This window comes from Microtus oregoni, unplaced genomic scaffold (genome assembly GCF_018167655.1).
Source record: "Microtus oregoni isolate MIOR12 unplaced genomic scaffold, Mior012 000046F_ref0000063, whole genome shotgun sequence".
Classification (NCBI taxonomy): domain Eukaryota; kingdom Metazoa; phylum Chordata; class Mammalia; order Rodentia; family Cricetidae; genus Microtus; species Microtus oregoni.
The window spans coordinates 12,703,602-12,769,448 of record NW_024543220.1 but is presented as its reverse complement, the minus strand read 5'-3'; the positions used below and the strand labels follow the sequence as shown (position 1 = coordinate 12,769,448).

General features: G+C 47.5%; 2 protein-coding genes across 3 annotated transcripts; both read left to right on the top strand.

Moving 5' to 3' along the window:
- Positions 1–4,165: 4,165 nt before the first annotated feature.
- Positions 4,166–9,198, top strand: Rps10 (ribosomal protein S10). 2 transcript variants are annotated; one of them, XM_041634771.1, is made up of 6 exons: positions 4,166–4,286; positions 5,090–5,239; positions 5,523–5,694; positions 6,982–7,059; positions 8,488–8,543; positions 9,116–9,198. In XM_041634771.1, exons 2-6 carry the CDS (start codon positions 5,090–5,092, stop codon positions 9,155–9,157), a joined length of 498 nt encoding a protein of 165 aa, XP_041490705.1. In that variant the 5' UTR covers positions 4,166–4,286; the 3' UTR covers positions 9,158–9,198. The 2 variants fall into 2 exon arrangements, with proteins under 2 accessions (XP_041490705.1, XP_041490704.1); XM_041634770.1 differs by lacking the exon at positions 4,166–4,286 and adding an exon at positions 4,717–4,858.
- Positions 9,199–15,693: 6,495 nt separating this feature from the next.
- Positions 15,694–63,815, top strand: Nudt3 (nudix hydrolase 3). Its single transcript, XM_041634769.1, has 5 exons — positions 15,694–16,090; positions 41,158–41,268; positions 57,486–57,530; positions 59,282–59,366; positions 62,252–63,815. The coding sequence occupies exons 1-5, from the start codon at positions 15,992–15,994 to the stop codon at positions 62,416–62,418; spliced, it is 507 nt and encodes a 168-aa protein (XP_041490703.1). The 5' UTR covers positions 15,694–15,991; the 3' UTR covers positions 62,419–63,815.
- The last annotated feature ends 2,032 nt before the right edge of the window (positions 63,816–65,847 follow it).

The window sequence follows — 65,847 nt, the reverse complement described above, 5'->3', positions numbered from 1 at the left end:
CCATTCACTCCTCCAAAGTTCTAGTCGTATGCTCTCAATATACAGTATATGTATTGCTTGATGTGGAATTTTTTTGCTATGTTTTGTTTTTTTCAAGATAGGGTTTCTTTGTGTAGCCCTGATCATTCTGTACCAGACTTGCCTCAAACTCAGATCTACCTCCCTCTGCTTCCTGAGTGCTGGAATTAAAGGTGTTCTCTACCATCCCACGTTGGCCTTAAAATAGTTTTTATTTAGTTACTCTTTTTTTGTATATATTTTATTTGTATGTTTATTTAGCTTCCAACCAAACTTTCCCCTCTCCCCCTCCCCTCTCCTCAACTATCCCCCCCATCCACTCCTCCTTCACCTATTCTCTTCAGACGTAGGTGGATCTCTCAGGGTTATCAGCAGGTGTGGCATAGCAGTTGCGGTGAGTCTAGGCTCCTCCTCTTCGATTAAGGCTGGATGAGGTAATCCAGTAGGAGGAATGGGTCCCAGTGCAAGCATCAGAGTCAGAGATGGCCTGTGCTCTCACTGTTTGGAGACGCATATGAAGACTGTTACACAACTGTAACCTATGCAGAGGGCCTAGTTCAGTCCCATGCAGGCTCCCCGGTTGTCGGTTCAATCTCTGTGAGCCCCTCTGAGCCCAGGTTAGTTGGTTCTGTGGTTTTCTTGTGATGTCCTAGAGCTCTCTGACTCCGACAGTCCTTCCTCCCTGCTTCCATAGGATTGTCCAAGCTCTAGTTAATGTTTGGCTGGGGGTCTCTGCATATCTTCCCATCAGTTGCTGGGTGAAGCCTCTCTGATGACAATTGAGCTAGGCACCAATCTATGAGAATAACAGAGTATCATTTCTTTGACCAGCTATTGGCCATGCAGCTTTTTGTTAGACCAATTAGGTGCCTTAGGTAGGCAAGGAGAAACAAATACAGCACATCTTTACATAACTAAACAAACGCAGCACAAACAAATCTTTTCATCTTTACAGCATTAGCCAAGGCCGCAGAAACAAATGTAACACCCTTTACACAGCTAAAGTAATATTCTGCAGCAGAAACAAATGTAACACCCTTTACACAGCTAATGTTCTGCATCTGAAACAAATGTAACACCCTTTACACAGCTAAAGTAATGTTCTGCAGCAGAAACACATCTTTACACAGCTAATGTTCTTTTTTTTTTTTTTTTTTTTTGCTTTTTCCAGACAGGGTTTCTCTGTGGTTTTGGAGCCTGTCTTGTAACTAGCTCTTGTAGACCCGGCTGGCCTCAAACTCAGAGATTCACCTGCCTCTGCCTCCCAAGTGCTGGGATTAAAGGCGTGCACCACCACCACCTGGCACAACTAATGTTCTGCATCTGAAACAAATGTAACACACTTTACACAGCTAAAGTAATATTCTGCAGCAGAAACAAATGTAACACATCTTTGCAAATTAGAATAATATTTTTTAAATATTTATTTATTATGTATACAATATTCTGTCTGCATGTATGCCTGAAAGTCAGAAGAGGGCACCAGACCTCATTACAGATGGTTGTGAGCCACCATGTGGTTGCTGGGAATTGAACTCAGGACCTTTGGAAGAGCAGGCGATGCTCTTAACCTCTGAGCCATCTCTCCAGCCCCCTAGAATAATATTTTTAACACTTTCGTTTGTTTGCCATCTCATGTGCCTCAGGCTTGCCTCAGACGGTTGCTGTAGCTGAGGATGACTTGGCACTTGGGGCTCTTGTCTCCACCTCCCAAATGCAGGGATTACAGGTGTTGGCCACCCGTGCTAGGCTAGGCAGGCTAGTCTTGAGTGCTTGGCTAGAATGCTGCCAACTGAGCCCCAGCCCGTCATTGCAGTTTGCTGAACTCCTGTGAGGCCACGGTCCCTGTGCAGCCTGCCCTAGGCACAGTGTCCTGAAGCTGTAGCTCTAGCTCTCTCCAGCTCTCCCCAGAGTCAGCTTTCTCCTCTCCTCCCGGTTCTGACTGCTCTCTGCAGGTTTGGGCTTCCCTGCTCTGCTATGAGCTACCACCAGGTTCCAGTCATTTTCCTTGTATGTTCTCAATTTATACCAGATATGTATATATGTATTGCCTCATTTGGAGTGCGTGTGCCTCCCATCCATTTTAACCTAAGCTTGATTTAGGTCCAGTGATGGAGCCTGAGTGCCCAGAGCCTGCAACGAAGCCAGTGAACCCCATGCTGGTTATCCTGTGGCAAGAAATTTGGGGGCTCTTGGCACAAAAACAAGGCCCCTGAGATGGAACCAAACACTGGGAAAGCGGGGGTCAGAGAGCACAGGCAGTTTTCCTGGGTCAGATTATGGGTTTCCTGGAATGGGCTCCTAGGAGGGCCGCTGTCACGCTGCCTGATGGACCTGAGATGTTTACAATATACGGTGGGAGCCTGGGCTCGGCTGTGCACATCTTTTAAAACATGGGAGGCAGAAGCCGGGGGTCTTTATGAATTCCAGGCCAGCTTTCTTTATATGGGCAGCTAGACACTGTAAAATAAAGAAGCAAGCAAGCACAGGTTTAGCAGAAGCTACTCCATTTTAAATGTTAAAGTGGCTGCAGCCATGCCTGGCTTCTCAGCACTTGAGGCTGTGCCTTGAAGACCCCAAGACTGAGATTGGCCTGGGCTACAGAGTGAGACCCTGGCCTCTCATCCCAGTCACTCACCAGACATCTGTAGACCTGTGGTGGAGAGAAAGAAGGAACTTAAAGCAACTTGGGGAGGGAGAAGAGGTCCTCCCCTTGGCATCTACTGTGCCTTTCCTGCTGATTGACAGACAAGAAACGTCAACACAATGGAGACAGCCAAAACTGTCTAGAATGAGTATTTCCTTGAACAGCCTTCCCCAGCACAGAGAGCGGCTGTGGGAAAGATGACCCCTGACCCTCTTGTCTCCACTTTCTCTGGTGCTGCCACCATGCCCAGTTTATAAGGTGCTGGGGATCAACCCTAAGGCTTTGTGCAAGCCAGGCAAGCCCTCTGCCAACTAGAGGCGTCTCTTACTGAGGAAGTGGTATTGAGAAGCCAGCTCTTCAGCCAGGCTTGGTGGTGCATGCCAGTAATCCCAGGTAGGTAGAGGTAGAGGCAGGAGGATTTGCTGAGTTCAAGACCGGTATGGGCTACAGAATGAAACTTTGTCTCAAAATAAGTAATGTTTTGGTCAGATTGGTAAAGAACTATAGACTAAAAAGCACAATGTAACATTTCTTTGTGGGGGCATTGGTTTTGTTTTTTAGCCTGATCTCACTGTGCACCTCTAGCAGGCCTGGAACTTGCTATTTACACCAGGCTAGGCTTGAACTCACAGATATCTGCTTGCTTCTGCCTCCGTAGTGCATACCAAGCCCCAGCTTTTCATATTTTTTTAAAAAATTTATTTATTATGTATACAGTGTTCTGTCTGTTTGTATGCTTGCTGGACATGAAGAGGGCACCAGACCTCATTACAGATGGTTGTGAGCCACTATGTGGTTGCTGGGAATTGAACTCAGGACCTCTGGAAGAACAGTCAGTGCTCTTAACCTCTGAGCCATCTCTCCAGCCCCAGCTTTTCGTATTTTTATAATTTTTTGTTTTATAGGGAAAATATTTGGATGCTGCTGTCCTGGACGTTGCCTGATTAACATTTCTTTCTTTCTTTCTTTTTTTTCTTCGAGACAGGGTTTGTAGTTTTGGAGCCTGTCCTGGAACTAGCTCTTGTAGACCAGGCTGGCCTCAAACTCAAAGAGATCCGCCTGCCTCTGCCTCCCGAGCTGATTAACATTTCTTACCCGAGAAACTACGAAGCTTAAATAAAATTTCCTTCAGCATAAGGAGGGCTAATGAGCAGTGAGTGAGCCCTAATTACAGCTGAAAGGTTATGTAGTTTCTCCCTGAGAATAAGTCTGGTATGTGTGAAAAGTAACCTAGCTTAGTTTGCTTTTTTTTTGTCTTTGAGTCTCAGGTAGCTCAGGCTGGCCCAGGACTCGCAAAGTAGCTAAGTCTATCCCTGAACTCACAGCCCTCTGCGTGCATACCACTCAAGCACTGTAAAAACGCACTTGTCTGCACCGATCGCCAGCAGGCGGTTCCGTTCTCGCGAACCCTGACCCTGGTGAGAGGGTGTGGAAGGTGGGGGGCAGTGGAGAGCAATGGGGCCTCGCGCATGCGTTCTCGCGCCGAGCGCAGGCACTGTGGAAGCCACCCAAGACGGCGCGCGGGTCCTGCGGGGAGGCGGGGTCGCGCAGTCCGGAAGAGACGCCGCGCAGGCACGCCCCTTCCTTTCCAGCCTCCGTCCCGGACCCTGCAGCCGTCGCGGTGAGTTCCTCCGAGTTCGTGTTCCATCGGCCTCCATCCGGGCCGTGGCGCTGCCGTGGCGGGCCGGCGTCCTTGCGGGGACACGGACGCCATGGTCGCCCTCCTCACAGCCCGTCTCGCCGTACCCGACGGACTGGGGTCGCAGCTCTGGGACTCCGGGACGCGGGCGAACGCGGAGTGACGTCCGGTGGCGGGGCCGCAGGAGCGGAGCTTCCACGTGTGGCGGGAAGCGCCTGGTTCGGGAACAGCCTCCGCCTGCGCGGGTTTGCCCCGCGCCGGCCCCAGGCTGAGCGGTCCCTTCCGAGAGCGGGAAGCGTTTTGCCCTGCGGCGTCGCAGGAAGCGGGGCCCTCATGCGTGTCTTCCCCACCGATCTCACCCTGAGGTCCCCGGTGCTGTCGCTCCAGCCTCTGTGTCCACCCTCCTCCCTGACACTGCTGCAGGGGTTGTGACAGCCGAGCAGATGTGGGCCGCTACGACCCGTTTGCTTAGCGCCCTGGCAGTTATTAGCTAAACGGTGGAGGCAGAGGAGGGATCTGGTCCCCGGACAGCTTTGCGGTTGTCTTTACACCTTGTGAGTTTAACATGTTGTCGCCTTAGTTCGGACTCTGGTGGTAGTGATGGTGAACTTGGGACTCCTGGTTCTGGTTTTAAGAAACCGAATTTCTCTGCGAGGCCTGGCGGGCTGTCATGGAACTTAGACCAGGATGGCCTTAAACTCTGAGTCCTGCCTGCCTATGCCTCCTGTGTGTTAAGGTTTTCCTGGCCCTGCGATGTTCGTTTGACGATCACTTATTTCCTGCAGATGTTGATGCCCAAGAAGAACCGGATTGCCATCTATGAGCTCCTTTTTAAGGAAGGAGTGATGGTTGCCAAGAAGGATGTCCATATGCCCAAACACCCCGAGCTGGCTGACAAGAATGTGCCCAACCTTCATGTCATGAAGGCCATGCAGGTACGAGGTGGGCTGCAGATGGATGTACTTGCCCCGGTGTTGGGCTGGGCTGCTGACTGCTGTGCTGGGAAGGGAGGGAGATCGACACTGGAATGAGTCTCCTAGGCGGAAGGGCAGAGGCCAGACTGCTTGGTCCTTTTTCTGATCTACTCACCTTAGAAAGGACCCTTTGGGCTTGGAACCGTTGACATCCAGGAATTTCTCAGCCTTGGGTTCCTCTACTGCGTCGCTGCTCTTCTCCGGCCTGTCTGCTAGATCTGTGATAACTGGTTCTGTCCCGCAGTCTCTGAAGTCTCGAGGCTACGTGAAGGAGCAGTTTGCCTGGAGACACTTCTATTGGTACCTTACGAATGAGGGCATCCAGTATCTCCGCGATTATCTCCACCTACCTCCGGAGATCGTGCCTGCCACCCTGCGCCGCAGCCGTCCCGAAACTGGCAGGCCTCGGCCCAAAGGTATGGTGCCTCAGGAAACACTTTGTGGGGGTTGTGGTTGTGTATTAAAGAGTGAGCGGTGTGAGAGTCTCCTGAAGTTCAGAAGGTCCTTAACAACTTTGATCCTCCTGTCTCCACTTCCGGAGTGCTGGGGTTTGCAGTGTGTCCCATCACTCCTGGCTCCGAATGTTCTCGGTACCTTGGTGTCAGTTTTAGAGACACCATTGAGCGCAGGGCCTTGGGCCAAGTCTGGAAATGTCTGAGCGCGTGGAATGGCGTTAAGCTTGAGTAGCTTTTGTGTCTACACCCGTCCCTGCTTCTCTACATGAAGCTGTGGCAGAGCACTGCGTGCGTTGTCCTTAGCCCGAAGCAGAGCTGCTCGCTGTGTGTGAAAGATGGAGTGTTTGTGTATTTCCAGGGCAGGGGAGCAGAGTTGTAAGCAGAAGCCAGCTGTGCGTGAGTGTGCTACGAGAAGACAGATATCTGATCCTGTCTCGTAGTCTCTTTGTAGTAGCCAGAGGCTGAGGTAGGTGATAGGGTGCAGAGATTCTTTTTTCTTTTTTTTTTTGATTTTTCGAGACAGGATTTCTCCGTAGCTTTTGGTTCCTGTCCTGGAACTAGCTCTTGTAGACCAGGCTGGTCTCGAACTCAGAGATCCGCCTGCCTCTGCCTCCCGAGTGCTGGGATTAAAGGCGTGCGCCACCACCGCCCGGCTTTTTTTTCTTTTCTTTTCTTTTTTTTTTTTTTTTGATTGGGTGCAGAGATTCTTAAGCAGGATTGGGTTTGCCTGGAGAGGGACCTGAGCACAGGAACTGTACGGGAGGCCTAGAGGATCCTAGTGCTTAGGTGGGCTGTGTTCTCAGAGCCAAAAACCTTCGGAACCAAAAAGCTATTTTAAGTGAATGTATGCTAAGTGAGCCTGTTGGGGACCCTGCAGGAGGCAGGCGAGGGCTTGCAAATGGGCTGAGCCCCGTGGGACAAATGTGAAAGTTGGGTCTTCATGGAATCCGGGGATCAGTTCAGGTCCCCAGGATTTCATGGCATCTTTTACTGCCTGGTCCTGGTTTCTTGTTTGTGGTGGGAGTCTCTGTAGATCCCGCTGGCCTTGAATTTGCTCTGCCTCCCTTACAGGCGTGGGAGACCACTGCCTGGCCTGTTTGTTTAATCAAGGTGGGAGCCAAATAGTGAGAGTGACAAGTTCCCTAGCGACACCGGCGTTTGGCTGCTGTTCCAGGCCTCACAACTGGGACGTCACTGCTCTCTTTTCATCTGCTGCCTTTTGCTCAAGGTGCAGTTTTGTTTCTGTAGGGCCAGAGGGTGAGCGCCCGGCAAGATTCACAAGAGGGGAGGCGGACAGAGACACCTACAGAAGGAGTGCTGTGCCTCGTGAGTATCTTGTCCAGCCCAGATTTCAGCGACCCTCTGTAGACTGCAGTCCTTGCTTCCAGGGTGGTCAGGAAAGGTCCTCGCTGTGGGAATGGAGGGAAGGCCAGTGTGTTCTGTTGTCCCTGTGTGGCCTAACCTCTCCATAAGAACTGTGGAATTTAGTTTCTGAGTAGAGGAAATGCTTGCCGTGAGCCAGAGGAGCAGGTGCCGTTCACTAATGGGAGTGTGCTGGGTGCATGCTGGGTGCCAGGCACTTTGAGGGGAGCTGAGAGTAGGTCTTGCTCCTGAGCTTTTATTAGTGGGGGGTTTATTAGTTTTCAGGTGTGGATTAAGCAAACACCTGGAAGAGCCAGTTAGGCTCTCAAGGGAAGAACATTACAGGCTTAGACTCTTGAAGGAATACTGGGGAGCCTAGGACTTACGGGTGTGGGCCAGGCTCTCTTTTCCCTTGCCCCCTTTCTGCATTCTGTGTTCTTGGAAGTGAACCCATGGCCTGAACATTTTCCCCTGCCCCTGGTTCAGGAGAAATAATTAGTAGGGGGGGTTCCTCCTTCAGAGGGCCGGCCTGTGAGGATGACACAGGTCAGTGTGAGCATTGATGAGGGAACAGACGTGGTTGAGGGCAGGAGGTAGCCAGCAGAACCTGCTGTGTGAAGGGGACAGAGGAGTCTCATATTGTCACCATGGAGCTGTTGGTTCCTTTGACCCTGGCTCATACCGACCTCTAAACACTGAGGTGATTTACTTTCCCTCCGTCTGAACTGTCTGTGAAATGGTGACTTGTCATGCTTGCACAGTGCAGTTAAATGGGTGCTGCTTTTTGAACCAGTTTCCCATGTACATGTAGTCCAGGCAGTCCTGTTTCAACTTGTGAGTTTGGGGTTCCAGGCATGTGCCCTGCTGCCCTTATGTCTGCCTCTTTCTTTTTTGTTGTTCTGTTTTTTCGTGGGTGGGTAGGGGCGGTTTTTGAGACAGGGTTTCTCTGTAGATTTGGAGCCTGTCCTGGAACTAGCTCTTGTAGACCAGGCTGGCCTCCATCTCAGAGATCCGCCTGTCTCTACCTCCCGAATGCTGGGATTAAAGGTACACCACCACCACCCGGCTGTCTGCTACTTTCTTGTAACGGAAGTTGGATTTTACTTCTATGGCTGCTCACTGCCCTTCCCTTCATGCTTCCCTTGGCTGAGCTTCCTTTACCAACTTGGGTCTTTTGTCCTTTGTGGTCAGGGCACCTTTCCTAGCGGAGGAGGGTGGTGTTAGTGAGTTGGCGTCAGCACATTTAGAGAGTGTGGAAGGATGGCTGACAATCTGAGGAGAAGGGAGCAGAAGCAGACTGCCTGCTTGGTGGGGTGGCCTTTCCTGCCTGTGGGGCCCTGTGGCTTGTTGTCTTACCACCCAGAGACCATATCCTGAATTGTTTTCTTCTAGCTGGTGCTGACAAGAAAGCCGAGGCTGGGGCTGGCTCAGCCACCGAGTTCCAGTTTGTGAGTATCTCTGTTTGCTCCCTGTAATCATGGGGCCTGGGCCGTCCTAGTGGCTTAGTGGGTTCTGGGGTGTGGTGCCTCATCCCTCTCCCCCAGGCAGTGGAACAGTGCAAGCCTTGGTGATGGGCCTTGCTCGTCTCGTGCAGCACCTGTGGCGTGCTGTTATTACTGACAGCTCTGACCCAGGCTGTGTTTATTTTGTGAAGTCTGAGATTGAACTAAACATGAGAGTCTGTGGGTCCCAGAATAGAATTGCTCTGGAATCAGATTACCTTTCTCTGAAATGGAGACAATGCCTGGCATGGGAGTTACAGTCTCCTGGAGTCCTGTGGCAGGGCTTCGCATACAGTTGCTCTCTGATCTCCTGTGTAGACAGGTAGGTAGGGTGTGGGTCTCTGTGCCAGGGGCTTCCATGTCTTTAAACACTTAGTTGCAGTCCCAGTTCTAACAATGTGCGAACACAGGCTCAAGGTCAAAGACCACAGCCAGTAAGGGTCAGCTTTTGTGGCTGTCTCCAGTGAGGTCTGAGACCTATAAATCCCTAACGATCGATTATGTGCTTTGTCTTGCAGAGAGGAGGCTTTGGTCGTGGACGTGGTCAGCCACCACAGTGAGCTTGAAGACTGTTGTTTGGAATAAACTTTAAAGAAAAGTGTCCACTCTGTGGTCAGTGTGTGAATGGATGTGACCTTGACACCTTCCCAACTTGGTTTGGGCTAGAGTGGGAACAGCCTAGCTGTCTTGTTCATTTAAGGTTCTGTCGTAGAGGGTCTGCCTAGAACAAGAGTCCTGTGATTGAAACCCCGACATAACAAAGATCTTGGAATTACTTTTTTTTTTTTTTTTTTTTTTTTGGTTTTTCAAGACAGGGTTTCTCTGGTTTTGGAGCCTGTCCTGGAACTAGCTCTTGTAGACCAGGCTGGTTTCGAACTCACAGAGATCCGCCTGCTTCTGCCTCCCAAGTGCTGGGATTAAAGGCGTGCGCCACCACTGCCCGGCTGGAATTACCTTCTCAGGCTTTTGAAGGCTGGATTGTTATACTTCCAGAATTGGAAAATGGGCTGCTGGAGGTGTTACTCTGGGCATCCTGGGAAGAAAGGGGACCCTGAGTGGTGACAGAAACTGTTGCTTTGGCTTGAGCACCAGCTAAAAGGCACAGCTTGCCACGGGGCTAGAAGAGAGCTTGGGGGTGCTTTAGGATCCCATCCTTGGTCTGCAGGTCAGTTGGGTTGGGGTTGGGGAAGTTGGCAAAGCAGACCCAGTATAGGTTCAGAGCTGCATCCCTAATAAGAGTGTATCTGGGGTTTGGAGCTGTAATTTGTCATGGTTACCACAGAGTCCTCATAGTCCTTGGTGATTTCCACCACTAGGTGGCCTCTAGTGGCTCAGGTGCTTTCTCTTGACCCTAGCAGTGGTGTTTTGAGTTTTTTGCAGTTCACTCTCCTTGGGATTGTTTTGTCTGGAAGCTTCAGGGGGGAGCCAGCACTTCTGGGACTCGTGATTTGAATTAATTGTGGGTTTGTTTGGAGGTCCTGCTCTGATTCGTGCTGGTAGAAGTGTGTAGCATGTCTTGCCTTTTCTTCCCTCCTTCGAAACATGATGGTACACACCTTAATCTCAGCACTGCGGAGGCAGAAGGATGTCTTTGAGTTTCAGTCTATATAGTGTAGCTTTGGAGCCTGTCCTGGAACTAGCTCTTGTAGACCAGGCAGGCCTTGAACTCAGAGATTTGCCTCTGCCTCCTGAGTGCTGGGATTAAAGGTGTGCGTCACCACTGCCCAACTGTTAGTCACTTCTTAGAGGTAAGTGTTGAATAAACAGGCTCAGGATGACACCGTGACACGTGTCCCATAATGCCAATACCAAGTCATGTCCACACTCACAGGAAAACTGGGGGCAGGGCAGACTTGGAGTGGGTTATGTACAGCAGGAGAAAGGTGATTGGTTAACCAGGCCAGATGGCAACTTGAGCCTCAAATCTGCTTGATGAAAGGAGAGATGCTTGTGAAAAGTTGTCCTTTGACCTCTACATGTGCACCATGCATGTTTATCCCACTCCATACATGTAGTGATCAGAAAAATGTAAATGTTCAGGGGCTGGAGAAATGACTAGCTGCAAAGAGCACTGGCTGCTCTTCAGAAGACTCAGGTTCGATTCCCAGCATCTACATGACAGCTCATAACTCAATTACAGGGGAACCGCAACCTTCATTCGGACACATGAAGGCAACACTAAAGTGCCAAAAAGAATAAAATATTCAAAGAGTGAGACCATCATAAATGGTTAGTATTGATAATGGATGTCAGTTGCTTGACCTCATTTAATATGTATTCAGGTATCAAAAAACATTGGTGTACACCTTTTATCCCAGCACTTGGGAGGCAGAGGTCAGATTTCTGCGGATATCTTGCGTCTGAGGACAGCCTGGTCTACAGAACGAGTTCCAGAACAGGCTCCAAAAAGCTAGAGAGAAACCCTGTCTCAAAAAGCCAACAATATGTGGAAATGAGAAAGTCCCCATACTAACAGGCTGACCTTGAACTTCTGTCCTCCATACACCTCAAGGGCTGGGACTACAGGTCTGAGTTACCAGACCAGGAGTGAGGTGGCAACAGAAGCTCACAGGGTCTTCAAATATTGCAGCCCTCCCTCCAGGATCAAGGGAACAAAGCTGGGGGTATAGAGTGCTGCGTGCCCTGAAACTTATCAAGAAAGGAAGGGAAATCCATCATTTTCTCGGGTAGAAAAGGAAGCCAGGACAGAATGAGGTCATTGGTGGGGAGGGAGATGAGAATTGTTTGGAAGCCCAGAGGCCATGGCTGTTGAGAGCTGCTTTATTGGAAGCCTGTGATAAATGCATGGCCCAGGTCCAGAGGAACAGCCACTTGAGAAATAAGCCCTGCCTGCTTGACTGACACATCAAAGAGGCCATTGTGAGGGAAAAGAGGACGAACTAAAATCGAAGGGGACACCAAGGTGAGGAACCAAGGCCTCCTCAAGTGAACAAGTGAAGCAAAGTTTCTGGAAGCTATAAATCAAATAGGACTTCATAATTCCAGAGCCCAGAAGCATCAACACACAGTTAATGTTCTAAAGGTTTTTATTTTCTGGGTATGTGTGTGCCTGTATGTAGCACCATTTGTGCAGTGCCTACAGAATCCAGATGTTAGATCCCCCAGAATTGAGCCACCTGATAGGATAGGGGTGCTGGGGACAAGACCAGATCTGCAAGTGTTCTTAACCATCGAGCCATCTCGCCACTGCCCCTCTCCTACCCAAAGGGAACAGGGTTTCATGTAGTCTAGGCTAGCCTCACACTTGCTGTTTAGCCAAGAATGGCCTTGAGTTCCTGGTCTGGCCTCTATCACCCAAGTGCTTTGGATTACAGAATTGTGCTGTTACCTAGTTTAAGTGTTTAGCATGGAGCCTAGAGCTTCATGCATACTGGGCAAACACTGCCAAACAAGCTTCATTCCCAGCTCTCATTGTAGTTTTAACTTGTATTTTGCTGTTACTGATAATGTCCAGTGGTTTGTATCTACTGGTCACTGTAGAAGGAGCGGCGGGCTTTGTTCCTGCCCAGCTCCTGCATGGCTAGCTTTACACCCGAAATAACAACACACAAACTGTATTCTTTTAAACACTGCTTTGGCCCATTAGCTCTAGCCTCTTACTGGCTAATTCTCACATCTTGATTAACCCATTTCTAATAATCTGTGTGGCTTACCGGGAAGGATCTTAACCTGTGTCCATCTTGGAGAGGAGAGCTATAGCGTCTGTCTCACTGCCTTCTTCCTCCCACAATTCTGTCTTCTCCACCCACCTATGTTCTGACCTATCAGGCCAAGCAGTTTCTTTATTAATTAACCAATGAGAGCAACATATAGAAGACCCCCTACATCGGTCACTTGTATAGTTTCTTGTAAAATATCTACTTTTTATGTGTGTGTGTGAGCACAGCCCTGGCTGTCCTGGAACTTGCTATGTAGACCAGGTTGTCCTAGAACTCACAGAGATTTACCTGACTCTGCTTCCCCAGTGCTAGGATTAATGTAGTGCTGGGGATTGCACTGAGTTCTTTGCACGTGGTGGATAAATCCCCAGTCCTCTTGACCTGTTTGTATTTCCTTTAGATTCATATTATTTTATGGGTGCTTTATCTGCTTGTATGTGCACCACGTATGTGCTTGGTACCTAAATAAATCAGAAGAGAGCATGGGATCCCTTGAAATTGAAATTACAGATGGTTGTAAACCACATGTGGGTCCTGACAATGTAACCTGGTCTTCTCTAAGAGCAAAGAACACCCCTAAACCCAAGCCACCTCTCCAGCCAGACCTTTTTATTTAATGTTATTCTATTGGTAGCAAGCATATATGTATGTCTATGTGGAAGTGTCAGATACCCTGGAACTGGGGCCACAGACAGTTGTGAGCTGCCATGTGGGCTGGGAATTGAACCCAGGTCCTATGGAAGAACAATTGGAGCTCTTAACCACTGAGCCATTTCTCCAGCCCCTTTATTTTTTAATTTTTTTTTAAATATTTATTTATTATGTATACAGTATTCTGCTGACCAGACCTCATTACAGATGGTTGTGAGCCACCATGTGGTTGCTGGGAATTGAACTCAGGATCTTTGGAAGAACAGGCAGTGCTCTTAACCGCTGAGCCATCTCTCCAGCCCTTTATTTTTTAATTTTTTATATTATCTTATTTAATTTTTTTTTTTTTTTTGGTTTTTCGAGACAGGGTTTCTCTGGTTTTTGGAGCCTGTCCTGAAACTAGCTCTTGTAGACCAGGCTGGCCTCGAACTCACAGAGATCCTCCTGCCTCTGCCTCCCAAGTGCGGGATTAAAGGCGTGCACCACCACCACCCGGCTATTATTTTATTTTTGAGATTATAATCATACCATATATATATCATACCATATATCACACACACACACACACACACACACACACACACACACACACACACACAATGTTCTGTCTGCATGTATACCTGCATGCCAGAAGAGGGCACCAGATCTCATTATAAATGTTTGTGAGCCACTATGTGGGTGCTAGGAATTGAACTCAGCACCTCTGGAAGAGCAGCCAGTGCTCTTAACCTCTAAGCCATGACTCCAGGTCCCTTATCTATTTTTTTTTTTTTTTTTTCGAGACAGGGTTTCTCTGTGGCTTTGGAGCCTCTCCTGGAACTAGCTCTGTAGACCAGGCTGGTCTCGAACTCACAGAGATCCGCCTACCTCTGCCTCCCGAGTGCTGGGATTAAAGGCGTGCGCCACCACCGCCCGGCTCCTTATCTATTTTTTAAAATATTTATTTATTATGTATACAATATTCTGTCTGTATGTATGCCTGCAGGCAGAAGAGGGCACCAGACCCCATTACAGATGGTTGTGAGCCAATGCTCTTAACCTCTGAGCCATCTCTCCAGCCCCCCTTATTTATTTATTTTTTTTAAAAAATATTTATTTATTTATTATGTATACAATATTCTGTCTGTATGCCTGAAGGCCAGAAGAGGGCGCCAGACCTCTTTACAGATGGTTGTGAGCCACCATGTGGTTGCTGGGAAATGAACTCAGGACCTTTGGAAGAGCAGGCAATGCTCTTAACCACTGAGCCATCTCTCCAGCCCTTATTTTTTTAAACAGACTACTTTAAAAAAAACATTTAGGTAGAACTCTGTGAGTTCGAGGCCAACCTGGTCTACAGAGCGAGTTCCAGGACAGCCATAGCTAGCTACACAGAGAAACCCTGTCTATAAGGTTACTATGTATGTGGACACATGCCGTAGAGGACACGTGGAGTTGAAGACCAGTGGTTCTCACTGTGGGTCTAGGGATCTAACTCAGGCTTCATGGTGAGCGCCTTTATTGAAGAGATGCGTCTCTTGGGCCACTCCAGCCTATTAGTGAGTACACTAAATACAAGCTGATTCAAGTAGGTAACAAGGGCCAGCCAGGTGCGCAGTAAGGCTATTTGCAGCCAGGCCTGACCACTTGAATTCAGTCTCTAGGTCCTACTTGGGAAAGAATTTACACAAGTTGTCCTCTGACCTTGACTCGAGCATCACGGCACACACACACACACACACACACACACACTACAGATAGTTTGGGATTTACTGATAAATCTTTTTGTTTGTTTTTTTGTTTTTTGAGACGGGGTTTCTCTGCAGCTTTGGAGCCTGTCCTGGAACTAGCTCTGGTCTCGAACTCACAGAGATCCGCCTGCCTCTGCCTCTCGAGTGCTGGGATTAAAGGCGTGCGCCACCACCGCCCGGCCTGATAAATCTTTTTTGTGTGTTTGTTGTTGAGACAGGGCTTCTCTGTCCTGGAGTGCTGGAATTAAAGGATTGTGCCACCACTGTCAGTCTATTATGGTAAATCTTGCTGTATTTTCCAAACGTTTAGTGCACAGTAATGGGGCTGGGTTTGGTGTAGGAAAACTGAACCTCACTTTCAAGTCCTCCAAGAGGGTCATCCCAACATATACTCACTGCCAGATTCATGATTTACGTACGTGTACGTACACACACACACGTTTTCTCTTTTTCCTTCAGCTCTTCCTGTTTACCTTAGGAGGTTGCATTTGCTTTGCGTTTTCAGTGCTGCGGGTCGAACCCAGCCCTCAACCATGCCAGTCAAGTGGTCTGCCCTTAAGCTTCACCCCTGAACGCCTTTTGCCTTTTATTTATTTACTTATTTATTTGTACACATAAACGCCTGCAGGACGCACAGACGTTCTGACGGCCACTGACAGACTGCAAAGAGCAAGCAAAAGCCTCGCCCCACTCCCGATCTCCCTGCAGCCAGGATTGCCGGTCTGTGGCGAGGCAGAGCCACTAGGGTCAGCTGAGCGGCGCGACCTTGGGTCAGGCTGGGCCACTCACCCGCTGACCTTGCGGGGGAGGGGGTGGCTCTGCTTTCTGCCCAGCTACGCCGCGGACCCGAGGTCTCGGGTGGTGCCCAAGCGCCACGACTCGCCAGGCTTCCACAGCCCTACGCCCCCGGAGTACGGGCCTCGCCAGCTCCGGCCGCCTTCGGGGTGGACGCTACTCTGCGCCGGGAGTGAGGGGCGGGCGAGATTCCCGAAAGCCGCCTGAGCTGCGCACGCGCGACGGCGCCCGCGGACCCGCGCGCCCTGACGCAGCCGACGCCGCGCGCCCAAAATGGCGGCGCGGTCGTCGTCGGGGGCGGCGGCGGTAGAGGGGGCGGTGGCGGTGGCGACGGCGGCCGTGAGTGCGGCGCGGGGCCTGGGCCGGGGGCAATGAGGCTGGCCCGCCGCGGAGCCGTGTAGCCGACGCCCAGACCCTCCTCCCCGCCTCCGCCGAGCCGGGGGCGCGCGCGCGTGGCCGTCTGCCGCAGCCTTCCCCCTCCCTCTCTCTCTCTCCCGACTCCGAGGCCCCCGCACGGCTCCCCACCAGGGCCCGGAGGATGATGAAGCTCAAGTCGAACCAGACCCGCACCTACGACGGCGACGGCTACAAAAAGAGGGCCGCGTGCCTGTGCTTCCGCAGCGAGAGCGAGGAGGAGGTGAGGCCGGGGCGGGGGGTCTGGGAGTGCGGGGCGCGGCCCGGAGGGCTCCGGACGCGGGGCTGAGGCAGGGGGATGGTACTCTGTGACGACCGCCGTTCCTCCCCGCCGCCCCGGGCAGCCGCGCTGACCCGGGAAGAGCGGCTCCGCGCTTGGCAGCTCGGCACACGTGCACGAGGCGCAGGCCGGCCTTTGTGGCTGAGCCCAGGGCCGCCGGGGCAGGTTTGGGGCTGGCCGTGGAGCTGCGGCTGCCGGCGGCGGGCGGGAGGGCGAGCCCTGGCGGGGACAGAAGATCCTGGGCGCCGTGCACCAGCCAGAGCCAGCCGTTTGAGGCCAACGTTGAGTTGGGAGGCCGGATGGTGGGGCCCGAAGAGAATGAACACTGGATAAAATTGTTTTTGTGTGCATCGAAAATTTTCAAAGACATTAAATGCTGTATTTATTAAGATCTTTATCCTGACAGTTCGGTTGTGCCCTATAGGATAACCTGTAAGATACGCTCGGAAAATAGAAAATTTTTAGTCTGTTTCTTTTTGCTTAAGGAACTTTAAAAAAAAAATCTCAGCTTCACAAAGCCGTTTCTGTGGTGATGAAGGGAATGCCGAAAAGGCGCATGTTTTGTAAATCCACAAAGAATAGCTGCTTCGGGAATTCGTCGGATGCCTGTGGGAACACATTTCTGTCGTGTGCACGGTGGTCATGGCAGTTAGCTTGGAAACCATGAAGGACAGTGAAACTGAGCGTTTGACCCCGGCCGCCAGCGGTGGGCTGTGGTGGCCGGGCTGCAGTACAGGGCAGCGTGTTGAAATGGGGGAACTCGACCCGTTAGTTTTGAAAAGCCGTGATGAAACAGACGGCTGGAGTGCCAGGAGTCCCTGTCCGGAGATGTTTAGGAGGAGGAGGGAATTTAAATGACTGCTTGAAGAAAAGCAGTGAAAGCGTTCTTTGTACTGTTGAGGGATTGCTGGGGATGGCTTCAGCAGCAGAGTTCGGAAATGTATACTTTGTTACTTTGCGTTTATTACAAAGGTCCTCGAGGGAGGCGTTGTCAGCGGGGTCCTGTCTTAAATGCTGAGCGGGTTTTAGAATCCGTTCTTAAGTAAAGTAAAACCGTCATTCATGAGGAACTTCAAGAGGCTTTGTTCTTTGTGTTATCACATGGGAAGTCAGATGGGATCTGGGAGGGGGGCTGTCTACCGGAGGGACAGCTAATTAGCATAATAGCTTGCCGCACTACAGTGCTGTGGTTAAGCCTGTACCCCAGTTACAGTAGAAGGTTGTGTAATTTAGTCACGTGAGTGCGGCAAGACTTTATGTTTTAAAAAGATTGCCCTAGAGGTTGAAGATGTGAGTATTTTGGATAAATACTGGAAACTTAAGATCCTAAGCAAAGGAACAACCGAGTTTTACTTTTTGGTTGAAAGTTTTATGATGGTCGACAGCAGCTTTGATGTGCATGCGTGTTTGTGTTTTGGCCACCCTTGGTCTTGTATAGGTCAGACCAGGCGTAGGACCTGATTTGTAGGAGCTTAAAGTTTTAAACTGTTAAGAGACGCTTTAAAGCATTTGCTTGATGGTGGAGTTTCCTTTATTGAATTTCTTTTTGTATGTTGGTTGGTTAATGAACAGAACAATCGTGTGAATCTTGAATTATTGATTCCGTGGGTGCCGTAGTCATAGTCTGGTAAGAACAACGTTAATGGGCACAAGCTGGTTAGAGACTTGTTCTGGTCAGTGAAACAGACAGGCTTTCAACGCAGAGCCCACTAAGGGGCAGCCCTCAGCGGTTATCTGTCCCTGCCCAGAGGGTTTCTGATAGTCTCTTAGTTCAGAGAAAGTAATCTCTAGGGTACTGTTTAACTCTCAGATTATATAATTGTGTTGGAAGGGAAGTGATTTGTTAGTTCCAGGGAAGCTTTTATGTTCTCAGTAGATGTGCCAGAGACTGGAAGTGTTAGCTGCCACCATTGTGGGGAAAGTGAAATTCACACTTAAAAGGGCATTCAGCCCAATTTTATTTTTTTAATTGGAACTAATGGCTTTCATCAAGAGAATTGTTAACATTATTTTTGCACAGTGCAACAGTAATGTAAATGTAAACAGGACCTTGAGGATTTTTTTTCCCCTTTTTGTTTTTCGAGACAGAGTTTCTCTGTAGCTTTGTAGCATGTCCTAGAACTTGCTCTGTAGATCAAGCTGGCCTCGAACTCACAGAGATCTGCCTGTCACTGCCTCCCAGAGTGCTGGGATTAATTCACTACCAACTACCCAATGATTTTTATTTATTTATTTTTTTAAACACTGCCTTGATATTTTTTAAAAATTTATTTATTATATATACGGTATTCTGCCTGCATATATCCCTATAAGTCAGAAGAGGGAACCATATCTCATTATAGATGGTTGTGAGCCACCATGTGGTTGTAGGAATCGAACTCAGGACCTCTGGAAGAACAGCCAGTGCTCTTAACCTCTGAGTCATCTCTCCAGCCCCCGGTGATTTTAAATGTAATTAGCCAATGTCAAAAAACATACATACGGTGTGAAGAAAGAGATTATAACATTAAGAAATAATTGACCAAAATCACTCAGCCCTGGGAAGCTGTAGTCACAGGCCCAGCAGTAAGAGCAGCAGAAAGTGATCCAACCGGAGTGTGTGCAGTCATTGAGCACACACTGAAGGTGAGATTGTCTATACAGTAATGGGAGAGATGGGTAGGAGAGAGCTTAGAGCTGGCGGGGGGGGGGGGTGCAGAAGGGATGGAGAATTAGAAAAACCTACCCAGTAGCATTGTGCTGGTGGGTTTTCTTCTAAACTTCTGGCTGTTTTTCTTGTTGATAAATTGAAATTAATAGGAAAAAGTCCCCTGCTTATGAATAACATTTCTGTAAACGGGTATTTAATATAGCTGACATTGTTATTGCAGTGCTGTACCCCGAATGATTACCATACTCATAAGCTGGTTCCCAGCCCTGGGCTCCCTGGAGGTGAATTGTGTGCTTAGTCCGTGTTTGCTTAGGTTTGTCATTCTTTGTCATTCTTGTCTTTGTGGAGGTTTTCAGGGTGAAACACCCATGAAGAAGGATCGCTCTGTGTGTGTGTGTGTGTGTGTGTGTGTGTGTGTGTGAGAGAGAGAGAGAGAGAGAGAGAGAGAGAGAGAGACTTTAGAAAGACCGCAGATGCATTTCATGAAGGAAGTCACTGCTTAGTTAAGTGCACAGGCCCACTGGAAAGGGCTGAACAGCTACTGTAGGATTTTGCGCATAGATACCTTTTATCCCATTTAGGGGCGAAACCTAAGAGTAGGCCATTCATTATGTGGGTGGCATAGGAGACAAAGTCAGCTTTGGCTGGCCTTGAACTCCCAATCTCCCGCCTCCATTTAAGTATTGGGAATACACACCCAGCTGAAATACTAGCTATTTCTTCTTCTGTTTTTTCCCCCTTCAGTGCTGAGGATTGAACTCAGCCCCTTGCAGGCTATGCAAGTGCTCTATCAGTAAGTCACATCCACAACCCACAGTTTTGTTTTTATCTTGAAATCTTGGCTCCACAAAGATTAGCAAATCAATATACTTTTATGTTTTTTTAATTGATTGGGTAATGCAGTTCATCTTTGTATATTTGACTTTGACTCTCTTAGAGCCGTCCCAGAAAGACTGCTCTTCTTCCTCTACTCCTCTTTTCTGGAACCTCCGTGGGGGACGGCTTGTTTGTGCTCTGTACCCTTAGTAGGAGGGCTGAGGAGTGTGGCCCTGGCTTTTCAAACAGTTGAAATCTCTCAGAATGAACAGTGATGGACACTGCTCTGAGAAAGATCAGCCATGCAGAGTGCACACCAGGTAACGTGCCAGTGCCTGAGAGTCAGCTGCCATCACCCGAAGGGCTGCAGTAGCCCAGATTAGTGAGCCTTTTTATTTATTTCTTTTTGGTTTTTAAGACAGGGTTTCCCAATAGCTATAGAACCAGTTCTGCAGCCGGGCAGTGGTGGCGCACGCCTTTAATCCCAGCACTCAGGAAACAGAGGCAGGTGGATCTCTGTGAGTTTGAGGCCAGCCTGGTCTACAAGAGCTGGCCTTGAATTTACAGAGATCTGCCTGCCTCTGTCTCCTGAGTGCTGGGATTAAAGGTGTGTGCCATAACTGCCTGTTTTTTGAGGCAGGCTTTCTCTGCTGCTAAGCAGGCCAGGCTAGCTGGTCTCCACCCCTGTCTGACTATTGGGAGTGCTAGGATTGCAAAAGGGTGCCATTATCTGACTTTTGTGAGTTGAGGGATGACTGGCAGCTCTTCCTAGCCCCGTCTGTTTCCTGAAAGACAGGTTACCACCTAATGGCTTTCTGTGGTGTGGTGTTAGGTTTGCCTGTTGGTGTTTTCTCAGACCCTTGAGCTCCCCAAGGTGATGGGGAGTGGACTGACTCTGGAGATCTCAGTGGATAGAAACTCTGGTGGCCTGAGTGTTTGTCTCTGAAATCCCTCAGAGGGACTGGTAGAGGACGTCACTGCAGACCACACCTACCAGCAAGCTCTAGAGAGGCTGGAAAGCACTGGTGCAGTCCCTGGGCGGTAACCTGACAGAGGCTTCAGCACATCTCAGCATGATGGGGAGTCCTGGCTCTGGGCGTCTTGGCTGTTGTCCAGCAGTACAGTCTTCTAAGGTAGAGTGGGGTATTTCTGCTTTTCATTTCTCTAAAGTAGTTGTGGCAGCTTTTATCTATTTCCCCTCGATCCCAGGGTGTGGGCACCATACAAGAATTTTTATTTATTTTCTCATGTTTCAAATATGTTGTGTAGGGAGGCTTCTAACTCACTGCGTATGCCTGGAAGGTCTTGTGCTCTCATTCCTCCTGCCTTGTTCAGTGTCCCCTCCCCCAAGTACTGGGATTACAGGCACTAACCACCATAAACAGCTGCCCTTTTTTTCTTAATTAATTTATTTATTTTTGGTTTTTCAAGATAGGGTTTCTCTGTGTAGCCCTAGCTGTCCTGGAACTCACTTTGTAGACCAGGCTGGCCTCGAGCTCACAGAGACCCACCTGCCTCTGTCTCCTGAGTGCTGGGATTAAAGGTGTGCACCACCACTTTTAAAACTACTCCTTGCCTTAACCATACTTCCTGCTTTTAAATGATTTTTATTTGTCAATCACAAGTTGCACATCTTCTGTGTGTAGCTGTCTGTTTCTCCATTTCCTGGTGCAGGCGAGAAGGTCTGTCTTTAAGACTCTCCTACTTGTTTTATCACCTTCTTTCTTCAGTGTGTATGTACATGTGTGTAGCTACACTGTGGAGGCCAGAGGTCAGCCTGTCGTTCTCATTTGTTATCCATCTTATATTTTTAAGGCAGGCCTCTTACTAGCCTGGAGCCCACTGATGAAGGTTAAGCTGACCTGCCAGTGGGGCCCAGACCCACCTGAATCTACTTCCTCAGTGCCTGGATTATAAGCATGAACACTACATTCTCTATTAAAGAAAACATGGGCTCTGGGTATTGAACTCAGGTCCTTATGGTGGCCCAGCAAGTGTTTTACCAGTTAAGCTAACTCCCCAGGCGCACGCACACAGGCACTCACATACATACACATCTACACACACCTGCACACACCCGCACAGGTGTGTGTGAGAAAAGACTATTCTGTTAAGAAAAGTAAAGGTGCTGGAGAGATGACTCAACAGTTGAGAGCACTGGCTGCTCCTCTAGACCACCCGGGTTCAATTCTTAGCACCATAGGAGGCAGCTCACAGCCTCCTGTCACTCCAGCTCTGGGATCTGGCTCCATCTTCTGGCTTCTGCGGGTGTACGTCACACACATAAAAATAAAATGAATCTTGCTGGGTGGCGGTTGCTCACACCTTTAGTCCCAGCACTTGAGAGACAGAAGCAGGTGGATTTCTGTGAGTCGAGGCCAGCCTGGCCTACAAAGAGTTCCAGGATATGTTACATAGACAAACCCTGTCTTGTAAAACAAAAAATAAATAAATAAATGAGTAGAATAAAATAAAATGATTCTTAAAAACCAGGGAAAAAAGTAACATATCTCCTGAGATGTCCAGCTCTCCCCTTTGTGGCAAACTCCCTCAGTAATCATGTCCCTTCTTCTCTACCATCCTCTCCTGGACTCTCCAGGCAGGTGATTTTCTCTAAAGTTCATTCTGGCAGAGTCCTAAACGCTTTCAGGGCCAGTGACCAATCTGAAGTCCTCATGTTGCTTGCTCTTTTTTTTTTTTTTTTTTTTTTTTTTGTCCTTTTGGAGACAGGTTTGTTTGTTTAGCTCATGCTGGCCAGGAACTCAATGTTGTAGCTGAACATGATTTTGAATCTACCACACCTAGCTCCCCTCCCTTCTGTATGAATTAACCTTCCTTTCTTTTTTTCTTTCTTTCTTTCTTTTTTTTTTTTTTTGTTTTTTGTTTTTTGATACAAGGTTTTGCTGCAGCTTTAGAACCTGTCCAGGAACTAGTTCTTGTAGAACAGGCTGGCTTGTTTTTGTTTTTGCTTTTTGAGACAGGGTTTCTTGGTGTTAATAGCCCTGACTATTCTGGAAATCATTCTGTAAACCAGGCTGGCTTTGAACTCACATATATATAACACACACACCCATCTCTGCTGGGATTTAAGGCGTGTGCCACCACCGCCCAGCTGCTTTGAATTTTTTCTTTGCCACACTTCTGTGGCATCTCTCTTCCATGGCCCTTCTGGATTCCTTGGGCTTTCTGACTTGGTTGCGGTGTGTGAGGGATAGTTTGGGACCGCCTCTACTAAGTAGTTGGGGCTTCACACTGATTACATTCAGAAGCCTATTTTTAGCTCTGAGCTCTCCTGAAATCAGGACTGATGCCTAGCAATATACTCCATAGTTCCATTTGGGAACCTGATAGACACCTCAAATTTCAGATGCTGGAATGATTCTGCTTTGTTTCTTTATTTCTTTTTGACAGGATTTCAACTGCGTAGACCAGGTTATTTTTGGAACCTGTGATCCTCCTGCTTCAACCTCTCAAGTGTTGGGATTATAGAAATGCCTAAAGAGCCCTGCTTGTGTGTGTGTGTGTGTGTGTGTGTGTGTGTGTGAGAGAGAGAGAGAGAGAGAGAGAGAGAGGAAGTGGGTTTGAGATTGGACTCAGACCTCATGCCTGCTAGCTAAGCATTCACTTTTCCACCTATAATATACCCCCAACCTTCAAATATTTTTATTCCAGTCTCAAAACCTCTAAACAGCCAGCTACAAAAACCTGCCTCTCCTGTAGCAATATCAGACTCCGTACACTGAGGAAAAGAAGTCTCCTCTTTCTGTTGTTAGTCTTCTTCTTGCTGTGTAGCTCAGGTTGGAGACCTCGGGGTTACCCTTGGCTTTTCCTGTTTCTTCCTCTAATCTGGCTGGAATCCCACTGCAGCCATATTTTTCTAGCCTAGTCCTCTCTTGCTTCTCTCCTGGATGGTGCCATGACTTCTTGATTGGTCTCCCTGCTTGTGCCTTTCTCCACCCCAGCTCACTCTTCTAAACCCAGAGTCAGATCATTTCCCTTGCAGAGCAAGTCCCATGGCCCTGCTCTGGAGCTACCATCATCCATCTCTTCCTCCTGCCTCTTTGCCGTTCCTGTTTTCCAGTTATCTGGCCTCAGTGTTCTTTCTCTCCCATGTTGCCTGCCAGGTTTATTCCTCATGCTTAATCCTTTGCTTAGTCATTAGACCATCTTTATGAAGCATATTAAACCAGGCGGTGGTGGCGCATGCCTTTAGTCTCAGCATTTGGGAGGCAGAGAGGTAGATGGATCTCTGTGAGCTCAAGACGAGCCTGGTCTACCGAGTGAGTTCTGGGACAGCCAGGGCTACACAGAGAAACCCTGTCTTGAAAAATGAAAAGAAGAAGCATATTAAAGCATAGTTCTGGCCTGTCGTCATTGCCAGGCTCTGGTGCTGCTTTTGTCTTGTCAGCACACAGCACCATGAAATACAACGAGTATTTGTGATTGCCCACTTACTCTAGAGTGCAAACTGCTCCTTAGGATAGACACATTGTCTTTTTATTTATTTACTTACTTTAACAATTGCTTCTCTATCCTGGGTACTTAGAAAGAGAGATGCTGAGTGCTGTTTGTTAAGTCTGTGACTGGATGGGTGAGCCCTGGGCAGTCAGTCTCTGCATCCACTATTGTGTAATGGAAGAATTAATAACCAACACTCACAAAATACTAGTATTTGTAGGAACTCACTAATGAGTGTGTTCTGAGAAATCTCCTTTCTTCCCATAAATCCAGACTCTTAGTGAAAGGGTGTTTGATAATGTTGAGTGTCAACCCAGTAGAGTTTATGTTTCTTATATTGTAAATTTTGAGGGGGTAGAGAAAAAAATTGCTTTGTTATTTTTAGTTAGACATTTGTCTGCAGGTTTGTGAGTATAGGTGTTCACAGAGGATAGAGGAGGCAGCAGCTCCCTCTGGAGTTTCAGGTCATCGTAAGCTGCCTGACCTGGGTGTTGGGAATCAAACTTGGGTCTTTTAAAAGAGCAGTACATGCCTGAAACTGCTCAGCCATCTCTCTAGTCCCTGGAGGGAGGTTTTGAGACAGTACCTTGCTCTGTAACCTCACCTGTCCTCAAACTCACAGAGCCTAGGCTGACCTTGCACCTGTCAATCCTCTGCCTCAGCCTCCAGGGTGCTGGAATTTCAGGCACGATAATCTTCTGGAAGAACATACAGGATTTCTTTAGACATTGAAGTGTAGCATCAGGAAGGATCTGTGTGGGGATCTGTGTTGCTAGACCCCAAGCCTAGTGGTGTAGTACCCGAGGCCAGAGCATTTTCTTTCTGCTGACATCCTAGAATCTTTTTTTGGTTGTTTTGTTTTGTTTTTGAGACAGGGTTTCTCTGTGTAGCCCTGGCTGTCCTGGAACTTGGTCAGTAGACCAGGTTAGCCTCAAACTCAGAGATCCACCTGCCTCTGCTTAAAGTACTTTAATCCCTTAAAGTACAGGGATTAAAGGTGTGTGCTACTATTGCCTAGTGTATCCAGATTCTTCTTAGTAATATTTTGTTCCAGCTCTGTCCTGGAACCTTTTTTGCCAGTATATAAATAGAGTTACATAAACTGAAATCATGGAGTCAGTAATGTTTAGTTACCTGATAGTGGTTCAGAGCCAACAATGTATGTCAAATTTGTGGGGTTTTTTTTTTGTTTGTTTGTTTTGTTTTGTTTTTTGAGACAGGGTTTCTCTATGTAGTCCTGGCACACTTGCTCTGTAGACTAGACTGACCTCAAACTCACAGAGGTCCTCCTGCCTGCACCATCACTACCCGGGTGTATGTCAAATTTGGAACCTGAAGTTATTCTGAAGTTAATAAGGAAACTAAAGTTGATAAGATATTGTCAGATTTTTTTTTCCTATGGTCATCATTCTCTTCCCTCTCTCTTCCTACCTCCTTATTAGACAGGGTCTGACATGTATGCTGATCTCACATCTGTGAACTCGTCAGCTTCCTGCTGCTCTCCTAAGAGTTGGGATCACAGGTGCTCACTGCCAGGCCTTCTTTCTTCTTTTTGAGGTCAAGGTTGTTGCTCATGTGAGTATGGAGGCTGGAGATTGGTGCTGGGTACCCTCCTCACCTGCTTTTTTATTTAATTGTGTGATTGTTTTGCCTGCATGTCTGTATACACTACAGAATTCTGAGGAGGGTGCCATTCCTTGGAACTGGAACCAGGGATGCTTGTGCATCACCATATGGGAGCTGAGAACTAAACTCAGATCCCCCTCAAATCTCCCCAGCCCCGTTTTATTTTGTTTGCTTAAACATAGTTTTTCTTGGGCTGGAGAGATAGCTTAGTTACTGAGAGCTTTTGCTGTTCTTTTTTTTTTTTTTTTTGTTTTTTCGAGACATGGTTTCTCTGTGTTTTTGGAGCCTGTCCTGGAACTAGCTCTTGTAGACCAGGCTGGTCTCGAACTCACAGAGATCCGCCTGCCTCTGCCTCCCGAGTGCTGGGATTAAAGGCGAGCGCCACCACCGCCCGACAGCTTTTGCTGTCCTTACAGAGATCTCAGGCTTCGTTTCCAGCACCCACACAGGCTCACAACTGCCTTTATGTAACATTCAGTCCCAGGGACTCCGACACCTTTCCCAGCCTTCACGGGCACCTGCCTGTGGTGGTGCACGTGCACACACAGAGAAGATCTTTCTTTCTTCTTTGTTTCTCTGTGTAGACCAGGCTGGCCTGGAGCTCAGAGATCCACCTGCTCCTGCCACGTAAGTGCTGGGATTAAAGGCACACACCACTACCACCTGGCAAAAAAATTTTTAAAATATCTATATTGCCCTTTTTTAAAAAAAGATATATATATATATATATATATATATATATATATATATGTTGTTCTGTCTGCATGTATGATGTATGCTTGCTGGCCAGAATAGGGGCCAGATCTCATTATAGATGATTGTGAGCCAGCATGTGGTTGCTGGGAATTGAACTCAGGACTCTGGAAGAGCAGCCAGTGCTCTTAACTGTTGAGCCATTTCTCCAGCCCCTATATATATTATGTTTGGGGTTTTTGGGTGGGGGCATATGCATGCACGTCAGAACAACTTTTAGGAGTCAGCTCTCTGATGTGGGATTCCCCTCTGTATGCTGTGAGTAGCACTGGTTAATAAAGAAACTGCTTTGGACCTATAGCAGGGCAGAACAGAGGTAGATGGGGAAAACTAAACTGAATGCTGAAAAAAAAAAGGTGGAGTCAGGAGAAGCCATGTAACCACTTGGGACAGATGGCAACCCACCGAAACTTTGCTAGTAGGCCACAACCTCATGGTAATGCATAGATTAATTTAAGATATGAATTAGCCGAAAATACACTTAAGCTAACAATACTTAGGCCAAACAGTATTGCAAGTAATATAGTTTCTGTGTGATTATTTCGGTAGTCTGGGCAGCTGGGAAACGAATAAGCAGCCTCCAACCATGGCTCTCCTTCCATGATGTGGATCCTAGGGCTTGAACTCAGGTTGTCAGCCTTGTTGGTAGCAAATCCCATTATCCACTGAACTATTTTCCAGCCCCAAGAAGCAGTTAGTTTTTATGACATGCTTTTTGTGTGACTTAATATGAACTCTGGCTATGGTGCTCACCCTGTCAAGTGTATGTGGCTATTAAATGCTTTCATTTGCTGCTGCTTTGCCGAGATGACTCAGTTGCTGGATTCATTCAGCCGCCATTAACTTGAGGGGACCAAACCTGGCTCAGGGCTTGTGTATGTGCTACAGTGGTTGGCATTGGTTTCTTTCCCAGAGGTTTTGTAGTATATATAGTTTGCCTTCAATAGCAAGATGAAGTGGGTGAGATGGTGCGTGTATGCAGGCACTTGGGAGGTAGAAGTAGGAGGATCAGGGATTCCGACCTACCCTAGGCTATCCATATTAGACCCTGTCTCAGAAAGCAAAAACCAGACTAAAACATAAGAAGATGAAACATTCAGATTTAATTCAGATAGTAAGTTAAGAAAATAGTTCAGAAAGGTTCTAGGTATAACGACTTTATCTCTCAGCTGGGCATGGTGGTACACGCCTTTAATCCCAGCAGTGGCAGGTGGATCTGAGATGAAGGTCAGCCTGTAGGTCAGAAACCATTCCTAAGATGCTGACTTGAGATTTCTGTCAGGCACTACAAACTTTCTCTCAAAAAGTCATTATTTCTTGTGATGGGAAATTATATAGTGCTATCTAGAAAGACTCTTTAAACCAGGGGTGGTGACGCACACCTTTAATCCCAGTATTTAGGAGGCAGAGGCAGGTAGAGCTCTGTGAGTTTGAGGCTAGCCTGGTCTCCAGAGCTGCAGAGAAACCCTGTCTCGAAAAACTAAACAACAAAACAAGCAAAAAACCCAAAACATTTAAGTAGAAGAGTTTTTGAAGTGTAAACTGTGGACTGTGTTTGTTTGCAAGAACAGGCTAGTGTGAGACAGATTTAATGGGCAGGGGTGTTTATAGGGGTTCGGAAGGATCTGTGAGGATGAGTTGGGGTGCCCAGGGCAACTTTGGGAGTATGAGGTTCCAGGTGTAGACAGCTTGGTTGTATTGGGTTAGCCTCAAGAGGAACATGCTTGGTCTGGTGAGAGGAGACGGCTCGGTGGGTAAAGTCACACTGTCTACTGCTAAGCCTGATGATCTGAGTGGGATCCTAGGACAGCACTAATTCAGTAATTTGTTCTCTGACCTACAAACACAGGCTGTATCTCGTGTGCACACTGTGTGCATGGTTGGGACAGCACAAATGAAATAAATAAAAACATGTTGGGCAGTGGTGGTGCACGCCTTTAATCTCTGCACTTGGGAGGCAGAGGCAGGTGGATCTCTGTGAATTCAAGGCCAGCTTGGTCTACAAGAGGTAGTTCCAGGACAGGCACCAAAGCTGCAGAGAAACCCTGTCTAAGAAAGAAGGGGGGGAGGTGGATAAAGAACTGTAATAAAGTAACATTTCAGGCAAAAAGTCTTCTGCTAGCCAGGCCATAAAAATTCAAAGGTCGGGGCCTGGTTCTTAGAGCCCATTTGTCTCAGAGTTGCTGGTAAAGAAAACTTGTCTCCTGCTTGCCTAGTGGCTCCATGTGTGCTGAGAGTGAGGGAAGGGTGTTCTGAGCAAAGGGTTGGCCAGAGATGCTAGAAGTGATAAACATCCCTGTCCCTGTCCCCACAGCCACACCACCCCCCATCCCCCAGGGGTTTCTCTGTGAAGAGTCCTGGCTGTCCTGAAACTCACTTTGTAGACCAGGCTGATCTGGAACTCAGAGATCTGCCTGCCTCTCCCCTTCCCCCTTCAACCCTCCCACAAGGTCCCCATACTTCCAATTTACTCAGGAGATCTGTCTTTTTCTACTTTCTACTTCGCATGTAGATTAGATCTATGGAAGTCTCTCTTAGTGTCCTCATTGTTGTCTAAGTTCTCTGGGATTGTGGTTTGTAGGCTGGCTTTCTTTGATTTATGTTTAAAAACCACCTATGAGTGAGTACATATGATAATTGTCTTTCTGTGTCTGGGTTACCTCACTCAAAATAATGTTTCCTAGCTTCATCCATTTTCCTGCAAAAATCAAGCTGTCGTTATTTTTTTCTGCTTGTAATATTCCATTGTGTAAATGTACCACATTTTCCTTATCCATTCTTTGGTCGAGGGACATTTAGGTTGTTTCCAGGTTCTGGCTATGACAAACAAAGCTGCTATGAACATAGGTGAGCACACGTCCTTGTGGCACGATTGAGCATCCTTTGGATATATACCCAAAAGTGGTATTACTGGGTCTTGAGGAAGGTTGTTTCCTAATTTTCTGAGAAATTGCCACACTGACATCCAAAGGGGCTGGCTGTATCAACTTGCATTCCCACCAGCAATGCAGAAGTGTTCGAAAGGGAAGATTTATTGGTGCTGTATCATTTACTTTGACAGGGCTTTCTGGAGGAGGGCAGATGGAGCTTAGACAGTCTCAAACTCTGTCAGCCTGGAAGGGGCTTTAGCTATGACTTGTCCATCCACCTCAGCAAAAGACGGGAGCTGAAACCAAGAAGGCAGCTCAGCTCTGTCTGCGGTGCATAAGGCAGGGCATGCATTTCATTTTGGCAAATTCACAAAAGGAACTGAATAAGTAAAATGGAAAGGCTTGAACAAAAGTATATTTCTAAAATGGACTCAGATACACAAACTGGTGGTGTATGCAGGTCTAGCAGCGGCCTCTGCTGCCGTCACCATAGCAGCAGATGATCACGAATCTTGGCACCAGTGCATGTGTGCTGTGGGCAGGAGCTTAGCTTGTCAGAAGCATGGCTATTTTGGGCAAGTCTCAGAACAGAATTGAAGCCTGCTTTACTATTCGTTTTTCCATTATAAAGATGTTTCACAGCTGTTATACAAATTATTTTTATTAACATTTTTTATTTTATGTGTATATCTGTGTACCATGTGTGCACCTGATACCCTTGAGGACCAGAAGAGGGTGCCAGATGCTTTGGAACCATAGTTACAAACGGTTGTGAGCCACAGTGTGAGTGCTGGGAACCAAACCCTGGTCCTTTGTAAGAGCAGCAGTGCTCTTCCCTGCTGAGCTGTGTTCTCTAACCCCTCTTTTTATTTTGAGACAGGGTCTAACAATGCAGCGCTCTGTCCTAGAACTCATTATGTAGACCAGGCAGACCTTGAAGCCTCTGCTCCTGGGTTACGGTCTCAGATTATATCCTCTTAGAGTCCACCAGATTGTGACATACTTGCCTTCTAAAATGTTTCTTGCGTGTGGTTAGCCCTTGGTGGCATTGTGTGGTCCCTCTTCCATCAGGTCCATACCACCATTCAGTCTCCAAGTTAACGTCCTCCATTGTGTACGAAGGACATTCCTTTTCCCAGTCAGTAGATTCGTTTGACTTCGTGAATGATTTATGTGTATGTTTATGATGTCTCAGTACATATAATAAACATTTTTCCAGTCTAAATTCTGTGCATGCTTTTAATGGCTTTGTGCTTGTTACGCAGGTAAATAATCTGATTTACAGGGCTGTAGAAATGGCAAACAGTTAAGAGCACTGGTTGCTCTTTCAGAGGATCTGGGTTTGGTTCCCAGCACCCACATGGAAACTCACAGCTACCTAGAACACCTGTCCTTTTATGGCCTCCAGGGGCATCAGGCACACATATAGTATACAAATATAAATGTAGGCAAAAATACCCATATTCACAAAATAAAATGTTTTTAAAAATCTGATTAACCTGTTCTACTCTAGAGTTGGCTGTGATGACTTAGTTCTGTATCCCCAGAATTCAAGGGCCTGAGTCAGAAGCATTGCTGTGGGTGTAAGGCCACACAGCAAGTTCCAGAGCAGCCTGGACTGCAGAGTGAGACTCTGTCTCAAAAACAAATAATTATAGAAGTAAGGGGATAAATGAAAATCCTAAGTCAGCATTCCTCTCTGTTGGGATAACACTATTACATCAGAAAATGCAGTAGTGTTGCTGATCACAATAGTTACTATTTTCCTATCTCACACATTGCACATTTTTAAAATTTTATGTGATACTTAACAAATTATCTTTGAAATTTGCTGTTGTCTGGGCTGGAAGTGGAGCTCAGTCAGTAAGATGCTTCCTGTCATGCACGGCACCCTGGGCTGGATCTCCATACCATATAAAACCCTGGGTCTGTAGTGAGCAAATCCCATTCTTCATTTCAGAGCCCTGGGCATCCATCTTTCTCTTTGAATTTGACTGCTGGAGATTCCTCTCAAAAGTAGAGTCAGGCAACTTTTCTGTTTTCTCAGCATGTAGTGTAGTACCTTCCAGGCCTATCCATGTTACAGGGTCAGAATTCCACTTTGTTCTCAAGCTCACATCCGGTTCCTTGCTTATCTCTGCCAGGTTAAAAGTCTGGAAGTCACTTGTCAGCGCTGTGCCCTGCCAGCCCACTCCTGATTGATTGACTTGAGTAGTGAGTGTGTTAGATGCATTTTGAGGCCATATAGGGTAGCCAAGGCTCAGGCCGCCCCTGGAAAGAAAGGCTACTGATGTATTGGGAGAGGGGTTGGAGAGATGGCTCAGTGGTTAAGAGCATATGTTGCTCTTGCCGAGGGCCTGGTTTTGATTTCCAGCACCCCATGGTGGTTCATAACCATCCATAACCCTGGTTCCCGGGGTCTGAGCTCCTTCGACCTCCTCAGACCCCAGGCACATACAGTGCTTCTGCACAGATGAAGGCAAAGATGACTAAGCAGTTAAGAGAGTCACAGTTCATTTCCCAGCACCCATGGCGGGGGAAAGGGTATCCTTATCACTACCCTTAACGTAATTTCAGCTTCAGGAGATTTGATGCCATCTTCTGGCCTCTGAGGATGCTTGTAGTCATGTGACAAACCCATACACGTGACAAACTGCATACACACACGTTCATATGCATAATAAAAAATTAAATATATAGCAGAGAAATGACCTGGTGAACTTTAATTGGAAACTTTAGAAGTGATTTAGGAGTTTTTCTAGTGCTAAAAACAAACAAGTGGGGTTGGAGAGATGGTTGAGTGGTTAAGAGCATTATTGCCTGCTCTTCCAAAGGTCCTGAGTTCAATTCCTGGCAACCACATGGTGGCTCACAATCATCTGGAATGAGGTCTGGTGCCCTCTTCTGGCCTGCAGACATACACACAGACAGAATATTGTATACATAATAAATAAATACATCTTAAAAACAAAACAAAACAAGTGTAGTTGCTGGAAGAGGGCAGGATCCTTCCAGTTCACTTACAGCCACAGTAAGCTGACACATGTTCATCATCCAACTGCATTTTTTTATTAGCCAGGTGGTGGCGCAGGCCTTTAATCCCAGCACTCAGGAGGCAGAGGCAGGCAGGAGTCTGAGTTCAAGGACAGGGCAACATAGTGAAACCCTATTTTGACCCCCCCCACACTGTTTTTTTTTTTTAATTTATTGGACCAGGCATGGTGGTGCATACCTTAAATTCCAGCACTTGGGAGGCAGGGGCAGGCAGATCTCTGTGAGTTTGGATCTAGACTGTCTGTATGTCAAATTCCAGGCCAGCCAAAAAACATGTCTCCAAAAAATGTATTATTATTATTATTGTCTGTGCATATGTGTGTATGTATGTGGGTGGGTGTGTGCCATAGTGCGCACTTCTGACTGCTCTGCAGGCTGTGCTGGTGAAGCACTGCTCCAGTCAGTTCCCTCTGCCTGTAGGAGCCGGGATGAAGGAGTGTACAGGGTCCTGTGGGGAGTGGGCTGCGCTCTGGTAGTGATGCGGGAGCATCTGTCATTTCTGCAGGCTGTTGGCTGGGGTAGTTTTCACTGGACATGTACAAGTTGTATGTATGCCATTACTAAAAATACATGCTGCTCAGAGCTCCCCTTAGCTGTACTTAGTGCAGCCTATTTGGGGCCCTTCCCACTGCCAAGACACTCTGACCTCCCAGAGCTGCTGGATATGCTTCTCACCCTGCATGACCAGCAGCTTCCTTCCCTCCATCGTAGCTGGCACATGGGGTAGCTGCATTTTAGTGCTGCAGGCACATGGTCAGTCTGCCCTTTTCCTTCCTCTTGGCTCTTTGACACTTTAGGGGATCTCTTTTGTACAGCTGGGGGAAGTTATTAAAGACCAGTAGATGATGGCAAGTTATTAAGCAGAGGTAACTTGGGAAAGGACCAAGTAGCAGTAGCCCTGGCTGTCTTAGAACTCACAGTAGACCAGACTAGCCTTGAACTCAGAGGCACTCTGCCACATCCTGCCAGCTGTGTCATTTTCTAGTAGTGAGGTGTGGCCCTGGAGGAGTTCAGCTCTCTGTCTTGGAACCCAGTGACCCTTGGTGAGTTCACAGAGCTTCTGGAAGGGAAGGTTTGCTTTGGTTTGTGGTTTCAGAGATGTCAGTGAGTCATAGTAGGAAGGTTTGGGCTGTTTGTGGTAACAGGAATGCTGGGCCTTAGCACCACTATGGCCGAGGAGCAGAGAGTGCAGGAGAGCTTAAAACCCTTTATGACTTACTGCTGAAGACCAGGACCCAGTTGGAACCTAAAGCCCTGCCCCCAGCCTTCAATACAATAGCATGAAGCCGGGGACCAGGTGTCGAAAGCATGAGCTTGTGGAGGACATTTCAGATTCAAACTCTGTTTGCCCATGTCTCCAAATGCTGTCGTAGCCATCTTCTAATGCACAGTGAACTTCTCTCCTCCTGAAGTTTCCAGAGTCTCAACAGTTCCAAACCTTACTTTGAGATCCAGTCTCAGCTGGAAGCTGGGTTCAGTGATAGAGCAGTTGCCTGTTCTGATAAAGGCCTCAGACTTGCTCCCCAAGGGCAGAGAACAAAACAGAGTCCAGGATATCTCCTGAGGCTCCAAACAAGATCAGAAAGAATGTTACAAACTTCTGATATACAAGGACACAGAGTAAACATTTCCATCATTCCCAGGACAGACCAGCAATAGGAGTGGCAAGTTTGCCCAGCAGAGCCAACCAGATCCAGTAGTTCTCTGTCCAGCAACTAGAGCGTGGTGGTGGCAGGCCCACCTCCTTGGCTTTGCCGTTTGCAGCACATGTATCCTGGACCAGCTTCACTCGGTTCCTGCAGCTTCCCTCAGCAGACATCCTGCATCCCTAGCACGTCCTGCTATCTCCATTGTGTGATACTAACCACAGCTTACATGGAATCCCGGAAAGAAAACTAGCCCTGCACTGCATTGTGTGGCCTTATTTGCTTTTCTTTTGAACCATAGTATAAGCCTTCATCACCCCATCACGCAAACCTACATGCTAGCACCATGTGGATAGTGTCATATTCTGTTACTGCATGCTAGCACCATGTGGATTATGTCACCTTCTGTCAGCTGAAGATGTAGTTGGGCCCTTGTGGACTGTGGCTGCAGTGTCCTCTTAGAGCCTGTATGACATTTTTTTAGGCAATCCCTTTCTATCAGTTTACTGGTGTAGGAGTTCCTTCTGTCTTTGTGTTGTTTTTATTGGTTAATAAAGAAACTGCTTTGGGCCTGCTGTTGATAGGACAGAACTTAGGTAGGCGGGGGGGGGGGGGGATTAAATCACATGCTGGGAGGCAGAGTCAGAGAGAGATGCCATGGATCTGACTAAAACAGACACTGAGAATTTTACCCAGTAAGCCATTGCCATGTGGCGATACACAGATTAATAAAAATGGGTTAAATTAAGATTTAAGAATTAACCAATAAAAAGTTAGAGCTAATGGGCCAAGCAGTGATTTAATTAATGCAATTTCTGTGTGCTTATTTCTGGGCTAAGCTAGCCAGGCGGCCGGGATGAACAAGCGGGCTCTCCCCCTTGCAACGTGGGGCTGGCTAAATCCACGTAAAACATATACATACATACATACATACATAGAGTTTAAGGCAACTTTTTGCTGTTTGCTGGTGGCCTGCCGCAGTTCCTTTAGGAGAAATTTTCTTAACTCAGCAGCCACAACAACAAAAAAAGTGGCAGTTTTAAAATGCTGGCTTTCTGGGCCAGGCTGCTGGCACGAGCTCTGACTCTTTCAGACAGTAGGTCTGACTACAGAGCATTTGAGTTGGGTTTGTGAGCAGAGTGCTACAGCTTGCTTAATGGTGACATGGATAGGCTGTGTGCCTGAAAATGGGTCAGTATGCTTGGCGCCCAACTTGGGGCCCCTTTGGCTTTCTCTGGTTGGTCAGTTGATTGATACAGACAGGGTCTTCATATGTAAGCTGGAGTTAGAATCCTTTTGCTTCAGCCTCCTGAGTGCTAGAACTACAGTGATCCACCAAGTGCTAGGGTTCCACTGCGGGCTTACCATGACCTTTTCTTTTTTTCTAAGATTTATTTATTTATTATGTATTCAGTGTTTTGCTGGCTGGCATGTATGTGCCAGAAGAGGGCACCAGATTTCATAGATGGCTGGGAATTGAACTCAGGACCTTTGTTTTGGAAGAGCAGCCAGTGCTCTGAACCTCTGAACCATCTCTTCAGCCCCTTTTCAAAGTGGAAAAAAGTCTTTGAAATTGGTTTGTATTTTTATATCCAGGGCGTTCATTGGTGGGGTCTCAACCTCTCCCTCCCCCCAGGCAGGGTTTCTCTGTATAACAACTCTAGCTTTCTTAGAAGTAGCTCTGTAGACCAGGCTGACCTCGAACTCACAGAGATCCGCCTGCTTCTGCTTCCCAAGTGCTGGGATTAAAGGTGTGCACCACCACCATCCAGCAAGGCCTCACCTGTAGGTAATTTTTCATCGGGACTGCTGGTTAGCTCCTGATGTGGGAGTGTCATATATCAATCTGTTGATTTCATTGGTTAAGTAATAAACAAACTGCTTGGGCTCATAGCTTAGAACATAGGTGGGAGGAGTAAACAGAACAGAATGCTGGGAGGAAAAGGAAGTGAGCTCAGACTCGACAGCTCTCCTTTCAGGGGCAGACGCCTCAGAGAGACGCCATGCTCCCGGCTCCTGGGCAGACGCACTCGATGAAGCTCCGACCCAGGATAGACGTAGGCTAGAATCTTCCCGGTAAGTGCACCTAGCTGTGCTACATAGAATATTAGAAATGGGATAGTCCAGGTGCGAGAGTTAGCCTAGAAGAGGCTAGATAGAAATGGGCCAAGCAGTGTTTAAATGAATACAGTTTGTGTGTTGTTATTTCGGGCATAAGCCATGCGGGCGGCCGGGTGCCAGGGATGCAGCCCCGCCACTCCTATTACTACAAGCTCCCAAATAACCACACAGAGACTTAATAGGTGTGTTACTAGTTAGCTGTTTCAACTTAAATTAACCCATATTTCTCATCTAACTTCTATCACGTGGCTTATGGCTTGTTAGATCATTTCCTGCGTGTCCTGCTTCCTCTGTGCCTGGCTCCAGACTCCTCAAACTCCCCTTCTTTCCAGTGTCCTCCTAGTCTAGCTCTACTGCCCAGTCTCTTCCTGCCCAGGTATAGGCCAGTCAGCTCTTTATTAACCAGTGAGGGTAATAATTTTTACAATGTGCAAAGATTGTTCCACAGCAAACAACGTTTTCTTTTGTCCCAGTGATAAATGTGAGAATGCTTGCTTCACTTGGAGCTTTAGACATGTGCTCCCAGACTGTATTTCTGGAGCTTCCTGCTACCCTCTGCTCCACATCCAAATCAATAGCTAAAAGCAGCAAGCAGTTACAGAGCCATAGACTATGTATACTGTCTAGAATTTACTCTGCTAAATAAATTTGTTTGTTTGTTTAGTGAGGTTGGGATGGCACTGAAGCAAGATCTCATGTAGCTTAGGCCAGTCTGGCCTTCCACTTCCTATGTAGCCAAAATTCTTGAACTTTTGATCCTCCTGCCTTCATCTCCCAAGTGCTGGGAGCTGGGATGATGAGCATGTGCTGATTTTATGAGGTACTGGCACCAAATTCAGCACTTCATACATGGAGCAAATGAAGCCAGCTGAGCTGCATCATCAGCCCTCCATCACTTTTTAGACTCAATCTCATTCTTTAGGATTTGTACAAAACTTAGCTAGGTTATTAGCCAAAAACCAATATGCAGTTGACCAGCTGAGTTCCCAGTGCTGGCCTGTCCTCCATTGAGACCTGACGAACAGTTTTCACCATCCAGCCTTTTGATGTACAAGTCTTCTTAACTCCCAAATGGATTACCGTTAAGTGAGGCTTACTGTTGCAGAGTATTTGAGCACACAGTGAACCTGAGGTTGCTTTATTTGTTGGGAAAAAAACCTGTTTCTAGCTGTGGTGTAACTCAGTCCTAACACACACCTTTAATCCTAGAGCTTTCTGCTTGAATACTGTAAACAGGATCAAATAAAGTCAGCCATAGGTCAAGAGGTGGAGCAAGCAACTAGTTGACAGGAAAAAGCCGTAGAGAGTTGATGTGGGACAAGTCTGTATTCTGCCAATTATGTTTTAAATAGATGCTGATTGGCCAGTAGCCAGGCAGGAAGTATAGGCAGGACAACCAGACAGGAAGTAGAGGCAGGGCAATGAGAACAGGAGAATTCTGGGAAGAGGGAAGCTCCCTCTGCAGTCCTGTCCAGACATTGAAGAAGGAAGATGTAACCTGCCCTGCTGAAAAAGGTACCAAGCCATGTGGCTAACATATAATGGGCTAATATAAGTTATAAGAGTTAATAAGAAGCCTGAGCTAATGGGCTAATCAGTTTATAACTTATGTAGAACTCTGTGTGATTTTCTTTGGGATTTACCGGCTGTGGGAACTGGGCAGGAAAGAAACCCCAACAATCCCGCCCTCATGTTACAGAGAGTAAGAGGGAGTCAGGAGGACAGATAGGGAGATGCACAGGAAGTAGAAGGGACAGACATTGAGTTTGAGAAGTTTCATTTGAGACGACTTTTTCTGGGATGTTGACAAAGGAGGAAGGTGAGCTGATGCTTTCTCTGCCCCTCTGAGCTGTCACCCAGCATCTGGCTCCTTTGTCTTTATTGGTAAAATTGAACAATTGAAATTTAGTTAAGAACAACAGCTTACAGGGGTCCCGGATTCCAAGATTGCACTTCCAACTTCTTCCACTTTCTTCCCACAAACCCGGGGCCTAAGAACCAATATGGTCATGTTTAGTTGCTGCATTGATCTATCTCCTGGAACCAGTTTTCTGTATTAGTTGTGTTTGCATTACACTGACCCTATACTTGGCAAAAGTTAATCACAGGTGGAAATGTCATTGTGGCTCATGGTTTCGTATGGCTTTTGGTCCTTGATGCAGGGTAGACTGCATGGTGGAAGATGCTCTTGAGAGAACAGTAGACTGGGAAGCTGAGCACACAGGCTAGGACATGGAGTAGGCATAGCCTTCAAAGGCGTTCTCCAAGTCACATTTCTGCCAGCCAGGACTCAACAAAAAGCTCTGACACTCTAAAAAAAAAAAATGCCACAAGCTGGGGACTCAGTGCTGTGAAAACATGAGATCCTGGGAAACATTCCAAAATCAGATCCTATATAGTGATTTGAATGAGGATGGCCACTGCATGCTTATATTGTTTGATTTCTTCAGTTGGTGGAGCTGTTTGAGAAGGATTAGGAGGTGCGGCATTGTTGGAATAGGTATGTCACTGGGGGTGGGCTTTAAGGTTTAAAAAGCCCACACCATTCCCAGTTAGGATGCTTGATCTCTCTCTCTCCCCCACCCACCCCCGAAATTGAATGCTTTCTTGATCCTGGTGTCTCTTCACAGCAACAGAAAAGTAGCTAAGAGACCTTAATGCTCACTATAAACTTTTCATTGGAGTGAGAATTCGTGGGGTGAACCGTGACGTATACTAGTTTGCTCACGTGGAGGATGATTAGCATAAAGACTGCTTATCACAGCTTGATTCTACAGCAGGAAATTGGAAATACCCCTGGTGTGCATCAAGAGGCTGGCAGGACTGTGGTTTAGTGGTAGATTACTCCCCTAGCTTGCAGAAGATCTTAGTTTGGACTCCAACACTGAAAAACAAACAAAAATCAAAAGAAGAAGGCTGGTTAGGTATAATCGTATTAATAAACTTCTCAGAGGGGCTGGGGTTCTTGCTGTTCTTCCAGAGTTGTGGGTTCACTTCCCAGAACCTACATGGCAGTGCGTAACTGTCTGTTACTTCAGTTCCAAGGTCTGATGCCTCCCCCTTTAAAATTTTATTTATTTTTGTTTTGTGTGACAGACACTTTGCCTCCATGTATATGTATGCAGTGCCCACAGAGGGCAGAAGAAGGTTTTATTTTTTTTTTCCAAAATATTTATTCATTTATTATGTATACAATATTCTGTGTGTCTGCCTGCAGGCCAGAAGAGGGTGCCAGACCTCTTTACAGATGGTTATGAGCCACCACATGGTTGCTGGGAATCGAACTCAGGACCATTGGAAGAGCAGGCAATGCTCTTAACCTCTGAGCCATCTCTCCAGCCCCCCAGAAGAAGGTTTTAGACCATTGTGAGCTGCCATGTGGCTACTGGGAACTGAACCAGGGTCCTCTGTAAGAGGTGCTTAGGAGGAGCAGTGCCTTTAATTGCTGAGCCATGCCTCCAGTTCAGTGTTATCCTTTTCCATACCTATACATGCAGACAGAACACTCACACACCGTAACCAGTGTAGCTCTAGAACAAGCAGAAGGCATCCTTGCTGGGGCAATCCCAGCAGAGATGACTCCTGGGTTGGGAGCTGTATTGGTTCCTTTCTCTGCTGCTGGGACAGAGCCCCTTACAGGAGCTCTTGATTTTCCTGCCTCTGCTTCCTAAACTCTGGGATTATAGACATGCTTCACCATGCTCATTATGGAATTATTAGCTAGTAGATTTTTATTTCATATGCATTTATTAAGTGATTTATTCATTTATTAAAGATTTAAAAAATATTTGTTTTTACTTACACCCAGCCAGAACTTCTAAGAATAGTATACATTAAAAAAGAACTCTGCAGAGGGGTGGGTGGCTGGAGAAGCTACTCCGTGGTTAAGAGCACTGGCTGCTCTTCCAGAGGTCCTGAGTTCAATTCCCAGCAACCACATGGTGGCTCACAACCATCTGTAAAGAGGTCTGGCGCCCTCTTATGGCCTTCAGGCATACAGACAGAATATTGCATACATAATAAATAAATAAATAAATATTAAAAAAAATCATCTGTAATGAGACCTGGTTCCCTCTTCTAGTGTGCAAGCAGAACACTATACATAATAAATAAATTAAAAAAAAAAAACCTCCAAGGGTTAAGAGCGCCGACTGCTTGCTCTTCCAGAGTTCCTAAGTTCAATTCCCAGAAACCACATGGTGACTCACAACTATCTGTCTATAATAGAATCTGATGCCCTCTTCTGGCGTGCAGGCATATGTGCAGACAAAGTACGCATACCTAAAAAAAATACATAAATAAATAAAAATTTTAAAAAATTAAATAAGATGGGTCAGCAATTAAAGAGCTCTGGGTGTTCTTCCAGAGGACCCGGGTTCAGATCCCAGCATCCACATGGCAGCTCACAGCTGTCTGTAACTCCAGTTCCAGTGGATCTGACACCCTCCTCTGGCCTTCATGCACATGACGCACAGACATACCTCTGTGCGTATAAAATGATCACATTTAAAAAGTCATAAAAAGAGCTGCTCTTGTCAGCTGTTGTTGCAACTGTGAGTAGTAGAAGTTCTGCTCCGGAGGCGAGCTTGGGGTGTGCCGTGCACTGGGGGAGAGCGGTGTGGCTGTGCTGGCGTCCACAGACAAGGACTGCGATTTCCTGGCCCTCTGTCTCAGCTTTTCCAGGCTTGTCAGTGCATCTGTTCTATTTGTCAGCTCATCAGTTCTGTGTTCCCAGGGCTTAGGAGAAGGAGGAGAATGGAGGGGAGAAGGATGAGACAGGCAGCTGGGTGTGAGGGGAGGGTAAAGACCATAGCCCGTAGTGGTTCCCAACAGATGCCCTTGGCATGTACTGGGCAGTGTGCCTGCTGTTCCCAACACGAGACACTACCTCGTAAAAAAGTTATTTGTGGGTGTAAACAAGAGCTGTTTTTTAGTTACTGTGGAATTCCTTCTATTTGGACTGATTTGTGAGTGTTTTCTTGAATGTTTAACCCTCCGTGTGACCTCTGACTTCAGGTGCTGCTTGTGAGCAGTAGCCGCCATCCAGACCGATGGATTGTCCCTGGAGGAGGCATGGAGCCCGAGGAGGAGCCAAGTGTGGCAGCGGTCCGGGAAGTCTGCGAGGAGGTATGTGCAGAGGCCTGTGGGTACTACTGAGTGGTGTGCTGTGATCAGAGAGAGCATGTAATGGCCACCTCTTCCCTGCTGCTACAGTGTTGACATGCAGTGTTTGTCAGCATTCTCTGTAGGAGGAAGGCTGTTCAGTAGCGCGTGTATCTAGTGATGTCTGCAGGGCTTTGTGACCTCTGTGGCTCTCTTCCAGCTTCATCTCTGGTACTTGTCATAGATCAGGTATCAGTGCTAACAGGAGCCAGCTGGGTAGTGTAGCTCATTCTGTTACCTACAGGAGACGGGGCCCTGGCTCCTGTCACCATGGCTAGTGAGCTAGTGCTGGTAACTGCAGCTCGAGGGACAGTAGGATTCTAGTCATACTGTGTGCAGCTTACGAGGGCTGTGTCCTTGACCACACCTCTACACCTTACTAATATACCAGGATAAACAAAAGTCAAATTGTGACCTGGGTTCCCTTAGTTTGAGAACTTAGAGCCCAGGAGGGCTAGGGATGTGGCTCAGGTGGAGGAGTACTTTCCTAGTGTGTGCAAGACCCAGGGGTCAGTCCCCAGTAGTCTCTCCTCTCCAGAAGAGCTCTTAGCCTTGTGGAGAGAGAGAGTATGCAGGAGGAAGCAGCTAGTATTTCTCCTCAGCCTGTGGTGGCAGCACTGTGCTCAACTCTTCCATGGAGCCTCGCTTAGGACTTGTGCAGCAGTGTGAGTTCTCTTGTCCTCAGGTATTTCCTTGCCACACATAATATTTTTTTAAATCTAGTTGCTTGTTGTAGAGGGAGTCAAGCCTGATTTTACAGACATATAAAATAGCACTTAGGACATACCAGGCCTAGGGCATGACTAAGTGGCAAAGGGCTTGACTAAGATGTGCAAGGGTCAACTCCTAGTATTGCCAAAACCAAGCAAAAAGATTCTGTGGGCTGGGGATGTGACTCAGTTTGCAGAGTGGTTACTGAGCATGCCTGAAGCCCAGAGTTTTACTAACCCCCAACACTGAAGAAACTGGGGTCGTGGTTCATGCCTATAATCCTAGCACTACCAAGGCACAGGCAGGAGAACCAGAAGTTCAAGGTCCTCCTTGGCAGCATAGTGAATCAGGCAGCCTGAGCTACATACGTGAGGCCCTATGTCAAACAACAGTGGAAACCTGCCTGGCATTCTTACTGGTTGGGCACTTGCTGAAGTCACGTGAGAGTTTTCATACCCAGAGCATTCTTCTAGGCTTCAGGCTCTGTCACTCTTGTCCTGCCTGTCTCTCTCCGAGCTACATCTCAGTCCTCCCTTCTTGTCCTCACTGTTCTTGCTTCTTTGGCTTTTGCCTTGGCTTGTCTCCTTGTGGCTGTAGCCTGGCCAGCACTGTTCCATCCTCAGACCCTTCAAAATCAGGGTCTGCATGTGTGCCTCATAGGTCTCTATTTAGAAGGAAAGGATTCTTCTCCTGAATCCCCCAGCAGATCAAGTTTGGTGCTGCAGAGCCGCTTCTCAGATCACACTCACACTAACTTCTGCCCAAGGATGACTGTGCTCAGGCCTGTAGAGCCTCTGCCTGTGATAGCTCGGCTTTCAGAAACTTCTCAGAATGACCAGCATGCTGTGGTGTTTCATGCCTGTAATCCCAGCACTGAGGGCAGAAGCAGGAAGATCACTATAAATTTGTGGCCAACCTGGTTTATATAGAGAATTGAGTTCCAAGACAGGTAGGATACATAGCAAGACACTGTCTCAATAAATAAACACCTTTAGTCTATCACATAGGAGCCAAAGGTGGTCTCTGCCTCACAAATAAGTAAAGAAATAATAAAAGAATAACCAGTAGAAGATAAAATATTATTATTATCATTATTATTATGACTATTACTTTTTTTAAATTGGATTTTTGAGACAAGGTTTCTCTGTAGCTTTGGAGCCTGTCCTGGAACTAGCTCTTGTAGACCAGGTTGGCCTTGAACTCACAGAGATCCGCCTGCCTCTGCCTCCCAAGTGCGGGATTAAAGGCGTGCGCCACCACCGCCTGGGTTGATCGTTATTATTATTTTGGTTTTTGAGACAGGGATCAGGCTGGCCTTAAACTCATAGAATCCACTTACTTATGGAGCTGGAGAGAATGCTCAGAGGTTAAGGGCACTGGTGACTTTTCCAGAGGTCCTGAGTTCAATTCCCAGTACTCACATGGCTGCTCACAACCATCTATATTGAGATCTGATGTCCTCTTCTGGCCTGCAGGTGCACATGCACACAGAATGTGAAAAATGTGAAGATTTGAGAAAATAGTATGACATGCTTTTCCTTTGCTCTGGAGCAGAGTGAGGCTCATGTCTTACAGCATCTGAGGTCTTAGGATTTTCAGGGTGCAGGTAGGTCCTGAGGGGCAGTATGACTTTGTACTTTGCCTCCCTAGGCCTGGGACTCTCAGAACCTTTGCCTGGTTATTTCAAAAGGATAGGACTGTGGACCAGATAGGAGGATCCGCACTGCAGAAGTCAGGTCTAGATTTAGTTGGCTTCTGTCGTTTTCAGGGTGCCTAAGGCAAAGTGATATTTGAGTTACTGTTATGCAGTTGCGGATTCAGGTAAGATGGAGAAGATCAGAGATGAAAGAGATGAAGGGAAGATGTGCCTGGACCTGTGCAGATTTACTGCTTGTCTGCAGCCTTGCCAGTGGCTTGACAGTTCTGTCTTACAGCACACATTTGGGTTGATGTCTAGCTCTGGAAAGCTCTTTTCCTTGTGTGGCTGGATAGTTTTTTCTTCCCATCCCCCCTGTAAATGTGCTTATAGGCTCAGCCATGCTATGCTCTCGCATGTGTGAGAGTCACAGGAACTGGTTCTGAGGATCGAGTTGAGGTCGTGAACTTTGTCAGCAAGTGCCTTTCCCTGCTGAACCATCTCACCACCTCTGTGCTTTTTGAGAGGCACACATTGAGCTCTTTCTGTTACACAGGGCAGCCAAGATGCAGCGAAGTAGGTGTTTCCAGTAGGAAGTGTGCTGAGGAGTCAGGGAAGGATGCTGACATAGCACCCCTTTGGAGGAAGAGGGGAGAATGAAATAGGTATAAGATGCTTGAAAATGCCCGTCATGGGAGGACACCCTGAGTTAGCATTTCACCTGCTGCCAGTTGTCTGCCGGCACAGCCCTGCAGTCCTGCCTGTGCTCCTGCAGACGAAGAAGGTATCGTTCCCCATATTGTGTTCCAGAAGTATTGAGAGGATGAAAGTATCTAAGGCTGGCAAGATGGCTTAGTGAGTAGAAGTACTGACCATGCAAGCCTGCGTGTGAACCTGACCTGAGTCCATTCCCTGAACCGGAACCTTATGAAGATGTAAGAAGAGAACCAGCTTCACAAAGGTGTCCTCTTATTTCCACACGCAATCTGTAGCACACACATGCTCATGTCAGGGCATAGCCAGCCAGTGGTGGTGCATGCCTTTAATCTCTATGCTCCAGAGGTAGAGACAGGTGGATCTCTGAGTTTGAAGCTAGCCTGGTCTACAGAATGAGTTCCAGGATAGCCAGTGCTACACAGAGAAAGCCTGTCTTTCAGGGTTGGAGACCGGGCTCAGTGGTTAAGAGCTTAGGGCGTTTGGTCGCATGGCAGCACAGTTAGGAAGCAGGTGGGTGAGTGCCGGTGCTCACCTCCCTTCTCCTTTTCACTCAACCCAGGACCCCAGCTTCTGGGATGTTGCCACTCATGGTTAAAGTGGGTCTTCCCACCCCCAAACCCTGATCTAGGTAATCCCTCACCACATGCTCACAGGCTTTTTTTTCTGAGGCACTCTGAAGCCTGACCAGGTAGCAGTCAGTATTAACCCTCAGAAGAATGGAATATTCCTTGGTGGCAATTTGGGTTGTCTAGGGATCAGCTAGGCTGGTTTGGATTGATGACAAACAAGAAGTACATTAGAGGGGATTAGTGGCAGCAGGAGGTGTCACTGAGTGTTCTTGCAAACATAGATTAGAATTTGATTTATGTTAGCTACACAGCCTCCTTCTGTAGTCTTTTAGGCACTTTTTCAGACAGAGAAATGAGTTAGGAAACAACCTAACAACTCTGTAGGGGTTTATTCTGTGCTGGAGAGGTTGTGGAGAAAGGGGTACACTCATCCATTGCTGGTGGGAATGCAAACTTGTGCAACCACTTTGGAAAGCAGTGTGGCGGTTTCTCAGGAAATTCGGGATCAACTTACCCCTGGACCCAGCAATACCACTCTTGGGAATATACCCAAGAGAGGCCCTATCATACAACAAAAGTATATGCTCAACTATGTTCATGGCAGCATTGTTTGTAATAGCCAGAACCTGGAAACAACCTTGATGCCCTTCAATGGAAGAATGGATGAAGAAAGTATGGAATATATACATATTAAAGTACTACTCAGCTGTAAAAAACAAGGACTTCTTGAATTTTGCATGCAAATGGATGGAAATAGAAAACACTATCCTGAGTGAGGTAAACCAGACCCAAAAAGAGGAACATGGGATGTACTCGCTCATATTTGGTTTCTAGCCATAAACCAAGGACATTGAGCCTATAATTAGTGATCCTAGAGAAGCTAAATAAGGAGAACCCAAAGAAAAACATATAGGCATCCTCCTGAATATTAACCTTCATCAGGCGATGAAAGGAGACAGAGACCCACATTGGAGCACCGGACAGAAATCTCAAGGTCCAAATCAGGAGCAGAAGGAGAGAGAGCACGAGCAAGGAACTCAGGACCGTGAGGGGTGCACCCACACACTGAGACAATGGGATGTTCTATCGGGAACTCACCAAGGCCAGCTGGCCTGGATCTGAAAAAGCCTGGGATAAAACCGGACTCGCTGAACATAGCGGACAATGAGGACTACTGAGAACTCAAGAACAATGGCAATGGGTTTCTGATCCTACTGCACGTACTGGCTTTGTGGGAGCCTAGGCAGTTTGGATGCTTACCTTACTAGACCTGGATGGAGGTGGGTGGTCCTTGGACTTCCCACAGGGCAGGGAACCCTAATTGCTCTTTGGGCTGATGAGGGAGGGGGACTTGATTGGGGGAGGGGGAGAGAAATGGGGGGCGGTGGCGGGGAAGAGACAGAAATCTTTAATAAATAAATAAATTAAAAAAAAAAGATCCCTTAGGACTGGAAGAAAAAAAAAGAGCCATTCTTGGTTCCAGATTGTCCTTTATATTACATCTAGCAATCTTGGTCCATTCCTGCCGTGTGCCAGTCCCCCACCCCCATACCACCATCATCACAGCACAGACAGCCTCACAGGCTTCCACACTGTGGAGGACGCTGCTTTGGCACGTTTGCAGTTCCTTTTGTACTTATGGACCTGCTGCGGAGTCGCTTGTGCTGGCTTTGTAACTGTCTGGCTCCTGCTGTTTAGGGGAGGGCAGGCCACAGTGTGGAGTTCAGTTTGCCCAGGAGTCAGAGAGCACAGTATTGCTCAGTAATCACGCACCTGCAGATGGACCTGAGAGCTAGCCATGGCTGTTCTTCCTGGCCTTCCCACTCATAGGCCAAGAGGACGTTGTCAGTAAAGGAAGAAGGCACATACCCATCTCACTCGGATCGAGCTGGGAGATGGCTCTGGCTGCTCTTCCAGAGAAGCCAGGTTCCATTCCTGGCACCATTGCTGCTAACAATTGCAGGTGATGCTAGTCCCTGGGGATCTGACACCTCCTAGTGGCCTTCTTGGGCACTGGGCACACTCAACACACATACAGGCAAAGCATTCATACTCATTTGTTGTCGCTGAGGCAGGGTCTCACTGTGTAGTGTTGTCTTGCCTGGCTCTCACTCTGTCTCCACCTGCTCCTGGCCCCCGAATAGGGATCAAAGGCATATATTAGCATGCTCAGCTAAGACAATGTCTCCTCTGCGAGCTCTGGAATTTACTGTGTAGACCAGCTTGGGTTTGAACCTGCAGAGATCCACCTGCCTCTATTCTGTCTCCCAGGTTCTGGGACTAAAGGCGTGCACCACCACGCCTGGCCAAGCAGGTTTTTTTTTTTTTTTTTTAATGTGAGCATTTGGAAACAGAAACATCTGTTTCCTTTGTGTTTTTGCCTGCCAAAGCCTTTCTTATCCACAGTAGGCATCTCAGGGCTGTTCTCAAATATCAGAATCATAATAGGGAAGGTCGTTAGAAATACATAAAAGATGAGGTGGCAGAAGAGGGCTTGATAGGTAGAGCGCCTGTTGTCAAGGCTACAGCCTGAGTTCTATCCCTAGAGCCCAGAGCCCATGGAAGAAAGAGGGAACAATAGTTCTCTTGCAAGTTGTCCTCTGACCCCAACTTAGGAGCTTGGTGCAAACACACAAAATAATAAATGTAATTGAAAATAGGCAGAAGCAGGTATCCTACAAGTCTGAGACTAGCCTGGTTTATATAGTGATTTCCATGTAGCAGAGTTGTTTGCCTGGCCTACATGAGACCCTGTCTCAAAGAAAAAGAAAGGGTTCAGCTTGTAAGGACAGTCGCTGCCACGCCAGATTGATGTTCAGCTCCCAGACCCATATAGTAGAGAAAAGAACCAAATTTTATGAGTTGTTCTCTATTTCTGTATTCTCATTGTTATATATGAGTGTGTGTACATGCACTCTTGAAGTAATAGATAAAAATGTAAAAAGCCAGGCTCAGCATGACAGTGCACACCTTTCATCCCCATCCGCAAGAGGCGGAGACAGGTGGCTCTCTGTGAGCACAGGGCCAGCTTGGTCCGCATTGTGAGTTGCGGGTTAGCCAGGGCTACATGATAAGATCTTGCTGTTCTCATATCTGCGTCTCATTTTTTTTATTGGTGATTTTAAGGCTTTAATATAGTGTGAGTGATTTGGCTAGTGGGTATGGAGGTGAAGGGTGGATGGATCCTTACTCTCTAGCCATAGCTTTCTGTCCCTGCACCTGCCCATTTGCAAGACCAGTGGGCATCTGAGCTTTGTCCATAGGAACCTCCATTTCAGTTCCTTTTTCCGTTTTTTGTTTTGTTTTTAAGTTAGAGCTACTCTGTTGTCCTCTCACTCTACAGTAGTGCTGTAATTATTTTAATTATTTTGTTTCTCTAAACTAAGCACCAAAGATACCAAACCAGGTTTTCTTGTTGTCAACAATTAAATCTTCCCTACCTCCCAATCGTAGGTAGGATGAATTTTGTAAGTTTGGTCATTTGTGTTCCCTTAAATGCTAGCAGGTCCTTAGTCAGAGAAGTGACCAATTTAATGGGATTGGAGAATTTAAAAGTATTGTAACAATAGCACACCTTCAGTGTAAATAACTACCCAAATTATCTGTCTGCCGTAACAACTGAAATAGCCATATGTTGACACATGCCTTTTATCCTAGCACTCCGGAGGCAAAGATAGGTAGCTCTCAATGAGTTTGAGGCTAGCCTAGCCTATACAGCAAGGTCTAGGCAGAGCTACAGCCAGAGCTACATAGAGGGAGGCCTTGTACAAAAAACACAAAACCAACCAAAAACTGGAATAATGATCTATGAGCTGGGAAAGGCGCCTCCGCTCCTGTATTCCCAGCATTTGGGACAGTGAGGCAGGAGGGCCAAGAGTTCAGAGTTATCCTGGTTATCTCAGAACTCTGTGTCAAAACCTAAATAAGAAATAAGGAAAGGAAAACCCTCTTTCTCCTCAGCTTATCAAATAACTGGACGGCACCCACTGGTGAGCAGTTAATTCGGTAGCTAAGTACGGAGATTAGAGTCTGCTCTTAGAGAGCATTGTGCTGTGTTTGGACTAACTTGTGCTGGAAGCCTGTTGAATAGAGGTTGAATTACTGGGCTAACAGCCAGTCTCCTGTTCAGTGAAACGAATCCAGCAGAGTCTTCCAGAACAGTTGTGTTTGCTTTCCTATCCAGCTCCACATTCCAGGAAGGATCTTGAGTCACTAGGAAGGGTGTGTGTGGGTTCACAGTGACTTCAGCAAACACTGACTGCAGCTCCTGTCTCCAGATGCTCCACGGTCAGGACACTGGGCTCAGATAAGGGTTTCCATCTGCCTGAAAGGCAGAGTCAGCAGCTTCCTCTTTGCTCACTGACGCTACAAAGGTCAGCTGCCTAGCAGAGCTTACTGCACAGGGAGTCAATCTGGAGTCTGGTTGTATCTCATCTCAGAGAGATCTCCTTTGGTGTGCACGTGTGTATGTGTGGTGTGCGCGGGAGTGGGTGTTTCTTGGCTCTCTACCTTGGGTTTTGAAAAGGATCTCACTGAGACCTGTAGGGAAGACTTTGACTTCTAAGCTAGTTTGCACAAGCAAGATCCTGTCTCAAAGCTGGAACAGTGGGCAAAGATGTGTGCTATTGGAGATTGGCAGCCTGGGTTCAATCCCGGGAGGTCTCATAAAGGTAGGAGGAGAGAACCAGAACTTGGAAGGTAGTGGCAGGTGAGTTCGAGGATCAGCCCGGCCCAAAGATTGGGTTCCAGGACGGACAGGACTTCACAGAGAAACCCTGTCTCAAACGAAAAGTAAAGGTAGGAGGAGAGAAGTGGCTGCACAAAGATGTCCTTCGACCTCTACGTGGGTACCGTGGCATGCACATGCCTAACTATAGAAACACAGCAGTGCACACAGTAAAAATAAAATAAACCTGAACAATCTGGATAGAGCGCTGAATTCTCAGGTCACAGCACAGGTGCTGAGCCATTCCAGCGCTTGTGAGGCAAAGACTCAAGCTCATCCTTGACTTCATAGCAAGTTCAAGGGTAGCTTGGCAAAGCTTAGTAGCACAGTGCTTTCTACAACGTATGGAGCCCCAAGTTCAAGTCCCAGCACCACACAGAACCCAGCTGAGTGTTTGTTGAACGTACTGAAAGGTGTGTGATTTTAATTTAAAGATAGCATGGTATGGTGATGTTCATTTGTGGTCCCAGCACTAGGCGGGTAGAGGTTGGCGGATCATGAACTCAAGGACAGCCTGAGCTACACAGCAAGCCCCTGACTCAAAAAATCAAGGGCTGGGGTTTACCCAGCCCTTTGGTTAAGGGATGGGGTTAAGCCCTGTGGTTAAAGGCTAGAGGGGTGTGATACAACTTTGCGTTCATTATCTTGACTAAATAGGGAGCATGGAGCTCAACTGACAATGAGCACTGAGAATGGAGGAGGAACAGAAGTGACGACAGCTGCCGTGAGGGGGGTGTTTCAGCGCTGTTGCACAGCCACTCCCCAGTCAGTGGCCTGAAGTAGCAGGATGTCCTGCGGCTCACTTGTAGAGTTAGCTTTGGGTTTTTTTTTTTTTTAATTTTTTTCAAGACAGGGTTTCTTTGGGTTGCTTTGGAGCCTGTCCTAGAACTAGCTTTTGTAGACCAGGTTGGCCTCAAACTCACAGACATCCACCTGCCTTTGCTTCTGAGTGCTGGGACTAAAGGCGTGCGCCTCTACCACCTGGTGGTGGTAGCGTTTGATCCAGTTTCTCTCTTCAGGTTAGAGACTAACAAGCTGTAGACCTGAGGTAGTGATAGTTCATTTGTATTTTAATAAATAAAGCTTACCTGAAGTCAGTATGCAAAACAGCCACACTGGTCAGCCATAGAGGCCAGGCAGTGGTGTCATACACCTTTCATCCGAGGAACCACAGTAGTTACCATAGAGGCCAGGTGGTGGTGCACACCAGCACTAGAGAGGAATATAAGGCAGGACGAGACAGGAACTCGCTCTTTCAGCCTGAAGATTTCACAGAGGTGAGGGCTCTCTAGTGGCTGTCTGCTTTGCTTTTCTGATCTTCAACTTGAACCCCAATATCTGTCCCGGGTTTTTATTATTTGTGTTTCACTGAGAAACTGTGGTCTTCCATCCTTGGGAGTCTAGCAAAGGCAGAATGACATAACCACGCCAGGGTTCCAGGAAGAAACATCGGAAAGCTCCTTGAGGCCTCAGCTTGGATCCACTGTATGTAGCCAGAGTAAATCATGGAAGGCTAGATCCATGGAAGCAGAAGGTTCTGTCTGGAAAGAAGGAGCTGCACATTACATGTCAGCCAGAGGGTGTAGGCCCAGGGAGAGCTGGGATTGGGAGCAAGTTTGACTTTCAGTCCTGCAGAGACTCTATGGCGCTGTGGACAGAAGGGGCTTTCCCAGTGGTTTGGTTTGTCTCTGTGAGTGTTTTCCACGTGTGTGTAAGTGAATTATATACAGAGACCAGAGTGGGTGTTGCATCAATCCCTTGAAACTAGAGTTATTGATAGCTGTGAACCAGCTTGTGGGTGCTGGGAATTGAACACGTGTCCTCTGCACAAGCAGTCAGTCCTTATAACAGATAGTGGTCATTTCCTTAAACAGGTCAAGCGTATTGACTGGACCTGTGTGCATCAGCGTACTTAAACTCTCTAACGAGGCAGGTCACAAAAGATGTCTCTTTTTTTATATATAGAGAAACCTGCAGAAAATGCCATATTCTGTTAATAGTAGGTGTGTCCTGAGCAGTAGAACACAGTGAGCGCCCTATTGGGCTCTCTACAGCTGAGGGAGCAGTGGCACCAGGGTCGTGACTTTAACAGTAGTAATAATACTGTTATTCCTGGGGCCAGCAAGATGGCTCAGTGCACAGACGTCCGCCTGCCACCAAGTCTGACATCCTGTGTTCAACACCTCAGACGCACATAGTGCCAGAAGAGAACCGACTCCCAAAGCTGTCCCCGACCTCCACACATGCCATGGCTTGGGTACATACACAAACGAAATAAGAAATATGCCAGGCAGTGGTGTCGCACACCTTTAATTCCAGCACTTGAGAGGCAGAGGCAGGTGGATCTCTGTGAGTTTGAGGTTAGCCTGGTCTACAGAGTGAGTTCCAGGACAGCCAGGGCTACACAGAGAAATCCTGTCTCGGGGTGGGAGTGAGGAGTGTGTGTGTGTGTGTGTGTGTGTGTGTGTGTGTGTGTATGTATGTATATATATATAGTTGGGTTTTTTTTTTTTTTTTGGGTTTTTCGAGACAGGGTTTCTCTGGCTTTGGAACCTGTCCTGGAACTAGCTCTGTAGACCAGGCTGGTCTCGAACTCACAGAGATCCGCCTGCCTCTGCCTCCCGAGTGCTGGGATTAAAGGCGTGCGCCACCACCGCCCGGCATATATATAGTTTTTTAAACCCTCAGATTTCATTTTAATATTTGATAATGACCAACTAAGTGACAATAGGAATATTTTACTAATTCTCTTTTTTAAGAGATGTATTTTTTATTTATGTGGGTATACCTAAATGAATGTGTGTATTGTATGAATTTAAGTACCTACAGGTGCCAGGAGGCATGCAATCTCTTAAAACTGGAGTTGCAGGCAGTAGTGAACTCCCTAATGTGGGTGCTAGGAACAACAAACCCAGATCCTCTGCAAGAGCTGAATATGCTTGCTAATAGCTAACTCCCAGCCCCATTCTTGTTTGATGCTTAAAATATTTCATTGAAAGGAAAACCATAGGGGTTGCTTCTCTTGGCCCTCTGCTGGCCTTTTATTTCTTGGTGTCCTCAGTGTGGTCTTTTCCCTCTGTAGTTACCAGAGATGCACATGCCAGTGCAGTGTGCTGACGACCCCGCCCTATTTCTGGGTGTCCTGCAGCACTTGACTTAGAGCTGCCCCCAGAAGCTCCTCTGGGACTGAGCTTTCTGCCCTCCACAGGGAGCTTCGAGCCACAGCAGCTCTTTAACTCTTACGGATTTGTCTTCAGAGCGCTTCAGCTTCCACCTCTGGTTTTCCTTTTTCCTTCGAGACAGGGTTTCTCTGTGTTACAGTCCTGACTGTCCTGACACTTGCTCTGTAGACCAGGCTGGTCACAGACTCACAGATCCATCTGCCTCTGCCTCCAAGTGCTGGGATTAAAGGCGTGCGCCTCCACTGCCTGGCTGGAAAACTGCTTTTTGAATCAAGAAAGTAGCTGAAGCTGTCAGCCACAGATCAACATTCTGACTAGCACCCACCTCCACCCTGAGTTGTCCAAGGTTGGCTACTTTGGTGTTGACAGCACTGGTCCCAGCTCTAGGTTAGTGTCTCACTGGTTTTTTTTTTTGGCCTTCGCTTTAGGGTCACAAGATATCTGCAGTAGTTCCAGGTTTCAGGTCCCTGCCTGATGTGCAAGACATGTAGTGTTTCTTTTTGTCCAGTCTCCCTAGAGTGGTAGCAAATCTTTCCCGCAAGTGATCTGCTGGGAACTATTGGCCCGAAATGGGTCCCGTGCAGCACCCCTGGGTACCTTGCTCAGGCATGCCTTCCCCAGTTGATGTGCATTTTGAAACTGAACAGAATCTGGGTGCTCTGATAGTGAGGGTGAGATGGCATCTGTGCCTGCCAGACACCTACCATGAGGGAACCCCACTTCGGAAAGAGCTGGCCCACCTGAGCTACCGGTAAAGCTGGTCTGTGGGCTCTACCTGTTTGTGCTTTTCTGAGCTGTGCACCCATATGGGAGAGACAGGCCTAGCCTTTTCAAACGCTTTCATAGGAGTACAGAATCCCTTCAAGGAAAAGGACACTGTGTGTGTGTGTGTGTGTGTGTGTGTGTGTGTGTGTGTGTGTTAAATATTTATATTAATGATTTGGGGTTGGAGAAATGACTCAGCGGTTAAAAGCACTGGCAGCTCTTCCAGAGGACCCAAGTTTAATTCCCAGCAACTACATAGCTGCTCACAGCTGTCTGTAACTCTAGGATCTGACAACCTTACACAGACATACATGCAGGCAAAGTATCAATTAGAAAGAAAAAGATAGTATTTTTATATTTTTTACTCTGTGTGTACTGGCGTTTTGTCTGCATGTGTCTTTGTGTGAAGGTTCAGATACTGGGTTTACAGGAGCTGCCATGTGGGTGCTGAGATTTGAACCCCAGTCCTCTGGAAGAGCAGTCAGTGCTCTTAACTGCTGAGCTGTCTCTCTAGCCCCAGGGTTTTTGGTTTGTTTTTCTTTTATATAGATAGCTTATTGGGTGTGCTGGTGCACACCTTTCATCCCAGCACTGAGGGGCAGGGGCAGGAGGATCTCTGTGAGTTCAAAGCTATCCTGGTCTACATAGCAAATTTCAGACCAACCAAGAATACCACATAGAGAACCTGCCACAAACTAACAGATAAATAATAAAATAGCATAAATAAAACTAAAAGACAGTTGCCTATTTTTGTTAACTGGGCAATAGTGGTACATGCCTTTAATCCCAGCACTCAGGAAGCAGAGGTAGGCAGATCTCTGAGTTCAAGGCCAGCCTAACCCTAGATAGAAAATACTAGAATGTGCACAGTATATTTGTTTGGGGCAGGTTTGTGTTTGGCTGCTTTTGTATTGTGGGGGATTAAATTGCCCGCCTGCCACATGCTAGGCCAGCATTCTGACCCGGCCCAGCTCCGTACCATGTGCTGTTGGAGTTCAAGGAAGCAGTCTCTGTTCATGGATGACGAAGACAGATTCTTAGTGTTCAGGTAGAGGCTCCTTCTGGATTGGGGCTTGACGTGTAGGTAACTGAACAAGTCTGCACCAATGCCTGACTGCACTCCATTTCCACGTGTCTGAGTCAGACGCCAGGCTGCTGCCAGGTGCTGTGTTGACGCCTGTCCAGACCTGCATTCGCTGTCGTGTGGGTGGTAAAAATACCCGAGTTCACACTACTGGCAGCATTGGAGACTCACAGTTGAGAGCTGGCTTCTAAGAACTGTGAAGACATCCATGGTTTGAAGGAGTATTACACAGCAGAAAAAAATAACAACAGCTTGAATTTTGCAGGTAAATGGATGAAGCTAGAAAACATTATTTTGAGTGAGGTAACCCAGACACAGAAAGACAATTATCACATGTACTCACTCATAGGTGTTTTTAAACATAACGCAAAGAAAGCCAGCCTACAAACCACAATCCCAGAGAATTTAGACAACAATGAGGACACTAGGAGAGACTTCCATAGATCTAATCTACATGGAAAGTAGAAAGTAGAAAAAGACAAAATCTCCTGAGTAAATTGGAAGCATGGGGACCTTGGGGGAGGATTGAAAGGGGGAGGGGAGAGGCAGGGAGGGGAGCAGAGAAAAATGTAGAGCTCAATAAATATCAGTAAAAAAAAAACGGTAAATTAAGGAATGTTTCTATATTTAATATTTGTTTGAGTTTGTTTGCTTGCTTGAGATAAAAATCTCATCATGTAGCCCTGGCTGGCCTGAAACTAGATCAGGTTGGCCTCAAGCTTCCAGCGATCTGCTCACCTCTGCCTCCCAAGTGCTGCTGGAATTGATGGCATGACCCACCACACCTGGCCTGCCTCTGCTTGTAGTAGAAGGATGGCTGACCCACTTTAGATAGGCTCTGTCCAGTGGACACATACCCTGTTAACAGGCAACAGTGTATTTTGAATTACACCAGACTTCGCAAGAATACATCCACATCGTTCTGGAAAACACCTTTCTACTATTCCCAGCCTCTTCTGACAGAGAGAGTTATTTATGTTGCTGCTTAGTGCACAAAATGCAGCTGTCACAGTTGGAGGTGGCTCAGATGATGAGTGCTCCTCTAGCGTGCATGAAACCTGGTTCTCACCACACTAATAGAGGATCTTGCCTATAACCCCAGCATTTGGGAGGTGAAGGCAGGAGGGTTAGAGTTCAAGGTTATCTCAACTCCAGAGGGAGTTAAAGAGCAGCCTGGGCTATCTGAGTATTTGACTGAAAAAGGGAAGAAAAGTTATTTGTGTGTTCAGAATCACACATCGAGGGCCTGGGGAGGTGGCTCTGGAGTGAAGAGCACTGTTGGGATTGCAGAGAAAACCAGGCCTGAAGGTTCCCAGTGCCCGTGTGGTGGCTCACACAGTAGCTCTAGCTGTGGGCCGGGCGGGGGACCTGATGCCTCTTCTGACCTCTGCAGGCACTAGGCATGTGTGTGGTTCAAAGACATGTAGGCAAATATTCATATGCATAAAAATAAAGTAAATAAGGCTTTAAAATATTTTGATCATTGATTGATTTGTAGTTTCAATGTTAGATCATTTCCGTTACAAATTTTTGACTTGAAGAAATGTGCATATGGGCTGGAGAGATGGCTCTGTGGTTGGGAGCATTGGCTGCTCTTCCAGAGGTCGCAAGTTCAATTGCCAGCAGCCACCTGGTGGCTCACAATTATCTATAATGCCCTCTTCTGGCGTACTTGCAGGCAGAATGCTGTAGACATAATAAGTAAATCTTTAGCCGGGTGCTGATAGTGCACGCCATTAATCTTAGCACTCGGGATCTCTGAGTTCGAGGTCAGCCTGTTCTACAGAGTGAGTTCTAGGACTGGCTCCAAAGCTGCACAGAGAAACCCTGTCTTGAAAAACAAAACAACAAAGAAAAAAGAAAGTGAAAATGGCCGTGTTGGTGCGCTCTCTCTATTACTCCATCACACTATTAGTTTCGGCTATGACATGCCTCTAGAGTGGAAGCAGCCATGCTGATGTGCTCTCCCCATTACTCCCATCACAGTGTTCATTTCTGACATGACATGTCATTAGGACAACTGTATGTGGATGGTTTGTGGGTGCTGTAGGCTTCTGAACTCTGCTGCAGTCTTTTGTACACAGACAGCCAAGGCGTGTCAGTTAAGGCTCACGCTATCATGGACCGTGCTTACACCCCCGCCTGGTCCTTGCTGTCCCTCTGTCACCCACCTTGTTTCCTGGCTCAGCATGTATTTGTTGCATGAATAAGTAAGTAAGTTAATAAAGTCCATAAAATAATCAGCATGTTTTTGGTGTAGCTGTTTGCGGGCTCTTCAGCACTGGGAAAGACGAGCTATGAAGGGCCCTCTTCCTCTGCATGTTTTTGGTGTAGCTGTTTGCGGGCTCTTCAGCACTGAGAAAGACGAGAGCTATGAAGGGCCCTCTTCCTCTGCATGTTTTTGGTGTAGCTGTTTGCGGGCTCTTCAGCACTGAGGAAGACGAGCTATGAAGGCCCTCTTCCTCTGCATGTTTTTGGTGTAGCTGTTTGCGGGCTCTTCAGCACTGGGAAAGACGAGCTATGAAGGCCCTCTTCCTCTAGTGTGTCTTGCTGTGACCATGCCGTGTGTGGCATACAGGATAGACGTGAGTCCTCCCAGGCTGCGCAGTCATGATGCTTGGTGTGTGTGTGTGCGCGCGTGTGCACGTGCCTGAAGAGGGCATTGGATCCCCTGGAGCGGTCGTTACAGGCAGTTGTGAATCAACCTGGCATGGGTGTGGGGGCACAGATGTGGGTCCTCTGGAAGAGCAGTGTGTGCCGCTGTGTTCATTCTTCCTTCTCTGTCTTTCAGGCTGGAGTGAAAGGGACACTGGGAAGACTGGTTGGAATTTTTGAGGTAAGTCTTTAGTACCTTTGCTCTAGGGTCATTCAGAGCCACGCTGTCCTGACTTTGGAAAGGGCTTCTGCGGCTCGTGAGTGTCCGAGCAGGCAGCACAGCACATGAGCATTCTCTGCTTTTTACTTTTCCTGTCTGTTTGTGGATGCGTGTGTATTGTCCTGGAGGCCTAGGACGACCTCCCGTGTCATTTCTTAGGAGCCAGCTAGCGTTTTTGCCATTATTGTTTCATTGTTTTGTTTTGTTTTGTTTTGTTTGAGAAAGGCCTCTCACTGGCATGGAACGCGACAGATAGTCTGGGATGAGCCAGGGAACCCCTGTTCCCACCTCCCCAGGCTGAGATCACAGGCTTAACATCTATGCCCAGCTTCTTTTATGGGTTCTGGAGTTAAACTCAGGCCCAAGCATGAACAGAGTACTGTTTCTCCCCCTCTTGATGGTCCTCCTTTTCTTCCATGGTGAGAGGAAAAGTATAGAAGATGGGGAAACTGGATGTGGAAGGAGTTATCAGGAAGTGAGGAATGGGAACAGAAAGGAGCAGGGTCTGTACAGTCGGGAGAGAGGATGCAGCCCTCATGCAGCTCCTTTGCACAATGGCCCTGCCTACCACAGTCTCTTCAGTCCCTTTTCCCAAGTCACAACATTCCTGCGAAGCTGTGGAACACAGGCTGGACAGATGGCTCAGCTAGCTATTAAGAGTGCCTGCCAGCCAGGCGTGCTGGTACACACCTTTAATCCCAGCACTCATGAAGCAGAGGCTTATGGATCTCTGTGAGTTCAAGACCAGTCTGCTGGTGTACATAGTGAATTCTAGGATAGCCAGGACTGTAGAGAGATTCTATCTCAAAAAAAAAAAAAAAAAAGAGGGGGGAGGGGGGAAGAAGTGCTTGTTAGTTGGGTATGGTGGTATACCTTTTAATCTCCACACACCCCAGGGAGACAGAGGCAAGTGGAACTCTGTGAGTTCAAGGCCAACCTGTATTGTCGGGGTGGGGGGTTCCTGTCTGCCTGGTTCCCCAGCCACTTAGTCCCAGAGAAAATCACACAGAGAGTCTACATTAGATATAAACTGATTGGCCCATTAGCTCAGGCTTATTATTAACTCTTATAACTTATATTAGCCCATTATTTTTATCTATGTTAGCCACATGGCTTGGTACCTTTTTCAGCAGGGCAGGTCACATCTTCCTTCTTAGGTGTCTGGACAGGACTGCAGAGGAATAGGCTTCCTCCTTCCCAGAATTCTCTTATTCTCATTGACCCACCTCTACTGGTTGTCCTGCCTATACTTTCTGCCTGGCTACTGGCCAATCAGCATTTATTTAAAACATAATTGACAGAATATAGATAATCGTCCCACACCAAACCTGATCTACATAGCAGTTTCCAGGACTGCTAGGGCTACATAGTGAGACCCTATGTCAAAAAAAAAAAAATGCTATTCTTACAGCAGACCTGAGTTCAATTCCCAGCACCCACATCTGGTGGCTAACACCTACCTGTAAGTCTAGCCCAGAGATCAGACACCGTCTTCTGGACTTCATGGGCACACACTTGTGCATGTGTACACAAACACGCACACATGCACGCTAAAAAAAAGTCTGTCCAAAAGGTGTGCTCTCTATTTTGGTGGAACCAGACAAAACAACAAAAGCAGAGAGCGTCGTGTTTCTGGGCAGCGTATAGTGTTTCTTCAAGCATCTCAACCCACTGAGGAGAGCTTCTCCCTCTGTCCTTTCTGTGCCCTTCAGAACCAGGAGAGGAAGCACAGGACGTATGTGTATGTGCTCGTTGTCACGGAAGTGCTGGAAGACTGGGAAGACTCAGTGAACATTGGTAAGTCACTACAGGACTTGAGGCAGCTCCCACACCAGCCCATTATGTCCAGGCACCTGCTGGAGTGGCATGCTAAATGAACAAGCATGTCCCTCTTATTGCTGAGGAAGTTAACATTTGAGGTGTTAGGGGGCTGGAGAGATGGCTCAGAGGGTAAGAGCACTGGTTGCTCTTCCAGAGGTCCCGAGTTCAATTCCCAGCAACCACATGGTGGCTCACAACCATCTGTAATGATATCTGGTGCCTTCCTTGCCAGCAGTACATTGTATGCTTAATAAATAAATCTTTAAAAAAAAAACATTTGAGGTGTTAAAAAGGTGTCTAAAAAGAAGGTGAGGGGCTGGAGAGATGGCTCAGAGGTTAAGAGCACTGACTGCTCTTCCAGAGGTTCTGAGTTCAATTCCCAGCAACCACATGGTGGCTCACAGCCATCTGTAATGAGATCTGGTGCCCTCTTCTGGCCAGCAAGCATACATACAGACAGAACACTGTATACATAATAAATAAATAAATCTTTTTTTTTTTTTTTTGGTTTTTCGAGACAGGGTTTCTCTGTGGTTTTGGAGCCTGTCCTAGAACTAGCTCTTGTAGACCAGGCTGGTCTCGAACTCACAGAGATCCGCCTGCCTCTGCCTCCCGAGTGCTGGGATTAAAGGCGTGCGCCACCACCGCCCGGCTCATAATAAATAAATAAATCTTTAAAAAAAAAAAAGAGAAGAAGGAGGTGAGACCGGGCGAGTGTGGCATACACCTTTAATCTCAACTCTCGGGAGGCAGAGGCATGAAGGTGTCTGAGTCCGAGCAGGCTAGTATATAGAGTGGAAAATGAAGAAGAAGCTGATTTGGGAATAGGGTCAACAATTGGGAACATGGGCCATACAATTTATAAATGTTTCTAAAATAAAGTTGGATCCTCCCCAAAGGGGGGTAATACCTTTTGAGCAAATACTGCCCTGGGGCCTCTGCCATCAGGACCAAAGATGAGAGCAGGATGCAGTCTTGTCTTAGGTTCTTATCATACCTTGGGCTGGGGGTACAGGAGCAGAGGGCCTGCTTAGCTTGTGTGTTGTGTGCCTGTCCTTGCCACTCAGCCTGGCAGGAGCCACACCCAGGTTTTAAGGCACCATTTGCTTGTTAATACCCAGACAACCCTTTTCCTGGTGTTTTAGCTTGCTCAGTATTAACTCCAGTGAGTCATCTAAAGCACAAGGCAGGAGCTATGGGGTTTCTCTCGATGTAGCCTAGGTGCACTTATTACTTATTTTAAGATTTATTATTATGTATGCAGCGTTCTGTTTGCATGTATGCCTGCAGGCCAGAAGAGGGCACCAGATCCCATTATAGATGGCTGTGCACTACCATGTGATTGCTGGGATTTGAACTCAGAACCTATGGAAGAACAGCCATTGCTCTTAACAACTGAGCCACCTCTCCAGCCCCCCGGTGCACTTACTTCTGCCCTTCCTGCCCAACCACTCAAATGCAGAAGGTACACCTGTGTACCATCCCACCCAGCTCCCTGTTACTCTGGTAGTGAAAATTTGGGTCTTTGTGTAGATCATGAGAGAACAAAGCTTTTGGAATGTTACCGTCTTCATGGTGCTGCTGCGTGGGAAAGTGGCTAGTGCCGCAGAAGTCAGGGCATAACAAGAGAAGTAGACAGTAGATGTCGAGGCTCCCACTGTGTCACCGGTCTGAGAAAATAAGTAAACATATTAATGGCAGTGATAAAGAGTGAGGCTAGGATTGTGGCTGTGTAGTAGAGCGCCAGCCTTGTGTGCAGAGGTCCTGGGTTCTCTTCTCCATGCCCCAAGTAGAGAAATAATAATAAATTTCTTTTTTTTTCTTTTTTTTTTTTTTTTGGTTTTTCGAGACAGGGTTTCTCTGTGGTTTTGGAGCCTGTCCTGGAACTAGCTCTTGTAGACCAGGCTGGTCTCCAACTCACAGAGATCCGCCTGCCTCTGCCTCCTGAGTGTTGGGATTAAAGGCGTGCGCCACCACCGCCCGGCAATAATAAATTTCTTTAATAAAAGAAGGCTCAAAGTAGTAATTTGTTAAGTTTGATTGTTCTTTTTGTAGTTTCTATTTTTGCGCTTTCTTTTTTCTAAATTAGCTTGTGTGCAGTCTTTGTTTTTTCCTCCATAGACCAGGCTGGCCTCAAACTCCCAGAGATCTGCCTGCCTGGGTGTGTGCCACCACTACCTGCTGTGTGGATGCACTTTTGCCATGGCATGCACATGGAGTCAGAACAGCTCTACAGAACCTGTTCTCATCTTCATTTTAATGTGATTTCAGAACTTGAGCTCAAGCATCAGGCCTACACAGCAAGCGCCTTTACCCTTAAGTCCTGTTTTCTGTGGCAGGCCCATCACTTACACACTTTTTAAAATAAAGCTGTGATAGCAAATTATAAGTCAATCGTCATGGTGATCCTGGCAGCTGATGGTGGTGTTAATGTTTGCCAAGGATGAGGGTTCCAGACCCCTCCATGGAGGTGCGAGCTGACGGCGCTAGAGCCCTGGAGAGGGTGGTGTGACGAGCACTGCTCGCGGTTCTCAGTTTTGGGTCCCAGCCCATCTGTGTCCTTCAGTTGTCTCTGTAGAAGATTTGAATTATGGAGAGTGCTAGCTTTACTTCTGTGAAGAAATCAAAGTATTGAGAAGCATGGCTTTGGGACATAGGGTGAGCTAGGCTCTCATGTACCAAGGCCTTGGTTCCCGTGTAGCCAAGGATGAGCGTCCATTCCTGACCCTCCTGCGTTCCCCTCCAGTGCTGAACCGTAGGCACCACAGCAGCCGTGAAGCCTGGCTTGGGTGTTCTCCTGGTCCTCTCGGAGCTGTCCTCCCTGCCCCAGCTTGTCTTCATCTCTCCCCTCTGCTCCACAGGCCGGAAGAGAGAGTGGTTTAAGATAGAAGACGCCATTAAAGTGCTGCAGTGTCACAAGCCCGTGCAGGCCTCGTACTTCGAGACACTGAGGCAAGGCTGCTCTGCCAACAATGGCACCCCTCTCGTGGCCACCTCCTACTCCAGCTCTGTGTCAGGCATCAGATGACTGCAGACTTCCTACCAGAGCCGGAGAGTGGAAAGCAGACTGAAGTGTGGCTCTCTCCACCGCTCCTCATTCTTCTCACAGCCCCCTCTTTCACCCAGGCATGGCGGGCAGCAGAGGGGGTGCACTGAGGTGCTGCTGTGGATGTGGGGTGATGTGGGTGGGGTGTGGCGTGATGGGAACTGTGTCCTCTTTCTCTTTTTCCTAAGGGTGGGGACTGGGATGTAACTCACGAGTTCTTTCCTGCATGCTCCATTCCTCCCTTGCTCACTAGCCCTCAGAGAGGGAACCCTTGGGCTCTGAAGCGTTTCCATTTGCCTCATCCCAGTCTGGCCAGATATTTTCTGATTTCCCCCCTATTAAAAGACGCCCATGTGCGATGAAACTTCCTAGGACTCTGTCCTGTGACATGCTGTTGAGCCCCGTGGGTTGGCCGTGTTTCCCGCAGGATGCATTTGTCTATACGTTATACCCTGACACGATATGTAAATGAGTGATTTAGAAAGAGGAGCTTGACTGTTCAGTTTTTCAGTTTTGCTTTTTGTTTTTTCATTTTTATTTTTATTTTTTATTCCAGGTTTCTAGTTTAAAGCCCCTCACACTTTACATGTTTGTTTCAATGCTAGTGACTAGGCAGGTTTCCCTGTCTTCTGTACCCCAGCCACGGTGAGCTTTGCTGTCTTCCTCCTACCCCTGGGACCCTGGCTTTCTCTAGGCTGTTTCCATGCCGAGGAGTCTGTTTTCTTTTCTGTTACCAAGCTTGGAGCAAATGGCCTCACCCAGAGCCAAAGAAACAGTGATATGTTCACAGTAGGCTTTAGACTGGAGAACTTCACTGTTGCCGAAACTGGACCATCAAGCACCACGTCTGTCCTGCTGCCTGGGAATTTTTCCCATAACGCTATTCATCGCTGACATGGCCTCTCTTACCCTTGTATGCCTTACACCACGCTGACCTGGATATGGCTCCATGCTCTGATGCCATCCTGCACCGTCTTGTCCCCATGCAGAGAGACCCCACTGAGGTCCTGAGAAGTCCACGGGGCAGAGTGTGCCTGTGTCTCTGAGTCTGAGCGTGTGCCAAGGGTTACACCACAAGCGAGCTTGCTGTCTGCCCTGTGTGACAAGTCGTCTGTAGGAGGGGCTCACTGCAACGCTCTGGCTTGCTGCAGGCCCTGTTGGTGTTTTTTGCCGAACTCATCTGTCAGTTGTGTTTAGCTGGGAAGTAAAGGGTCTTGGACAGGGCCTTGTGCAAGGAGGGTGGGAGGGAGCTGATGCCTGGCTTAGTGTGGGGCTTGGTACTCTGTGGCATTGCCTGTGTTGAAACGTAGCCAAGATGTGAAATTAAAATAGTACTTCTCTTATTTAAAAACTAATAAACACTCAAACTTTGAAAAGCTTTTGCTCTTCGCTCCACCTAAAGAATGTACGTGGTGACCTCAGGCATCAGCATTCCACTGTGGGCATCAGCTGGTGAACTTTGAGTTTTACATGTCTCTAATTTGCATTTTGTCCCCCAGTGTTGACAAACATATGCCAACTTAGTATGGATGGGTGGGATCGTGGGCTCTCTCAGACCTCAGGGACAGGTAGGGGCCCCATGGGTAGAGAGCACCATGGGATTTGAGTCCAGAGACTAACTTGTCCCGCCTGTAGACAAACACTCCGCTGATTGTTGCCTGGCTTAGAGTGTTCTGGACAGGGCCTCATGTCCCATCCACACACAGAGCAAACTCAATCCCAAGCTCCAGTGTGTCAGAGCAGCTCTGCTGACCATGCAGTGGCAGGGCTCCTCTGGGAACTGCGCTGCGCAGGTGTGCTGCTGGGCCGCTGCATTGGCATCTGGCCCCCAGACGCCAGTTTTGATTGTTCCTAGAGTCAAGAAAGTGAGCTATGCTGAGTCCTCTTGAGTGGCAGGGTGGCCCTGTTAGAGCAGTTAGCACCAAATAGAAGGCAGCTCTGAAGAGCCCCGCTCTGGGGTTCTGGCGTGTTCCCTCCTGGCACCAGCAGCCGGTTGGCTGTTGCTGCTGGCCTAGTTGGAGACCTTTTGTGATAGATTGGTTAGAGCCACCACCTTTAACTTGGTGGAGGAGGTAGAAGGAAGAAAGTAAAAAGAAAACAAAACTATCCCGAATCCAGCCTCTTTGATCGACACCGCTGATTTTCCCGTGCATGCTTCTTCCAGGCTTTATGGGAGCAGGTTCCTGTGCTCAGTCTCTGACTCAGAATAAATTTGCATATCTCAGATTCTGTTGCTACTTAGATACCCATTAAGAGTCCACCATACTCAGGGTAGAAAAAGATAGCATTAAGTGTTTTTAAATTCAAAACAAAACAAAACAGAAAAGCTTCTTTGTGGTTTCAGACATTGGGGAAAACACCAGTGAGGTCATGAGATCTTTGTGAGCCAGGAATTAACTGCATGTGTGATACATCTGCGAACAAGCAAGAAGCCAGCAGAGTTTAACCCCAGAGTCTCAGCGTTTGGGAGGCTAGGACAGGAGAATGGTTGCCAGTTAAGACTTGCTTGGGCCTCAGTCTCTTTCTGAGGAGTGCAGAGAGAATATGACTCAACCATGTTAAATTTTCTATAGTGTCTGTCCCAGAAACTGCAGCCACTCAAACAGGAGCCCTGCAACGGACTGCCCGACAGCTTCGTTTCCACTGTGTGCTCCTGCCCTAGCAGTGCTGCCTGGAGAAAGCTCCTCAGTTCCTGCCAAGCCCTGGGCTGGGTGAAAACTGGGAACGTCACCATTAGGAGGCTGCTGAGGCCTAGAACTGGGCATAGAGGACTGTGCTGCTCAGTCCCTAGAACAGGGAGACCCACTAGGGGCCTTGTTTCCTGCAGCCCCAGGGAGCACTATGGGTCGCTGCGACAGGAGTGGGTCAGAGTGGTTTTGTAAAAGTTGCTGCCTAGGCAGGTCTCCTAATGGCAAAGGTACTGTGTGTGGATTAGGAGTTGGCCTACGGGCCTCTGGGCCAGCCCTCAGGAAGAGCTTGACGCTGCCCAGACCCCATCTGTCCTTTTCTCTCTGGTGCCTACTCACTAGAGGCTGGTTCTGCAGCACACATGGGGGGCTGTGCCCTGGTTCCCCTGCTGTGTGTTTGGCATGCTGTCCTTCATTCAGTTCTCATTTCTGTTCCATGCTGGCACTTGCCTAGAGACCCATCTTCATTTTAAAAAGCTCAGCCTGGGAGGGCTGGAGAGATGGCTCAGAGGTTAAGAGCATTGCCTGCTCTTCCAAAGGTCCTGAGTTCAATTCCCAGCAACCACATGGTGGCTCACAACCATCTGTAATGCCCTCTTCTGGCCATACACACACACAGAATATTGTATACATAATAAATAAATAAATTAAAATAAAAAAAAAGCTCAGCCTGAGCCACATGCTCCCCTGGGTCACAGAAAGGCCTGAAAAAGCACTGTGATTC

Excerpts from the sequence above, each read along its gene's own strand:
- Nudt3 (XM_041634769.1), top strand. The coding sequence starts at position 15,992 with ATGATGAAGCTCAAGTCGAACCAGACCCGCACCTACGACGGCGACGGC. Across the intron at positions 16,091-41,157 it reads GCAGCGAGAGCGAGGAGGAG|GTGCTGCTTGTGAGCAGTAG; the intron begins GTGAGGCCGGGG and ends CTCTGACTTCAG. Across the intron at positions 59,367-62,251 it reads GGAAGACTCAGTGAACATTG|GCCGGAAGAGAGAGTGGTTT; the intron begins GTAAGTCACTAC and ends TCTGCTCCACAG.
- Rps10 (XM_041634771.1), top strand. The coding sequence starts at position 5,090 with ATGTTGATGCCCAAGAAGAACCGGATTGCCATCTATGAGCTCCTTTTT. Across the intron at positions 5,240-5,522 it reads ATGTCATGAAGGCCATGCAG|TCTCTGAAGTCTCGAGGCTA; the intron begins GTACGAGGTGGG and ends TCTGTCCCGCAG. Across the intron at positions 8,544-9,115 it reads CAGCCACCGAGTTCCAGTTT|AGAGGAGGCTTTGGTCGTGG; the intron begins GTGAGTATCTCT and ends TTTGTCTTGCAG.